Source organism: Vipera ursinii (genome assembly GCF_947247035.1).
Source record: "Vipera ursinii genome assembly, chromosome: 15".
NCBI lineage: Eukaryota > Metazoa > Chordata > Lepidosauria > Squamata > Viperidae > Vipera > Vipera ursinii.
The window spans coordinates 5,612,254-5,675,956 of NC_139528.1; the positions used below are offsets into that span (position 1 = coordinate 5,612,254).

A 63,703-nucleotide genomic window follows, 5' to 3' on the forward strand; every position below is an offset into this window, starting at 1 on the left:
TAGAATAGAATAGAATAGAATAGAATAATAGAATAATAGAATAATAGAATAATAGAATAGAATTAGAATTAGAATTAATTAGAATTAGAAATAGAAATAGAAATAGAATAGAGCTGGAAGGGAGCTTGGAGGTCTTCTAGTCCAGCCCTCTGCTCAAGCGGGAGAACCTATATCATCTCAGACAAGGAAGGAAGGAATAGAATAGAATAGAGCTGGAAGGGATCCTGGAGGCCTTCTAGTCCCCCCCCCCCTGCTCAAGCAGGAGACCCTATCCCATTCCAGACCAACGTTTGTCCGACCTCTTCTTAAAAACCTCCGGCACCCACCACTTCTGGGGGCAAGCCGTTCCACTGATTCATTGTTCTCGCTTTTGTCGGGGAAATTCCTCCTTGGTAATAAGGTGGCTTCTCTCCTGGATCCAGCCGAGGGTGGGTTTCGATGGGCTGGCTAGTCTTCCAACTCCGACGTTCCCCCCCCCCCCTTCCCCGAGCTCAGCGTATCTCGGAGTTCAACCTTGCTTGTTCCTTATAACGGCTCATCTGGAATCGCGCCTTTGGGGTCCAGAGAAGGCTGGGGGTGCTTAAGTCGCCCACGAACGCCAATTGCACAAAACCCCAAAGTTTTGCCCGCCTTCCACCACCTATGGCAGCTTTTAGGCTTCCAGTGGAAATTAGAAGTCCCCACGCGCCACAACGGATCTGCCCCTTCCCGCCTTCCCAGCCCTAATCCCAGCCAGCCTGGGGTTGTTTGGCCAGGTTGATAAGGAAAATTGGATTTTTACACAGCAGCTGGAGAGAGAGAGGGAGGGAGAGAGAGAGAGAGAGAGAGAGAGAGAGAGAGAGAGAGAGAAGCCTCCGGAGGGTTTCGGGGGGGGGGGGATTTGAGCTTAACACAAACTCAACCATTGTGTTGTTGCAACTCTTGTTTGTTTAGCTTACTGCAATTGGCTGGTGGTGTTTAATATGTCAGTGTTTAACCTTTCACCTTTCTCTTCCTGTTCACATTCCTTTCTTCTCCTCTCCCTTCCTTCTTTCCTTCCTTCCTTTCCTCTTCCCTCTCCTTTCTCCTTCTTCCTTCCCTCCTTTCCCCTTCCTTCCTTCCTTTCTTCCCTCCCTTTTCTTTCCTTCCTTCCTTCTTCCTTCCCTTCCCTCCCTCTCCCTTCTCATTCCTCCTTCTTCCTTCCCTCCTTTCCCCTTCCTTTCTTCTTCCCTCTCTCCCTTCTTTCCCTCCCTCCCTCCTCTTCCTTCTTCCCTTCCCTTCTTTCCTCCCTCCCTCCCCCTCCTCTCCCCTTCCCTCCCTCTTCTTTCTCTTTCCTCCTCCTTCTTTCCCTCCTTTCCCCTTCCTTCCTTCTTCCCTCTCTCCCTTCCTTCCCTCTCTCCTTCTCTTCCTTCTTCCCCTCCTCTCCTCTCCCCTTCCCTCCCTCTTCTTTCTCTTTCCTCCTCTTTCCTTCCTTCCCTCCCTTCCCCTTCCCTCCTTCCCCTTCTCTTCCTTCTTCTCCTTCCTTCCTTCCTTCCTTCCTTCCTTCCTTCCTTCCTTCCTTCCTTCTTCCCTTCCCTTCCCTTCCCTTCCCTTCTTTCCTTCCTTCCTTCCTTCCTTCCTTCCTTCCTTCCTTCCTTCCTTCCTTCCTTCCTTCCTTCCTTCCTTCCTTCCTTCCCTCCCCTTCCCTGGCCCATTTCCCCTCCCTGCAGAGCATCATCTATTACGTCACTTGCTCTCCCAAGCTGGAGGAGTGGATGGGGAACGAAGGCATCCAGGAAGCCCTCCGGCCGTGCACCGCCCTCAACTATGCCGACAGCGACCCCACCTTCAACCTCAACATCGACGAGGACTATGACCACCGCATGGCGGGCATCTCGCTGGCTTCCTTCTGCAACATCTACCTCGACTGGGTCCAGTACTGTGCCGGGCGGCGGGAGAAAGTGAGTCAGCGAGAGGCGGGGCCGTACAGCTGGCCTGGGGGGGGGAGATCTTGACGGTCCCTCCCAATTTCCCACGAGTGACACACCCCCCCTTCCACTTGTCATCTTCCTCCCCTTGCAGGCCGTGGACCGGGAGTGGAATTCCCGCTTGGTCACCCTCTGCTTCGGGCTTTGCATTCTGGGCCGCAGAGCCCTGGGAACTGCCTCCCACAGCATGTCGGCCAGGTGAGAGGAGACCCCCCACCCCCAACGCCCTCGCTTCTCCTCCCCGGCTGCAAAGCCGAAGCAAGCCGGCGTTGACCTCGCAGGACTTTCCAAGAAGGCCAGTGGTTTTAATCGCGACGGGAATGGGCTCCCTCGAGATAGGCTTGGACTACCGCTCCCATCGTCCCAGGCCATTTTACCAGGAAAGCTAGGGGCTGGTGGTTAATCCAGCGGTTCCAGAGGTGTCTTATGCTGAGAGGCCGAATGAGCGCAAGGCAGTTGTTAAAACGACTTTTTTTACCAGCCGTTCACACGAATCGGGGCGTCAGTGCAGTGCAACCCTGATGACGGGATCTAGTGTGGTCACGAAACGTCTGCAAGGAAAAAAAACACCCCAAGCTCAGAGGGACTATTGGCAGCTCAGGCTGGATTACTGGTGCTCTCTCAGTGGGGTTCTTTCGTTTGCCCACCTCGGCTACACCATCAGTGCTAGTAGGAAACGGGGTTCGCTGTCCATGATGATGTTACCCAGTTGGGTCAGGGAAGGTCTGCAAGAAAAAAAACACCACACCACTACCAGGTCCCCACAGCTTTGGATCGCCTTTGTGTAGCCAGAGGCTAAATTGGGTGTGTGTGTGTGTCTGTCTGTCCAACCTTGGCCATTTTAAGACTGGTGGACTTCAGCTCCCAGAATTCCTCAGCCAGCATGGCTGGCTGAGGAATTCTGGGAGTTGAAGTCCACCAGTCTTAAAAGATGCCAAGGTCGGAGAGGCCCGGGCTAAATATTTCCTTCTCTTAATAGCCTGGAGCCCTTCCTTTATGGTCTGCATGCCCTGTTCAAGGGCGACTTCCGGATCACGTCGCCCCGGGACGAGTGGGTCTTTGCCGACATGGACCTTTTGCACCAGGTGGTAGCGCCTGGCGTGCGCATGTCTCTGAAGCTGCATCAGGTAAGCCCAGCCATTTCCTGTTCTTTTTACTCTGGCGGGGGGGGGGCGCTGGCGAGCTGCAAATCCCCCCCCCTCCAGTTGCCTTGTCTTGGGCAGGAGGGAAGTAGAAACACTCGAGACATCTGGCTAGATAATGGGAGACCGTGAGTTCTAGTCCTGCTCTAGGCACAAAGCCAGCTGGGTGACTTTGGGCCAATCGCCAGGAGGCGATGAAGTCTAGTGCCGCCTTAGGCCTGAAAGCCAACTGGATGACTTTGAGCCAATCAGGAGGAGACTGGGAGTTCTAGTTCTGCTTGAAGTATGAAAGCCAGCTGGGTGTCTTTAGGCCAGTCACCAGGAGACAGAGAGTTCTAGTCCCACCTTAAGCATGAAAGACAGCTGGGTGATCTTGGGCCAATCACCAGGAGACGGTGAGTTCTAGTCCCACTTTAGGCAGGAAAGCCGGCTAGGTGACACTGGGCCAATCACCAGGAGATGGTGAGTTCTAGTCCTACCTTAGCCATGAAAGCCAGCTAGGTGACTTTGGGCCAATGACCAGGAGATGGTGAGTTCTAGTCCTACCTTAGGAATGCTGGCTGGGTGACTCTGGACCAATCACCAGGAGACAGAGAGTTCTAGTCCTGCTTTAAGCATGAAAGGCAGCTGAGTGATCTTGGGCCAATCGCCAGGAGATGGTGAATTCTAGTCCCGCCTTAGGCAGGAAAGCTGGCTGGGTGACTTTGGGCCAATCACCAGGAGATAGCAAGTTCTAGAGCCGCCTTAGGCCCAAAGCCAAATGTGTGACCTTGGGCCAGCCACTCTTTCAGCCCTAGGAAGGAGGCAATGGCAAACTCCCATCAGAAAAATTTTGCCAAGAAAACTGCTGGGACTCAGTTGGACACAGCTGAAGAAAAAGAATGCTTTTTTTGGCGGGGGTGGGGGGTGAGGGGAGCGGGTGGGTTTGGCATCCAACAAAATGCCTGGCAGCTTATGGACTCCCAGAGTTCCTCAGCTAGCAGGGGTCCAGCTGAGGATTGTGGGACTTGAATTCCGCAGATGGACCAATGTACAAAATGGGGAATTCTGGGAACTGGGCAGGCTTTTTAAGGAGATGGAGGAGTGGGCCCTTCTGCCCTCTCCCCCAACCTTGATGTGACTCCCCTCCCCTCCTCCTTTGCCAGGACCACTTCACCTCCCCGGATGAATACGACGACCCGGCGGTGCTGTACGATGCCATTAAGTCCAACAAGGAGAAAATGGTGATCTCCCACGAGGGGGACCCCGCTTGGCGCAGCGCCATCCTCACCAACACGCCCGCCCTGCTGGCCCTTCGCCACGTGATGGACGACGCCAGCGATGAGTACAAGATCATCATGCTCAACAAGCGATACCTGGGCTTCCGGGTCATCAAGGTAGGGCAAAGCGAGACAGGCGGAGAATTGTCAAAGGTGCTTTTCCCCAGACATGGCGGGGAAGGGGAGGCCTTCCTTGCACCCCAACTGGGTGTCCTGCTCCATCTCTCTGTCTCTGTATCTGTCTATCATCTCTCTCTCTCTCTCTGTATCTGTCTATCTATCTATCCATCCCCTTTCTTTCTATAATCTATCATATCATCTATCTATCTATCTATTATCTCTGTGTGTATCCATCTATATCTATCTGCTCTCTGTCATCTCTCTTTATCTGCCTGCCTGCCTGCCTGTCTCTCTCTCTCTCTGTCTCTTTATCATCCATCCATCTATCTATCTATCTATCTATCTATCTATCTATCTATCTATCTATCTATCTATCTATCTATCTAATCTATCTATCCCCTTTCTCTATCATCTATCATATCATCTCTATCTATTTGCTCTCTATCATATCATCTTTCTCTACCCACTCCTCTCTGTCATCTAATATCTCTGTTATCTCTCTCTCTTTGTCTGTCTCTATCTCTCTATCATCTCTCTCTGTGTATCTATATCTATCTATCTATCTGCTCTGTCATCTCTTTATCTATCTATCTATCTATCTATCTATCTATCTATCTATCTATCTATCTATCTATCTATTTCTCTGTATCTATCCCCTTTCTATCATCTATCATCTCTCTCTCTCTCTCTGCTCTCTATCTTATCATCTTTCTCTACCCACTCCTATCATCTAATATTTCTGTCATCTCTCTCTCTTTGTCTGTCTGTCTGTCTCTCTCTCTCTCTATCCATCCATCTATCTATCCCCCTCTCTCTATCATCTCTCTCTCTTTCTCTCCATCCATCCTTCTGTTCTCCGGCCCAGGTGAACAGGGAATGCGTGCGAGGCCTGTGGGCTGGACAGCAGCAGGAGCTGGTCTTCCTCCGGAACCGCAACCCGGAACGCGGCAGCATCCAGAATGCCAAGCAGGCGCTGCGCAACATGATCAACTCCTCCTGCGACCAGCCGATCGGTTACCCCATCTACGTTTCCCCGCTGACCACGTCTTACGCCGGCAGCCACCCTCAGCTGCGCTCGCTCTGGGGTGGCCCCGTCAGCTTGCACAACATCTCCAGCTGGTTCATTCGGAGCTGGGAGAGGTGAGGCTGGGAGTTGGGAAAGGCAGGGAATAAGACCAAGCCTTGCTCTCCTGGGCTCAGCTGCCGTTCAGGACTTAACGGCGTTGCTCCTGCAGGAAAGGAAAACATTTGGCCAGCCACAGATCCGGTCAAGGTTTGCTGGCTAAAATTGGTGTGCAGTCGGAAGCTTTGCAAAATCCTGGGGTCTGTGTCCCCATTGCCTTCTCTGGAAGGGCCGGAGACGCCTCTGTCTTTGGCTTTTAGCAGAAGGGGGGGGTGAGGGGCCGTAGGAGAGAGACCCCCAACCTTTTGGACACCAAGGACCGGTTCTGTGGGGAAAGGTTTTTCCGCGGACTGGAAGGGCGCGTGGTTTCGTGTGCTGCCTGCGTCCCGCGGATGGGGCTTTGCTTGTTTGTGCCGAACGGTTGCTGGCGTGCCGTTCCACGGACCCCTGCTTTAGAAGGGCCGTCCTCGCACGTAGCTTTTTTGCAACGTTTTTTTTTTTTGGGGGGGGGAGTGCCTGTTTGCAAGCCAAGTGGCTTTGGGGAGCGTTCAGCCCCTTTTTTTCCTCCCCTCGCCTTGCAGGTTGCAAAAAGGCTGCGGAGCGGGCTGCAACAGCGGAGGCAACATTGAGGATTCTGACTGTGGTGGGGGCTCCTCTCTCAGCAATAACCCCCCCGGGCACAGCGCACAGGGACCCGGGAGCACGGCTCACCACGCTGGGCCGGCAGCTGCGAACCCCGCCGAGCCGGGGGCCACAGCTGCCCAAACTCAGGCAGGTAAGGAAGAATGCCTGCCTGTCGGAGACCGCCAGGCTGGTTGGAAGAATTGACTCGGCTTGTTTGAAAGCAGGGTTGTCCGAGCTTGGCAACTTTAAAGACCGGTGGACTTCAACTCCCAGAATTCCCCAGCCAGCATGCGCTGGCTGGGGGATTCTGGGAGTTGAAGTCCACCGGTCTTTAAAGTTGCCAAGCTCGGACAGCCCTGATTTCAAGCAAAAGGAAAAAAAGCTTGCTCGAAGAAAGCTGAAATCTGAAATCTCCGCGCCCACCCCCCCTGCACAATATATTAAAAACACAATTCTCCGCCTTTCTAGTTTTGTCACTAATCACATTCTCCAATTAATTTAAAGAATCAGTTTCCTTCCGTACTTTAGTTTCAGATGGCCTTGAAGGCGCAGTCCTCCTCGTCCCCCCTCCCAACCTTAAATCCAATCTCTTAAAGCAACACACAAGTTTAACATAGGACACGGCTACTTCTTCATCTCTTGTCAAGCAAGAACATTCGATGTTCGCAGCGTTGACACCTGCCTTCTTCTCTCCGCAGAATCCGATCCCGGCCTTCTTCTTCCGAGCCAGAGCTGGCTGGTCCAGCCCCAGCTAAGCCCAACCGACGGACCTCCCGCGCCGACCCCCGTTGCGTCGTGGCCGCCGGGCCCACATTTCTTGGGGAGCCAGCTTTCCTGCGCCAGCTCCTCGGCGTCCGTGGCTGAGGGCACAGGACGGACCCCTCTGCCCCTCCGCCCCAGCCTCGGGACTCTTTCCCCCTTTGTCTACGAGGGTCTCTGCAGCAAGTGGAGCCTGCCGGCCCGCAAAGGACTCAACGGGTTAGGGGGCAGCGAGAGCGAATTCCCACCTGCAACTCCACCACCCCACTCAAAGGACAACTCTTCAATAGCGTCTAATGCTGTTGCCACCTTGGGGACACTCAGCATGGGAGGCAGCCCCAAGCCTCAGGTATGGAATCACAAACACACACACACTTTTTATCCAATTCCTCATGTCTTGGTTCACATGGACTCCCACATACAAAAGGCCACGTGACTTTTTGTCCACCACCCCCGAGAGGATGCAAGCATAAATAGTATTAAATAGTATTAAATAAACTGGCAGGAATGTGGCACTTCAACTGGAGTCCTGAAATGTCGGGAAAAGCTGAGCAGAGCTTAAATCCTATACACTTTTCCCATCGTAGAAAAGTAGAATGCAGTGTTGCAGGCTAATTCTGCCCACTGCCGGCAGTTCGATTCTGACCTGGCTCAAGGCTGACTCAGCTTCCCGGCCTTTTGAGGTCGGTAAAATGAGGGCCCAGATTGTTTGGGGGGGGCAATAGGCTGACTCTGTAAACTGCTTAGAGAGGGTGATGTGGTATATAAGTGATATTCTATTCTGTTCTATTATTTCTATTCTATTCTGCTCTGTTCTTATATTCCTATTCTGTTCTATATTTTACATTCTATTCTATTCTATTCTATTCTATTCTATTCTATTCTATTCTATTCTATTCTATTCTATTCTATTCTATTCTGCTATTCTAATTCTGTTCTATTCTGTTCTGTTCTATTCCATTCCATTCATCTCCTATTCTATTCTACTCTATTTACTCCTATTCTATTCTATTCCATTCCATTCATCTCTTATTCTATTCTATTCTATTCTATTCTATTCTATTCTATTCTATTCTATTCTATTCTATTCTATTCTATTCTATTCTATTCTATTCTATTCTATTCTATTCTATTCTATTCTATTCTATTCCGATTCCCAGAAGTGGTTTCCAGGTAATCAGTCAGTTCAGCCATCTCTGCTTAGCTCCATCGACTTTTGCAGCCATTCCTCCCTTGTGGGGGATCAAAGTGTCCTTTCATTTTGGGGCGTAATCTCCCTCTCGTCAGCGTATGTAACCCCATGCCTTCTCTCTCTTTCTCCTGCAGGCTTCCGTCCCAGGACCGGTCCCCGAGGCTGCCCCCAGCCCGCTGCCTCTGGAGCCCCCCTCCGCTGCCCCCCAAGAAGACTGTGTGCTCCCCGAGCCTGACCCTCTGGTGGCTGAATGGGGCCCGCAGCGAGAGGACGAGGACAGCCCCGCGGCCGGACAGCCCCTTCTAGATCACCAGTACTGAATTAAGAAGCTGGGGGGGGGGAACACACACTCGTGACGTCATACAGAACTACGGGCTGGTCCCGTTTGACTCTTCCTGGCTTCTCCCCGCCCCCCAAGTCACACACACACACACACACACACACACACACACCATTTCCACACCAACCAACCTGATCCATCTTTTTTTTTTTGTCTGCGAGACGAAGGACAAAGCAATACAGGCTATTTTCTGCCTCGCCTGCGATTTCTTCCATTTGCACCTCCCTTCTTCTACTTCTACTACCGTATTCTCCCCACCCCCCCCAAAAAAATCTTCCACTCACCTGCAGGGGCAGGCTCCCCCCTCCCCCCCCAAAAAAAAATATCACAAGGACCCCCGCCTTGCTGGCTCGCTCTGTGTCCTTAAACTGAGTGATGCTGAAAAGGCTTCCCCCTTTTTTTTTTTTTCTTTCTCTGCTCTTGTCATCCCTTGGGATTAATAATAACGATGATAATTTGTTTTTTTGTTTAGTTTTTCTACCCCGTCTTCTCTCCCAAGATCTTGGATTGGGAGGGGGGGGGTGGTTTGGTGGGGAAATTAAAAAAATTCTGGGTGGAAAAGGGGGAAAAAAAATCAAGAGCAGCTGATTAACCTCCACACGGAGGAAATTTAATTTAATTTAATTTAATAACATTTATATACCGCCCTTCTCCCTGAGGACTCAGGGCGGTTCACAGGGCAGAATAAAATAGTGAATACAAACATTAAAAAAGATTAAACAAATTGCCCTAATTAAAACAATATAAATACAACACTAAAAACCCCCAGAAAAGTTAAAAAACAAAAATAAAATAACCCCAACACTCCCCCTCAGGCTAGGCCGGCTTGTACAAACAGAAATGTCTTAAGATCGCGACGAAAGGAGCGAAGATCGGGCGCCATCCGGAGCTCAACCGGTAGCTGATTCCACAGCTCCGGAGCGCCCACAGAGAAGGATCTCCCCCTGGGGGCCACCAATCGACATTCTCTGATCGGTGGCACCCTGAGGAGGCCCTCTCTGTGGGAACGCACAGGGCGCAGGGAGCTTGATGCCGGCAGCAGATGTTCCCTGAGGTACTCCGGCCCCATGCCATGGAGTGCTTTAAATACCGTTACCAGTACCTTGAATCTCACCCGGAAGACAACTGGCAACCAATGCAGCTCACGGAGCAGAGGCGTAACGTGGGAGTATCGGGAGACTCCCAACACCACTCTCGCGGCTGCATTCTGTACCAGTTGGAGCTTCCGAGTAGTCCTCAAGGGCAGCCCCATGTAGAGAGCGTTGCAGTAGTCCAGACGAGAGGACACGAGCGCATGAGTGACCGTGCATAAATCGTCCCGGCTAAGATAGGGCCGCAACTGACGCACCAGGCGAACCTGTGCGAAGGCCCCCCTAGTCACGGCTCCTATATGGTCTTCCAAAGTGAGCCGTGAATCCAGGAGGACCCCCAAGTTGCGAGCCCTATCTACGGGGGGTAATAGTTCACCCCCCATAACTAGAGGTGGAATGTCCGAATAAACCCGGGACGAAGGTATGCAAAGCCACTCAGTCTTGTCGGGGTTGAGCTGGAGTCTGTTCCTCCCCATCCAGACCCGAACCGCCTCCAGGCAACGGGACATCACGTTGAGGGCATCACTGGGGTGGTTTGGGGTCGAAAAGAAAAGTTGGGTATCATCAGCGTACTGATGGTACCCAACTCCAAAGCCACGAATGATCTCACCCAGCGGCTTCATGTAGATGTTGAACAGGAGAGGCGAGAGGACCGACCCCTGAGGAACTCCACAAATGAGAGACCTCGCGGTCGACCTCTGCCCCCCTGCCAACACCGACTGCGAACGTCCCAAGAGATAGGAGGAGAACCACTGTAAAACTGTGCCTCCCACTCCCAATCCCCTGAGACGCCGCAGCAAGATACCATGGTCGATGGTATCGAAAGCCGCCGAGAGGTCTAATAGGACTAGGACAGAGGAATGCCCCCTGTCCCGAGCCCTCCAGAGATCATTCACCAGCGCGACCAATGCCGTCTCCGTGCTGTACCCGGGCCTGAAACCCGATTGGTACGGGTCTAGATAATCCGCTTCATCCAGGACCAAAGGGAGCTGATGCGCCACCACACTCTCAACAACCTTCGCAAGAAAGCGAAGGTTGGAGACAGGACGAAAGTTGTTCAATACAGCCGGGTCCAGGGCAGGCCTCTTGAGGAGAGGCCTCACCACCGCCTCCTTCAAGACGGCGGGGAAGATACCCTCACTCAAAGAGGCCGATATAACTGCCTGGAACCAGCTGCGTGTCCTCTCCCGGGCTGCATAAACCAGCCAGGAAGGGCACGGGTCCAGTAAACATGTGGTGGTGCTCAGCCTCCCCATGATCCTGTCCACTTCCTCCGGAGTTACAGAATCAAACTCCTCCCAGATGATATCGACAAGACCACTCGTGTCCTGATCGTCAGACTCTGCCCAGTCAGAGTCCAAACCGGTCCGAATCCGAGCGATTTTGTCCGACAGATGTTGGTTAAACTCCTCGGCACGTCCCTGCAAGGGATCCTCCCTCACCTCCTGATTTAGGAGGGAGCGAGTCACCCGAAACAGGGCGGCCGGGCGATTATCTGCGGACGCAATAAGGGTGGCGAAGTGGTTAGACCTCGCCTCCCTAATTGCAGCGAGATAAGACCTAATATAGGCTCTTAGTCGCAATCGGTCGGGTTCGGATCGGCTGGACCTCCAACCGCTCTCTAGGCCCCGTCTCCGACGCTTCATCTCCCGGAGCTCCGCAGAGAACCATGGAGCCCGACGGGATCTGCGCCGGGTCAGGGGCCGCAAGGGTACAACTCGGTCAAGGGCCTCAGTGGCCGTCCTTTCCCAGGCCTCCACTAGGGCCTCGGCCGAGCTGTGAGTGAGGGAGGCAGGTGGGGACCCCAGCGCCGCCTGGAACCTTTGGGGATCCATTAAGCGTCTGGGGCGGTACCATTTGAGTGGTTCCAAACCCCCACGGCGGGGGGTGGCAAAACGGAAGACCAGCCGCAGGAGATGATGATCGGTCCATGACAGGGGCATAATAATTGGAGAGCCCCCACCAAGATCATCTAACCACCGTCCAGACAAGAAAACAAGGTCAAGGGTGTGGCCTCCTTCATGAGTCGGTCCCGTAATTACTTGCGTCAGGTCCATGGCCGTCATGGAGGCCATGAACTCCCGAGCTAACTCAGATGATCCTCCCAGCGATGGTAGGTTAAAGTCCCCCAAAACTATAAGTTTCGGGAACTCAACCACCAGCCCCGAGAGGACATCAAGCAGCTCAGGCAGGGCTGCTGCTGCGTGACTAGGCGAAAGGTACACCAGCAGCAAGCCCAACTGCGCACCAGGGCCGCATCTCAAAAAGAGAGACTCACACCCGACTGTCTGGGGAACGGTGGCCTCCCGCGGACACAAGGTCTCCCTCACAACAACAGCCACTCCCCCACCCCTACCCTGAGCCCGAGGCCGGTGCAGCACCCGGAAACCTGGTGGGCAAAGATCAACCAGAGGAACACCGCCCTCTGGGCCCAACCAGGTCTCCGAGATGCAAGCCAGGTCAGCCTGCTCACCCTCGACCAAGTCTCGAACGAGAGGAGCCTTATTAACGACCGACCTGGCATTCAAATACACCAGCCGGAGCTCAGGAGGCTGCACATCCTCACTCCCGGGACCTCGGGGCGGAACCAGAGGGTCGGAGTGCCTCACCGCTTGTAAGCAGCGGAGAGGCCTTCCCTGAGACCGATACGGCCCTCTGTTCCTACACCTGCTGCCATTCCCTGTTGTCGTGGGAATAGGCAATCCCACGACTGGCCCTGGAGCCCCAGGAGCAGCCGACCCCCGCTCCTCCCCATCGCGATCAGCCTCAGCACTAGCCTGAACATCGGTAGATGGACTGCCCCCCTCGTCCAAACAACCAAGAAAAGAACCCTCCCTCCTCCCTAACCCCCAAAAAAATTTTGACAGAAAACAAATCAAAGACCTCCTATTAGGTCTACGTCGGAGGTCCGTAACCGTGCCCGGCCATCTCTCAGGATCCCAATAGATGGGACCTTCCTCGAGATTATACTCGGCTGGAAAGGCGGGCCGCCTCCAGGAGGGGGGAGCACCCCTGAGGGCGAGCAAGTCCGTAGAGGAGTACCTCAAACAAGGCATAAAGCAGTCCAGATATAGGCAGTCCATAATCAATTGATTTAAGGAGGGACCAAACAGAGAGCAAGTAGATGTCCCGAGCCTCCACCCAGCCACTGCCACTCAGCTGGGTGTCATCCCAAGACAGGCCAACCACCGCCCTCTCACGACAGTTGGAAAGCCTATACCAGGGGGGAATAGTCCGAAACATCCATCCTGGGTACAGCATGACCCCTAGAGCTCTCACCTCTAGGGGCAGCAGATGTAAATTCAGGCCACCCTCTCACTGTGGCCAATACCCAGGGAACTCTGAATCCTTTGGGGCCGATATGTGAATGGCAATAAAGAACAGTCCGAAGGCAGGGATAAGATAATATAATACATCTTCAAAGTCTGCACTACTAGGTGGCCAAATCCTCCGCTTAGAGAAGGGCTGTAAGCGGTATATAAGTGTAAATGCTATTGCCATTTGCCCTTCCTTCCTTTTCATTTCCTCCCTTCCCTTCTTTTCGTTTCCTTCCTTCCTCCCCTCTTTCCTTCCTTCCTTCCTTCCTTCCTTCCTTCCTTCCTTCCTTCCTTCCTTCCTGTTAGAATGCAGCATTGCAGGCTAACTCTGCCCACAGCCAGGGGTTCAATCCTGACCGACTCAAGGTTGACTCAGCCTTCTGAGGTCGGTAAAACGAGGAGCCAGATTGTTGCAGGGGGGGACGGGGGGGGGGCAAAAGGCTGACTCTGTGAACTGGTTAGAGAAGGCTGGAAAGCACCGTGAAGCGGTATATTTAATTTATTTATTTATTTTTATTTATTTATTTATTATATTTGTATACCGCCCTTCTCCCTTCTCCCGAAGGACTCAGGGCGGTGAACAGGGCACATATAAAAATACAGAATACAAAAATTAAAAAAAGAATTAAATAGGAGCCCGAACTAAAACAATAGATGGTAATAAAAAATCCACAATAAAAACCCCAACGCATCTCCCATCAGGCCAGGCCGGCTTGTTCAAATAAATAGGTCTTCAGACCGCGTCGGAAGGAGCGAAGGTCCGGCGCCGTCCGGAGCTCAACCGGCAGCTGATTCCATAAAGCCGGGGCGCCCACAGAGAAGGCCCTCCCCCTGGGGGCCACCAGACGACATTCTCTGGCCGGTGGGCTATCGTTATTTGGAAAAAGTGGGAAAGGGTACTAGGTTGTCAGGAATGACTTTGGAAGGGAAGCGGGGGGAAAAAAAAAAAAGAATCGGAAAGGAAGTCGTGCCGCGATAGGTCCGGTTCTTTTTTTTTTTTTTCTCATTCTTAAATGTCTTTTGAGATTCTTCCTTGGTTCTCTCCAGCGCAGTCCGACAAAAGGTAACGAATTTGAAATTTTAATGTCGCTCAGAGATAAAAAAAAGAGTCTTGGAACGAAGGACGTCACCTTCCCAGAATTTATTTATTTATTTAATTTAATTTTTATACCGCCCTTCTCCCGAAGGACTCAGGGCGGGTGTACAGGGCAATACAATAAAATACAATCTATAAAAATTAAAAAGATATTAAATACAATAGCCCAATTTGATAAATTACAAAACGTTAAAAGAAAAACACCCAAACCCATCAGACCAGGCCGGCTTGTTCAAATAAATATGTTTTTGGGAAAGGATCCCACCTGGATTGGATGCCCACCTCTTGTGTGTCTTAAAAAAAAACCCGGTGGTTCAAGGGGTTGTGTGAACGGCTACTTATTGCAAAAAAAAAACAAAAACGCAATTCAGCCCAAAGGTGTGAACTCGGCCTCCAGATCAGATGCCGAGTTCTTCCGGCTATTGGAAATGCAAAAAATTTTCGCCCCCTTGTCTTCTTTCCCAAGGTTTCATTTGAGCAGTATTAAAAGGAGGGAGGGGAGGGAACGTTTTAAATTATCTCTGATTAATGAAGACCCCGGTTCACCGCCAAGAGAGGGCATTCAAAAGTCCAAGGAGTTTTCCTCTGCTGGTTCCCATTTGTCTTCAGGGCGCACTGGGTGCGGGGTGATGCCTGGTCCACTGCGTTTCCCACTAAAGTGGGTGCAAGTTCCCTCCCCGTCATCCTTCTTCCTGCAAAGATGCCCACCCCCCCCCCAATTAAAAAAAGGCACAGGGCATTCAAGTTTGCAAAGAGCCAGCCTTTCCTCTCGTGCCAGTCTTAGCCCCACTTTTTTTTTTAAAAAGGGCACTCCTTGCATAAAGGAGGGCTGGGCGGGGGGGCCTGCCAAACGCTCTGCACACGTTCAGAGACCCATCTCCTGTTTACTGGCTGATCTTGCTTCCTGTTCCCCCCTTTGCAAAAGGGAGTCCTGCTTAACGCTCTGCACACGTTCAGAGACCCATCTCCTGTTTACTGGCTGATCTTGCTTTCTGTCCCAGGCTTCCCCCCTTTGCAAAAGGGAGTCCTGCTTAACGCTCTGCACACGTTCAGAGGCTCGTCTCCTCTTTTACTGGCTGCTCTTCCTTCCCCCCCCCCTTGCAAAAGGAGTCCTGCCATGCGCTCTGCACATGTCCAGAGACCCATCTCCTGCTTGCTGGCTGATCTTGCTTCCTGTTCCAGGCTTCCCCCCTTTGCAAAAGGGAGTCCTGCCTAGCGCTCTGCACACGTTCAGAGGCTCGTCTCCCCTTTTGCTGGCTGATCTTCCTCCCTTCCCCCCCTTGCAAAAGGGGAGTCCTGCCTAGCGCTCTGCACATGTCCAGAGACCCATCTCCTGGTCGCTGGCTGATCTTCCTGTCCCCTCCCTTTGCAAAAGGGAGTCCTGCCTAGCGCTCTGCACACGTTCAGAGGCTCGTCTCCCCTTTTACTGGCTACTCTTCCTTTCCCCCCCCTTGCAAAAGGAGTCCTGCCATGCGCTCTGCACATGTCCAGAGACCCATCTCCTGTTTGCTGGCTGATCTTCCTTCCTGTCCCAGGCTTCTCCCCTTTGCAAAAAGGAGTCCTGCCTAGCGCTCTGCACATGTCCAGAGGCTCATCTCCCCTTTTACTGGCTGCTCTTCCTTTCCCCCCCCCCCCCCACCTTGCAAAGGGACTCCTGCCTAGCGCTCTGCACATGTCCAGAGACCCATCTCCTCTTTGCTGGCTGATCTTCCTTCCTTCCTGTCCCCGGGCCTCCCTCCCCCCCTTGCAAAAGGAGTCCCGCCGTGCGCTCTGCACACGTTCAGAGACCCGTCTCCTCTTTCGCTGGCTGATCTTCCTGTCTCCCTCCCCCCCCTTGCAAAAGGAGTCCCGCCGTGCGCTCTGCACATGTCCAGAGACCCATCTCCTGTTCGCTGGCTATCTTCCTGTCCCCTGCCATTGCAAAGGGACTCCTGCCTAGCGCTCTGCACATGTCCAGAGACCCATCTCCTGTTTGCTGGCTGATCTTGCTTCCTGTCCCAGGCTTCCCCCCTTTGCAAAAAGGAGTCCTGGCATGCGCTCTGCACATGTCCAGAGACCCGTCTCCTCTTTGCTGGCTGACCTTCCTTCCTTCCTGTCCCCGGGCCTCCCTCCCCCCCCCCTTGCAAAAGGAGTCCCGCCGTGCGCTCTGCACACGTTCAGAGACCCGTCTCCTCTTTCGCTGGCTGCCCTTCCTTCCTCCTGAACCCCCCACCCCCTCCAGGAAACCCAGCTTCCCTCCGCCTCCGCTCTTTCCCCCCCCCCGGCGGTGCTTTGCTGACGCCGCCCGGCGCCCCCCCCCCCTCCCCGCTTCCTTCCCCCGCCTGGGTCTGCCCGCCCCCGGTCGGAGGAGGGAGGGGAGGGAGGGGAGGGGAGGGCGGGGCCAGCGCCTGGGCCGCAGGGAGCCGACGCCGAGACTCCACGCGGGGCAAGAAGCGGCGGCGGAGAAGGAAGGCAGCGCCCCGCTCGGCTTGGCTGCTGCTGCCGTCCTCGTTGCTGCTGCTGCGGCTGCAAGCCTGCCGGAGCCGGAGAGGTAAGGCTGGGCAGCTCCTCCGACACGCATCCCGCACGTGCACCGGGGCGCGGGCAGGCGGAGGGGGGGGCAACACACACACACACACACACACACACACACACAGAGGCAAGGAGACGGGGACCCCCTTTGCAAAAGCGGGGCTGCCTTTTTTTTTTCTTTTTTTTTTCCAAAAGCCCAGCGCCTCCTCCATTCAGACGCTCCGTGCAGACGCGGGCAGGAGGAGGAGGAGGAGGACGAGTCCGCTTTCCCCCCTTCCCCTTCCCCGGGCGCTTCCGCCACCCGCTCCCGCCCGGGCACGAGCATCGGCGGCGGCCTCTCCCCCCCCCCCCCCACTTCCCCGGAGAGGCGCTTCCCCCCATCTGGCCAGAGGCTGCTTGCAACGTGACAGGCGCCGCCGCTGCTGCTGCTGCTGTTGGTCGGGGGGGGGCCGTCGGGAGCGCGCGTGCAGGCGCGCGCCCTTTCAGCCAAGAAAGCGGGCGGCAGACCCCGCGCGCTCCCGGCCTCTGGCTCTTTTCTTTTGCGCGCCCCGGAGGGATGCCCGCGTCTCTCCGCTGCTATTGTGTGCCCCCCCACTCCAAAAAAAGAGCAAAAAAAAAATCCGAATTGTTGTTGTTATTATTATTATTATTATTATTATTATTATTATTATTATTATATCTATCCACCTACCTACCTATCTGTCTGTCTGTCTATCTATCTATCTATCTATCTATCTATCTATCTCTATCTATCTATCTATCTATCTATCTATCTATCTATCTATATCTAATCTATCTATCTATCTATCTAATCTATCTATCTAATCTATCTATCTATCTATCTATCTATCTATCTATCTAATCAATCATCCTATCTATCTATCTATCTATCTATCTATCTATCTATCTATCTATCTATCTATCTATCTATCTAATCAATCATCCTATCTATCTATCTATCTATCTATCTATCTATCTATCTATCTATCTATCTATCTATCTATCTATCTATCTATCTATCTATCTATCTATCTATCTAATCAATCATCCTATCTATCTATCTATCTATCTATCTATCTATCTATCTATCTATCTATCTATCTATCTATCTATCTATCTATCTATCTATCTATCCATCCATCCATCCCCTTCCAGCCTTGCCCGGCTGCGCTCCTAGCCGGACCAGAGGCCGAGCGGAGCAAGAGCATGTGCAGAGTGCTTCTGCTGAGTCTAGGGGCCCTTTGGCTTCCGGAGGGATGGGGGGGGATGAAAGAAAGGAGGTCTCTCTCTCTCTCTCTCTCACACACACACACACACACACACACACACGTGTACATATGTGTTTCTGATAATTGGTGGGGTTCCCTGCCTGGCTTCCTCTTCCTCCTCCTCTGCGTTTAAGATGCACGCCGACCCGGCGAGGTAGGCTTCTGGGAGCTCGTTTTCTCAGCCCCAGCATGCGGTCCAGATGTTGAGCAAAAGCATCCCCCCCCCCGTCCCACCCCGCCGGGAAAAGGAGAGGTGGGTGGAAGGGAAGGACGGCCCGTCCTTGGCTGCCACCGGGCGGACTCCGATTCCCATCCACGGGTCCGCTGGCAGCAGATGCAAGGAGCGGTTCAAGGCCAGCACATCTGCAGGGCATCTGGCTGAGGAAGACGGGGAGCTTGCTTTTGGATATCATGGCTTCTCTCCCGGCGGTGCCTGGAAAAAACCTGGTTAGCAGCGCCTGGCTGCAATGGGGGGTGTGTGTGTGGGGGGGTGTCATTTCGAGAAGATGGAAACATCAGGAGGGGTTGAAGCTCTGTGGCCGTAAAACGTGCCCCCCCCTCTATAAGGGAGGGGATTGTCTTGTGCAGCTTTGCCTTGCCCTTGTTCAGTTTGTCTTATCTAAGAGGTGTGATTTTTGACCTCCCCCACCCCTTTTTTTTTTGCAAGCCTATAGTAAGTGTTTCTCCAACCTTGGCGGGGTGAAGATGGGTGGACTTCAGCTCCCAGAATTCCCCAGACAGCGTTGGCGCGGGATGACAGACGATGAGAGTTGGGGTCCTTTTACAGTATTTGGCGGGGCGGGGGGGGGGCTGATGGGTCGCCTGCCTCCTGCACGGAGGAGATGCAAAAACAAACAAACGATGACACTGTGTGCAAAGAAGCATTTGCATATGTGGTTGCTATCTGGGGGATTCTGGGAGTTGAAGTCCCCCCATCTTTCCCCCCCCCCCAGGTTGCAAAGACACTGGCGTAAATTGGGGGCGATTGTTGCAAGCATCCTTCCCAATTAGGTGAGGACAGCAGAGCTAAATTAAAGCGCGCTGGCAGCTCTTTTGCAATCCTGGAGAATCGGGGATCTTTTTCCCAGCAAAATTCAGGCTCCTTTATTATTCTATTCAACATCCTCCCCCCCCCTTGGAAAGCCAGCCTGCAAAGATTCAGAGCAGTAAACCCTCACCAAAAGTGTCCCAAATTCAATTCAAACCATCCGACAGAATCCACAACTGTTTAAGTAGCCATGTTAAAATAATAAGTTTGAGCTATTTGCATCCCAAAATTGTTTGGAAAAGCAAACATCCGTTGGGATGGCAACCAAAAAATGAACAATTTAAGATTTTTTTAGGGTCTTCAAGGCAAGTAAAGGTTCTAGTCCTTGTGGTTCGGAATAAAACTGTTGTCTGGAAGGGTACAGTCCCGCTTGAGTAGGGTGGGCTGGACTGGAAGACCTCCAAGGTCCCTTCCAAGTCTGGAATTCTGTTCGATGTCCTTGAGAATATTACGACTGCCTTTGCTCCTGCGGGGAGATGCCGCGTGACCCTAAGCTCTCATTTCGGATCCTGGCTAATCAAATGCACGTTTGGCTTCCCGTGGAAAGAGATTTAAATTTGCATTGCCTGGTTTAATCTTCAGGCATTGACATGGCAGGCAGTGTGGTTGTGCGAAGGGGTTGGCAAAGTCAGGCACAAATTATTGAGGTCCGCAGGGCATCCCTTCACAATATTGGGGGGCACGGAGGACATGCGAAAGGATGCTGCGTGTTCAAAGAAGGATCTGCAAGTGTGGTCTCGCTCTGGGCCAAAAGCAACCAATTGCAAGTAGATGAAATTAGGATTCTCTCCACCGATGGCTGTATTCACACAGCCTCCTTAACCCGGTTGTTGTAGGAACCTCTTTCCTAGGTTTCCAGAGTGGCTTGAAGAAGCGTTGGGAACCCTCAACATTCAGACACAATCGGGATCAGAATTTCCATTGCTAAGCAGGGCAGTTTGTTAATTTGCGACCCTTTTGGTCATGTTTGTTGAGCAGTCATTAAGTGAATCGGGCCGTCCTTAAGCAAACCTGACTCCTCCCCCCCCGTTGACTTTGATTTTTGGAAGCCAGCTAGAACGGTTGCGAATGGCGATCACATGACCCCAGAAGGCTGCAGCCGTTGCTCATAAATTCTGGTTGCCAAATGCCTGGGTTTCGATCACGTGATTGCGGGGAACGCTGCGACAGTCATAAGTGTGAGGACTGGTCATAAGTCACCTTTTTCAATGGTGTGCTAACTTAGAATAATCGCTAAACGAATGCCTGTAAGTCCGTTGGCATGGCGCGCTAAGCCACCCTGAGAATTTAAGTACGGTTTCTCTAACCAGGCTTAGCCTGTCGAATAAATGCAACCACTAGATTTATTTTTAACCTGGTTTAGTGTCCTGTGTGAACGTCACCCGGGAGAATCCATAATGCAAATGGGGATAGCCGGGCCCAGCTGCCTCAAGCCCAAGGCTCCCCTTGTTTAAAAAGAGGGGAGGGGGGGCTGGTAGATATTTCTCAAAATATGAGATGGGGAATGTGCATCCAGGAAGAGAATTTGGATGCGAGACCACCAAGAGATCCCAAGGCGAAATGATTTTCCCAGGAGAAGCCAGTGCAAACCATTGTTTGATGCTGCTACTGCAAAAATTGCACAAGGGTAACCTGAAGCTCTAAATGGACGGTGAGAGTTACTAGTTCTTTTTAAGGTTTCTGGCAGAAATGTCTCGCTTAGCAACATAAATGGGCTCCGTTGTGGCCGTCAGTCGAGGACCGTCTGTATCGTTCGGTCCCCGCAGGGACGCCGGCTTGCTTTCAATGCCTGCCTGTCCGTCTGCGAGCCGGCTGGAAGCTGACGCAGCCCGAATGGCACTTGCTCCCATTGACCTGCCCCTCCAGGAAGAGAAAGCCTCCATTCATCGCAGCTAGAAATCCAGCTGCCAAAGGAATGACCGAACTGGCACCCAGTTGCAAAGGACAGGGACCCCACCCACCCCGTGCGCATTGCTGCTCCAGAGCGCCGTGTGCATGCAAGGAGGGGGGGGGTTCTTCGAAAAAGAGCCAGGGGATTGTTATCTTGGGGGGGAAGGACTTTTTGCTCGGCTGCGCAAGGGGGACGTGCGGTGCAGGTACGCAACTCCCAGCTACTGCTTGTGTGGGTGTTGAGAAGTGTTGCGGGCAAAGCCGATCTCTTTCCTGAGGATGTTACGTGGACGGCTTTTGTCTCGGGGGGGGGGGGGAAGGGAGGAGGGTCAGCTAAGAGGAAGAAACAGGCCGGGAGTTCGGACTTCCGCTTCTTGTATTTCCTCTGCAAAACAGGAAGCGGAGCCGTGTGTCAACAGCCAAGGCCATCTTGGACCACCGCCTGTTCTCCCCTTACCCAAATTGTGCATGTAGAGTGGGGGGGGGAGGAAAGAGCTAATCTTAGTGGATATGCGAAGAAATTGTTGGGGGGTGGTGGTCCGTGGACGGGAAGAGAGCCTAGTGAAGCGAAGGGGAGACACGACAGCAGTCTTCCAATTTTGGAGGGGCTGCCCCAGGGAGGAGGGGGTGGTGGTGGCCCACCTGTTTTCCAAAGCACCGGAAGGCTGGACCAGGAACAACCGGGTGGAAACTAATCCAGGAGAGAGACTCGACCTAGAAATAAGGAGAAACTTCCCGACAGCGAGAACAGTTAACCAGTGGAACGGCTTGCCACCGGATGCGGTGGAAGCGTGTCAAGAAGAGACTGGACAGCCATCTGTCCGAAATGGCGTCGTAGGGTCTCCTGCTTGAGCGGGGGTGGGGTGGGGTTGGACTAGATGACCTCCAAGGTCCCTTCCAGCTCCGTCGTTCTATTCTTAAGAAGGGGAAGTCTCTCTCTCTCTCTCTTGTCGACACGAGGGTTTGACAGCCACCCCCGTTTGCTGGACAGGAAAATCGGAGCGGTGGTGGGATTGGCCCGCTCCGTTCTCCGCGTCCACCCGAACGCAATCTTTGTCGTGTCTAGCGTGTGCCGTCTTCTTTGTGCTCTCTGGCCTAGTCCTGTTTCTCATTCGACATCCATGCTTCCTCTCCCGAGGTCTTTTTCTGTTCCCAACCACCCCTCCGCCCGCCTATCACCAAATGGCCTTCCTCCCAAACAGCGCGAGGGGGTTAGGGAAACACCCAAGTGGGTGACTCAGTTTACCTCTGCTCATGGATCAGTCTCCAGGGTCAGAGGAGTGGACATACCCTTCCCCCTTCCCGTCCTCTTCGTACAGGTAGTCCTCAATTTACGGCCACAGTTGAGCCCATCTCAACCCAGGTCCCATCATCATCCCCAGCCATCGACCTCGACAGCTAGGGAACCGTGGGACTTGCAACCCGTCGAGGGGAGATAAATTGACGCTGCAGGCGGCTAAAAGTCTTCCAATATTGGAGGGTCCGTCGCAGGGAGCCCAGCGTTTCTGTCGCTAAGTGAGACCGTTGTTTAGAGGAGCTTTGCCCCATTTCACGACCTTTATTGCCACCTTCGTTAAGCGAACGGCGGCGTTTGTTAAGCTACTCACCAGGACGTAAAGTGAATCCGAGGCCGCTGTCTGAATCACTTTCCCTTCTCTAAAGGGCAGGAAAAAAACACTTTTCCCTTCTTGGCTCATGCCTCTTATTGTCGTTTTTTCAACACCAACAAATGTGGCATTTTGTGCACGGGAACGTCGCACGTCGCAAGTTCTAAATCAAGGCCATTCAGAATTATTTTGGGAAGATCGGGGGGAGGGGGGATCGGCAGCCTGGCAGGATCTTCTAATAAGCCATGATTTTTTACAATTTTCTTCAAAAAGACTAGATACGCCAATTTCAGGACGGGGGTCCCCCCATTTTCTTAAGTTGGAAAGTCAAGGATGGGAGAATGGCAGTGGAAACACCGCTTTTATTCGGCAAAACTGCACAATAAGCCTACCTCTGTACGCAGGCAGGGGAGAATTGAAAGCATTTGTGGAGTAATCCTTGACTTAGCCACCGATTTGTTTAGTGACCGTTCAAAATTACGCTGGAAAAAGTGACTTCACCCTTAACGGCCGTTGCAGCATCCCCGCCCCATGCTCAAGTAATCAAAATCCAGGTGCTTGGCAACTGGCTCCTATTTGTGACGGCCGCCGCGTCCCGGGATCACAGGATCCCCTTTTGCGAACTTCCGACAAGCAAAGTCGATGGGGAAGCCGGATCCACTTAGCAGCTCTGGTTGCTAACGACCGCTGTGATTCTCCACAAATGTAGGTAGGACATGTGGCAAAATGGGGCAAAACTCGCTTTGACTTGTCTTGCTTAGCAACAGAAATTTTAGGCTCGATGGTTGTAAGTCGAGGACTAACCTCCATCGCCTTTGACCCCCCTCCCCCCCGTTTCCTGTTTCATAAGCAACCCAGGTCGTAATCTAGAACGATTGCACACTGCGGGTGTGGAATTTACCATTTGGAAAGGGGGCAGAACAACAACCCTGCAGGAAAGCAAGTTTCTCACCTGGACCTCAAAGCATGGGTCATCTCTGGGGAGAGAAGGCCTGAAAAAAAGAGACCCAGCGGTTCTTCGTTGCCCAGTTCGAGCTCACTGCTGGAAGAAATTGTGTTCACTTTAGACCCGTGTTTCTCAACCTTGGCAACTTTAAGATAGGTGGACTTCAACTCCCAGAATGCCCCAGCCAGCATGTTTAAGATGAATGGGCTTCAACTACTAGAATTGCCAGCATGCTTTAAGATGGTTAGGCTTCAGCTCCCAGAATTCCCTAGCCGGCATGCTTTAAGGTGGGTGGGCTTCAAATCCCAGAGTTCCCCAGCCGGCATGCTTTGAGATGGGTGGACCCCAACTCCCAGAATTCCCCAGCCGGCCTGCTTTAAGGTGGCTGGGCTTCAACTCCCAGAATTCTGGGGGTTGAATTCCGCACCTTAAATTTACTAACATTGAAAATCCTAGCAATAGTAAAGAGTAAATTTTCCCTGGCTTTTGAAGTGCTTCCAACCAGAGTTAAGTTTTCCTTTCTACTTTATCTCTGGCCATATGGAAACCAAAGAAGCAGAGCTTCATCCCAACCAGTTGTTCCTTGCATGCGACTTTTTTTTTTGAGGGGGGGATATCTCTTTCCCCCCCCCACACTCCCTTTTGAAAACCCATTTCCATTTCCTTGCACTGATTTCTGTTTTTCTGGGTCATCACAAACCAAGTCCTCTCTCCTTTAATCGCAGTGCCCTCCAGCTCTGAGGTTCGTTCTGCTTGCATCACGGCTTTTTTCCCTTTGATGCTTTGCAGAAGTGTGTGTTGTTGTTTTTGCACTTCCTCTGCCGTGGTGGTGGAGGAGGAGGAGAGCAAGACGTTCTGCCCCCGGGGTGGCTTGCTCACAGCCCACTTAACGTGGTCGGCACAGTGTGATTCTTGCAATTCCCAGACACATCTTCCTTTTTTTTTTCCCCCTTGCATTCTTTCTGTCTCTCTTTCCCCCCCCCCCGCCACTTCCATCCTTGACTCAAACGCCAATCATTATGGGAAACCGTTAAAAGAGCGGTATGAAGTGTTGATGCCGCTTTACAAGGCCTTGGTAAGGCTGCGCTTGGAATATCGCACCCAGTTTGGGTTGCCACGATTATATATATATAAAAAAAAGATGTTGAGACTCTGGAAAGAGGGGGCAGAGAAGAGCAACAAAGATGATCGCGGTTGCTGGAATTGGGTATGTCTAATTTCTGCCAACCTAGCAGTTCGAAAGCATGTAAAAATGCAAGTAGAAAAATAGGGACCACTCTGGTGGGAAGGTAACAGCGTTCCGTGCGCCTTTGGCGTCTAGTCATGCCGGCCACATGACCACGGAGACGTCCTCGGACAAGCGCTGGCTTTTCGGCTTTGAAACGGAGATGAGCACCGGCCCCTAGAGTTGGAAACGACTAGCACGCCTGTGCGGGGAAACTTTTACCTCTACCTTATTTAATGAAAAAGGGACGCGGTGGCTCAGTGGGTTAGGACACTGAGCTTGTCGATCAGAAGGTCAGCAGTTTGGCGGGTCAAATCCCGAGTGCCGCGTAGCAGAGTGAGCGCCGGTAACTCATCCCAGCTTCTGCCAACCTAGCAGTTCGAAAGCACGTAAAAATGCAAGTAGAAAAATAGGGACCACTCCGGTGGGAAGGTAACAGCGTTCCGTGTGCCTTCGGCGTCTAGTCATGATGGCCACATGACCACGGAGACGTCCTCGAACAAGCGCTGGCTTTTCGGCTTTGAAACGGAGATGAGCACCGGCCCCTAGAGTTGGAAACGACTAGCACGCACGTGCGGGAGAACCTTTACCTTTACCTAATTTAATGAAAACAAGGACTAGGGGTGACATGATAGCAGTGTGCCAATCTCTGCCACAGAAAAAGAGGGGGGTCAGTTTGTTTTCCAAAGCACCAGAAGGCAAGACATGAAACAATGGATGGAAATTAATCAAAAGAGAGAAGCAACTTGGAATTCAGGAAAAATTTCCTGATGGTGAGAACAATTAAATCAGCGGAACAACTTGCTTCCAGAAGCTGTAGGTGCTAAGTTGTGGGTGCTAACACCACTAAGAAGAGATTAGACAGCCATTTGTCCAGAATGGTACACGATCTCCTGCTTGAGCAGGGGGTTGGACTAGAAGACCTCCGAGGTCCCTTCCAACTATTGTTATTTTCTTCTGTTAAGATGCTAGTGAAAGTAGCCAAATTCAGGGCTATCCCAGGACGTGCAAAAGGGAGATTTTGCAAGGAAAATTCCACGGGTTGTGCGGACACAGTTCCCAGCATTTCCTGCTTAAAGGGGGGGGGAATTACGGGTAATAAAAAGCCTTCCCCCCCCCAAGCTGCTGCCAGCAAGTCGTATCAGGCTGAATGGACAACAATTCAATCCAGTCATATGCCTTTTTCTAGTCTGAATCCCCAGTTTTGTCAAACTAGGCCAGGCTGGATAAGCGGGTTGGTCGTAATGAAGCAAAGAAACGTTGGCATTTTAAGATTCGTAGGACGACTGCCGTTTTTTAATTACAGCAGTCCTCGAATTATGACCGCAGCGGATCCTGCAAGTTGTGACGATCGTAAAGTGGGATGCCGTGTGATCGGACCCAATGTCACAACCGTCATGAAGCGAGCTCGTTATTCGGTATAGGGCTGTGGGGATTTTTATTTATTTATTTATTTTTGCTGAAAACTTAGAAATAAATGCCCCGGGTTGTTGTTTTTTTTTCCCCTTTGGCAAAAGCCCTGTAAATCAGGCCCATTTGAATGTGGGATGGTGCAAACGGATGTAAGTGCCAGCCAAGCGCTCAAAATACAGCCACAGAACCACAGGGGAGATGCAACCTTGAGAACTGGGTTGTAAATATCTTTATATTTTGGTGGTGGGGGCTGTCCTTTGTAAACTTCGAAGTGTCATAAGTGTAGGACTGCCTGTACCAATGTTTTATTCTGTATCCACTATTATTTTGCCTGCTTTTTCTTTTATGTAGCTATTTATTCTGTTAAATGTTTTGATAAATAAGTTATCGCTGGAACAAAAAACGGAAAAAAGTTGGCCCTGAAAGCTTGGAAGGATTTTGCCAATGAGAGCAGACTACATGGAACAGTTGATATCACGTGGTTTTGCGCACCCTTGAATTTAACCAGCACCATGAGGACTAGAAACCAGGGACTCTTAGTTTAGGACTTGCAACTCCAGATCACATTTGCAAAAAAATACCCGAATGAAATATGTACCATATAGTTACTCTGTGTGTGTGTGTGTGTATGTATATATATATAAAATCCCCGTGGTCGCATGACCAGTATTCAGGCACTTGGCAACTGACTCATATTTATGACGGTGTCCCGTGGCCACGTGATCATCCCCTTTTGCAAACCTTCTGACAAGCAATGGGGAAGCCACTTAACAACCGTGTTTCTAACTTAACAACTGCAGTGATTTGCTTAACGTGTGGCAAGAAAGGTCGTAACATGGGGCAAAATTCACTGAGCAAATGTCTGGCTTAGCAACCGAAATTTGGTGCTCCATCGCGGCCGTTAGTTGAGGACTGCCTGTATTTTTAACCATGTCAGGTGGCTTCCTCGCTTATTTTGATGCACAGTGCCTGATTGTCCCAAAGGCAGTTCTAACATTTCATGGTCTCTTTTCTAATCCAAGAAACAATTCCAAGATGATGTGGTGCCACTCCTGCCCCGTCCTGGCTTTTGAGACCTCCCTGGCTGCAGCACGCTGACCCTGAACTACGGAGTGGACGTCAGCTCCAGGAATTGCTCCTCTTCCAAACGGTTGGCCGGCATCTCCCCATGGGGAGCGTGTTGCCTTTCTCTGTCCACTTGACCACCGCTGGCTGTCTTGGAAGTCCTCGCTTGGCTGGCAAGCCAGAACGGCAGTGGGGCCTTCCCTCCAATCGGAGACAAGGGTGGGATCTGGAATCCTGAGCACACGCACCGCACGCCGTTTGGGGCGATGCAGTCGGACGACCTCTTCGTTCGTAAGATGCGACGCCACTCCAACCGCCCGCCGCTTACCTCCTTCTCCTTCGACAACTTCCGGGCCCCCAAGCCTCAGGTGGGCGAGGGCCCGCTGGCGGGCCACTGTGGACCACCTCTGAGGTCGCCGCAGCGCAGTGGTCTCATGCACCGCAGTAACAGCGACGTGACCCTGAGCGAAGGGGAGCTGGCGGTCGCCACAGGGACTCCCGGCTCACCCTTGCCGCTGGCCGCAGCCTCCGGGACGGGGTTCCAGCGAAACAGCAGCAGCCCCCTCATGCCTTCAAAGAGCATGGCGCCCCCTCGAGCCCGGGCACACAGCCACGAGGAGTCCCGGGCGGGCAGTCCCACCGCACGGCGTTTCCGCGACCCCCTGCTCCTGCTGGGACTGGCGTCCTCGGACGTGTGGGAATCAGAGAGGGGTAGCACCCCGTTAGCGGAGACCAGCGTATCCCTTCCCACATCGGAGGCGGCCACGCCGGTGTGGGGCCGCCACCTGGCCCATTACGACGTCCAAAGTATCCTCTTTGAGCCTGGTGTGGGGGCCCAGGAAGCGGCCCGGCAGGTCAACGTCACCACGGGCGCCTCGGCGGCTTCCCAGCCCCGCGCAGCGGACGTGACGCTGATTCTGGAGGACGGGATCGAAGAGGAGGGAGGGGGCACGCTGGTGCTGAGCTGCTCCGCCTTTCGGGTGGAAGCCGGAGGGGAAGTCGAACGAGGGCTAGGCCAACACAGGGGGCTGCCAGCGGGCTTCCACTGTCCAAACATGGCCGTATCGGTTTTGGAGGAACCCCGTGAAAGTTACGGGCAGAGGAGCAGCCGAGTCGTGCACGCCATTGAGTACGCCGACCTCGGAGCCTGTTACTACCGGAAGCATTTTTACGGCAAAGGTGAACGAGGGGCGTCCGGGAGAAGGAGGGGGAGGAGAGCAGAGGGAAAATGTGCAGTGAGCTGCAATTTCACTACAAAGTTGAAACGCGGGTAGTCCTCGGCTTGCGACCGTTCGTTTAGCGACCGTCCTAAGTTACAACAGCGTTGGAAAAAGTGTTTTACGACTTGCTCGGGCGCTTACACCTGTTGCAAAATCCCCGTGGTCATGTGATCTGAAATTTTCAACCATCCTTCCCAACCGGCTTCCAAGGAGCCAAGTCGAAGCGGGGGGGGGGGGAGCCGGATTCACGTAACAGCTGCCCTTAACAACGGCAGTGGTTTATTTAACAACCGCGGGAAATGTCGTAAAGTCATCCCAGCGAACAACCGCTTTGCTTAGCGACGGGAAGAGCGATTCCAACAGCGGTCGTAGGTCGAGGACCACCCAGACGTAGAAAAGCCGTATTTGGGGTGCTTGAAGAAATCTCTGGGTTCGACTTTAGTCCAGGAGCTGTTTCCGGATGGAATTCAGCCCTCCGTTAGGTTTAATCTTCCGATGCAGAATCATTTGGGACATCAAAGTGTTCCACTCTTCATTTGATTAGCCATTCATTCCCAGGATGGAGCTCTTTGATGTCTCTATGGCTAAGACGCCTCTGACTGGATCCTTCCCGTGGTTTTAAAATAGAAGCTAAAATAGCCTTTGTTTTTGCCCGGCCTTGTTTCCCTTTCACATGACCGCTTCTCCCAGAAGCTGCCCCGTGGCTGATTCTGCGTCATCTCTGCATCGGAGTTAAATGAACAAGCCTAAAGTGCCTTGAAGTTCATTGAGGTGGCCTTTCTCTCTCTCTCTCTCTCTCTCTCTCTCTCTCTCTCTCTCTCTCTCTCTCTCTCTCTCTCTCTCTCTCTCTCTCTCACACACACACACACACACACACACACACACACACACACCACCCCAAATCGGTGAACTTTGCAAGCAAAAGAAGAGGGTGTAAATCTGGTGAAAGTTGGCGAGGCTTTTCTCGGCCACCTCCTTGGAAATAAAGCACGCCAGTACTACGGAAGGAGACCGGATTCAGTGCGACAAAACTCACCGTGTTTGCAAAAAAGAGGGATTGGGGGGCTCTGTCTTCTGGCAGGGTGGGGCTGAGGCCCCGAGTTGTGACCTTTCCTTGTTTTAGGAATTGGATCGACACCTGCTTTTCCCCTGGAAAAAAAACAAAACATCCAGGTTAACGAGAAACACAATTAACACAAATATTTTAGAGATTAAAAAGATGCTCAAAGGGGACTCCTTGACTCGCAAACATTTATTTAGTGGCTACTCACAGTTACAGAGCCACTGGGAAAAAACAGTGGCTTGTGACCGTTTTTCACACTTACGACCGTTGCAGCATCCCCAGGGCCAGGCGATCAAAATCCGGACGCTTTGGCAATTGACTCATATTTATGACGGTCGCACCGTCCCGTGTGTGTGTGTGTCACGTGATCCCCTTTTGCGACCTTCTGAGGAGTAAGGTCCATGGGGGAAGCCAAATTCACTTTAACAACCGTCTTACTAACTGAGCAGCTGCAGGGATTCTCTTAACAACGGTGGCAAGAAAGGTCGTAAAATGGGTTGGGGACACTTAAAACAACTATCTGGCTTTAGCAGTGGAAATTTGGAGTTCAGCTGTGGCGGTAAGTCAAGGATTATCTGTAATTCAATGGCCTTAGATCCCAAACTCCCATTTTAGCTTAGCCTGGGCTGGTGTGCAAATCCAATATCCACGTACATATCTGCATGCAATACAGATTTGAGTATTCATAATATATTTATAAAACAGTGTCTCTCAACCTTGACTGTACTGTATTTCCCTGAAAATAAGACCAAGTCTTATATTAATTTTTGCTCTAAAAGACACACTAGGACTTATTTCCAGTTAGGTCTTATATACAATACTAAATGCATCCATCTGGCTGACCCTCTTAACTGGGGTTTGTTTTTCAGGTGCAGCATCCTGAAAAAATTCAAGTTACGGCTTATTTTCCGATTGGGTCTTGTTTTCAGGGAAACGCGGGACTTTTAAGACGCAGGAACTTCAACTCCCAGAATTCCCCAGCCATTCCCCATAGTTGGCTGGGGAATTCTGGGAGCTGACGTCCGTTGTGTGTTAAAATGGCCAAGGTTGAGAAAACACGACCCAAGAGAGGTTAAAAAAAAAAAAAGTTTATTGGAAGGCATCATTGTGTTATCTTTCCTTTTAGATATTTTTTTGTGCTGTAAACTGTCTCGACTTCCTGTGGTGCAGGGCGATACTATACTATTACCATTTCCTCATTTCCTTGTTTTAAATTTTTTTTAAAAAATACTGCGTTTCCTCTTTCAAATATTTTTGGCTTAGTCCCCCAGGCCAGTGAAAAAGGAGAACCTTGGCACGAAATACAACGGCATATTCAAGGCTGTGTTTTTGTGTTGTTGTTTTTTTTTTTTGTCGTCTTCCTTTTGTGTTGCCTTAAATAAATAATACGACTCCTTCTGCTCTTTTCCCCAGAACACCAAAATTTCTTCGGGGTGGATGATCAGCTGGGTGCTGTGGCCGTTTCCCTCCGTCGCGAAGAGAAGGAAGGAAGCGCAGGCCCTCAGTACAATTACCGTCTTATCATTCGCACAAGCCAGGTGAGCATGGGTCTCGCATGCGCAAATTGTGCACAGAGACAGCCCTCGCCTTGTTTAGTAACTGTTTGAAGTTACAACAGCAATGGAAAGAATAGCAGTTGCACTTATATACCACTTCACGGTGCTTTACAGCCCTCCCTAAACGGTTTACAGAATCAACATATTTGCCCCAAACAATCTGGGTCCTCATTTTACCGACCTTGGAGGGTCAGCCTTGAGCTGGTCAGGATCGAACTCCTGGCAATAGGCAGAATCAACCTTAAAATACTGCATTCTAACCACTGTGAAGGCAGGCGGGAAGGGAAGGGGAAGGGAGGGAGGGAGGGCAATAGCAATAGCACTTTGACATATATATACCACTTCATGGTGCTTTACAGCCCCCTCTAAGCAGTTTACAGAGTCAGCATATTTGCCCCCAACAATCCGGGTCTTCATTTTGGAAAGACAGAAGGCTGAGTCAACCTTGAGCTGGTCAGGATCGAACTGCTGGCTGTGGGCTGAATTCACCTGCAATTCTGCATTCTGACCACTGACCGAACAATTAATCAGTGGAACGACTTGCCTCCAGAAGTCACAAGTGCTCCAACACAGGAGGTTTTCAAAAAGAGATAAGGCAACCATCTGTCTGAAATGTTATGGGGTCTCCTGCGTGGGCCAGGGGGTTGGACTAGAAGACCTCCAAGGTCCCTTCCAACTCTCGTTATTCTGTTATGAAAAAAGGAAAAGGACTAGGGGTGACAGGATAGCAGCGTCCCCATATTTGAGGGACTGCCACAAGAAAGAGGGAGGGGGTGAACCCTATTCTCCAAAGCACCCGAAGGCAGGACAAGAAGCAACGGATGGAAACTAATCAAGGAGAGAAGCAACCTGGAACTAAAGAATAATTTCCTGACAGAACAATTGACCAGTGGAACAGCTTGCCACCAGAAGTTGTGGATGCTCCATCACTGGAGGCTTTCAAGAAGAGATTGGATAGGCATCTGTCTGAGATGGTATAGAGCAGGGGTGGGCAACCTTGGCTCCTTTATGACTCATGGACTTCAACTCCCAGAATTCCTCAGCCCGCCACGCTGAGGGGAAAGGGAGAGGCTTCCAAGCTGAGCCATGCCGGCTCAGGAATTCTGGGACTTGAAGTCCCACGAGTCATAAAAGAGCTAAGGTTGCCTACCCCTGGTTTAAGAGATGTGGACTTCAACTCCCACAATTCCTGAGCTAGCATAGGGGAACTATGGCTCCTTTATGACTGGTGGACTTCAACTCCCAGAATTCCCCAGCCAGCCACGCTGAGGGGAAAGGGAGAGGTTTCCAAGCTGAGCCATGCTGGCTCAGGAATTCTGGGAGTTGAAGTCCCCAAGTCATGAAGGGGCCATAGTTCCCCCATGCTGGCTGAGGAATTCTGGGAGTTGAAGTCCCCAAGTCATGAGGGGGCCATAGTTCCCTCATGCTGGCTCAGGAATTCTGGGAGTTGAAGTCCACGAGCCATGAAGGGGCCATAGTTCCCCCATGCTGGCTCAGGAATTCTGGGAGTTGAAGTCCACGAGTCATGAAGGGGCCATAGTTCCCCCATGCTGGCTCAGGAATTCTGGGAGTTGAAGTCCACGAGTCATGAAGGGGCCATAGTTCCCCCATGCTGGCTCAGGAATTCTGGGAGTTGAAGTCCAGGAGTCATAAAAGAGCCCAGGTTGCCTCTACCCCTGGTATAGAGTATCCCGCTTGAGCATGGGGCTGGACTAGGAGACCTCCAAGATCCCTTCCAACTTTGTTATTCTCAACATCTTTCCCTCCCCGCTTTTTGACCTCTCGTTCCCTTCCCTCCCAGCTGCGGACCCTGCGTGGATCCATTTTGGAGGATGGTCTGCCTCTCACTGCTCGCCATGGCTCTCCCCGAGGCGTCCCCCCCAAGAAGCTGCTGGATTACCTCATGCCGGAGCTGAACTTGCAGTGTCTCCGTCTCGCTTCCAGCTCCCCAAAAGTGCCCGAGACGTTGCTGAAGTTGGACGAGCAAGGGGTAGGTTGGAAGGCCTAGTACGGGTCATCCTCAAGAGTTAACGGCCACAGTGGAGCCTGGCCGTTACGGTCGTAAGTCGTGACTGTGGTAAATAGGGTAACCGACGTCGCCAACCCAATTTTACAAATTTTTGTGTGTGTGTGTGTGTTGTGTGTGTGTGTGGGGGGTTCGTTAAGGGAAGCAGTGGTTTGCTGTTTTGCTAAAAAAAAACAGTAAATACTGGTTTTTTGGGAGAAACATCCTATAAAATGTGATCGTCTGATTGCCAAACACTGCAAAACGTTCATTTGGTTTAGTGCAGGGGTAGGCAACCTTAAGGGACGCGGTGTGGCTCAGTGGGTTAGGATGCTGAGCTTGTCGATCAGAAGGTTGGCAGTTTGACGGGTCGAATCCCGAGTGCCACGTAACAGAGTGAGCGCCTGTTACTCGTCCCAGCTTCTGCCAACCTAGCAGTTCGAAAGCACGTAAAAATGCAAGTAGAAAAATAGGGACTACTACGGTGGGAAGGTCACAGCGTTCCGTGCGCCTTTGGCGTCTAGTCATGCCGGCCACATGACCACGGAGACGTCCTCGGACAAGCGCTGGCTCTTCGGCTTTGAAACGGAGATGAGCACCGGCCCCTAGAGTCGGGAACGACTAGCATGCATGTGCGGGGGAACCTTTACCTTTACCTTTTAGGCAACCTTGGCAATGGGAATGGCACGGCTTCCGCGAGCCGGCAGTTTGACACCCCTGGGTTAAGACATCATGCTGAAAACCAGGAGTTCTAGTCCTGCCTTAGGCACAAAAACTGGATGGATGAATCACCAAGAGAGTGAGTTTTAGTCTTAAAGCCCTCCAGTGATGGAGCAGCCCACAACCTCTAGTGGCAAGCTGTTCCTCTGGTTAATTGTCCTCACTGTCAGGAAGTTTCTCCTTAGTTCTAGGTTGCTTCTCTCCTTGATGAGTTCCCATTCATTGCTTCTTGTCCATCCTTCAGGTGGCTTGGCAAATAGGTTTCAATCAGAAGAGAGCTGGAAGGGACTTTGGAGGTCATCTAGTCCAACCCCTTGCTCAGGCAGGAAACCCTATACCATTTCAGGCAAATGGCTGTCCAGTCTCTTCTTAAAAACCTCCAGTGTTGGAGCATTCACCACCTCTGGAGGCAAGGAGTTCCACTGGTTAATTGTTCTCACTGTCAGGAAATTTCTCCTTAATTCCAGGTTGCTTCTCTCCTTGATTAGTTTCCATCCGTTGCTTCTGGTCTTCTGTACCAGCTTTTGTTTTGGTTCTTCGATTCTTGCAGCTCAGCTTCCAGCGCAAAGTGGGGATCCTGTATTGCCGCGAAAAGCAAGGCTCGGAGGAGGACATGTACAATAACGAGAAGGGTGGACCCACCTTTGAAGACTTCCTGAACCTTCTGGGCGAACGGGTCCGCTTGCTCGGCTTTGACAAGTACCGTGCACAGCTGGACAACAAGAGTAAGCCTAGGGGGTGATCAGCTTCTGCAAGTGGGTGTAGAGAGGCCCCAATGCACGTTTGCACAAACCCAGGCCCAGTGTTGCGCGCACAATCACATCCCTGGAACAAAGGGATGCTCGGTCAGTACTAAAAATGAATTCCGTGATGTGCTTTGGTAGGGTGTAAAAAGGCGTGTGCAAAAGGCCTTGACAGGTGGGACGAAGGGATAAGAGACGGCGTAGCCTTCAGCTGCACAAGGCACGTTGAAAAGAGCTCAGAAGGGACCCTCCCTAATTTTTCAGGCTGTCAAAAGGGGTGGGGGAGGGGGATAGACGTATGGAAAGAGTCATTGTCTGCAGGTATGTGTAATGGTATGTGGGGAAGACCTTGGGAGACAGAGCAAAGAAACATTGCTCAGGAACAGTCAGATAAGAGACAGCGTAGCCCTCAGCTGTGTAACAGGCAAGGTAAGAGGCTCAGAAGTTTCTCAAGCTGTAAAGAAGGGGTGGGGGAATCTACGTCCATGGAAAGAGTTCAGTGGGTGTGCAAGGATATGGGGGGAAGACCTTGGGAGACAGAGTAAAGAAACATTGCTCAGGAGCGGTCAGATAAGAGACGGCAGAGCCCTCAGCCGTGCAACAGAAGAGAGCCTAGTTTCAGACTTGGCAAGATTCTGTAAAGGTAGCTTTACCTTCAAGTAGAATTAACACAGCAGGTTGCGCTAAGGGGAGGGAGGGGATTTTAGCCAAAACAGCTCCCGCCTCCCCATTTGAAGGAGTCCTGAGCCCAGTTCTGTAGGAGAAGAGCTGGGGAGGGGCGGGGTTAAAGGAGTCATCAGCTTAACATTCTTACGTTGCCACAAAGGATGCAAGTCCAGATCCCCCTGAATTCTGTCGACCCTTACCGCGCGCCAGTTTCGTGCTGACCATTAATTGTCGCTAGATTCTTGTGCGGGAGCTTGAATAAATCTTCTCTGTGCAGTCTAGCGGAGGGCTCTGATTCTTCGTGCCTGTCCAATTCTCCTTAAAGCAGACTGTTTAAAGTGGCCAAAACAATGTTTTCTTTCCCTTGCCCCTCCCTTGCAGACGACTCCACGGGGACCCACTCTCTCTATACCACATATCAGGACTATGAGATTATGTTCCACGTCTCCACCCTGTTGCCCTACACGCCAAACAACCGCCAGCAGGTGAGCCGAGGCTTTTGTGTGTGTGTGTGTGTGTGTGTGTGTGTGTGTGTGTGTGTGTGGTTGCTGAAGAGAAAGCAGGAAAAAATAAGTTCCCCATCCAAGACGCGGAGCGAGGGGGACACGCTTTCTCGGATAGTCTGGGAACGTCTGCTGAAAATGTCGGGCTGTTGTCAGGTAGATCAGGGATTCAAAGGCCAGGTAGTCCTCGACTTACGACCACAATGGAGCCCGACATTTCTGTTGCTAGGCAAGACAGCTGTTGAGTGAGTTTGGCCCCATTTTACGATCTTTCTCGCCGCAGTTGTTACGTGAATGGGTGGCCGTTGTTAAATTAGTAAGACGGTTGTTAAGTGGATCTGGCTTTCCCCATTGACTTTGCTTGTCAGAAGGTGGTCAAAGGGGGTCACTTGACCTGCAGGGCAGTGAAACTGTCATAAATTCATGACAGTTGCCGAGACTTCCAGTTTTGATCACATGACCATGGGGATACACGGACATAAATCACTTTTTTCAGTTCCTTGGAATAGAATAGAGTAGAGTAGAGTAGAATAAGAGTAGAATAAGAGTAGAATAGAATAAGAGTAGAATAGAATAAGAGAATAGAATAGAATAGAATAGAATAGAATAGAATAGAATAGAATAGAATAGAATAGAATAGAATAGAATAGAATAGAATAAGAGAAAGGAATGGAATAAGAGAGAATGGAATGGAATAGGAATAGAATAGAATTAATAGAATAGAATAAGAGTAGAATAGAATAGAATAGAATAGAATAAGTAGAGTAGAACAGAACAGAGTAGAACAGGAATAGAAGTAGTGGAATGGAATAGAGTAGAGTTGAGTAAAATAGAATAACAATAGAATAGAATAGGGTAGATGTATAAAAGCAAGAATACTAAAGCAATCAACATAAATCAAGATACAACAACAAGTGATAGTCATAGGAATCTGAGGAAATATCTAATTGGACAGATGAGGAGGCTGATAAGTATTTCAGCCCCAGTACCGCCGGTGGTTTGACATCCTCTCCCCCTTATTCTTTTCTTTCAGCTGTTGAGAAAGCGACATATTGGCAATGACATTGTCACCATCATCTTCCAAGAGCCGGGAGCCCTCCCCTTCACACCCCGCTTGGTCCGTTCCCAGTTCCAGCATGTTTTCATTGTGGTTAGAGTACACAGTTCCTCCACGGACCATACCACCTACAGGTGAGGGGAGGGGGGTGGTGAAGGCTGACAAATCCATCCTACCTTTTCATAGTACTTCTGATTATTACAGCCCTGGAGTGTTTTTTTCCCCTTGATTGCCCTGACATCAAAGAGTTTTAATTATGGTGTGGTCACCAAGAGGTCCCCTGCAAACCGAGATTTTTCTGACAAACCGCCATCGTGCTGAAACCAGCGAGTTAGTTTCAGAGTTTAGAACTCCTCATTTACCTTCCGGTAAAGCTGACCTCATCTTGGCTTAGCAATTTGTTTGCAGACGCGTTTGAAGTGTGAATAACATCAACGCGATTTCCGGGGGGGGGGGAATAAACTTAGCCAGACTGCCTTCACTTTGTAGTGTCGAAATTTGCTTTCACATCCTGCTTTTAAAAAAAATTTCTGGGCTTAATTAGCAGGGTAAACACAGGAACTAGAATACATCACACATTTGACCTCTCCATAACTTATTTAGACTAGAATACAGCTGGAAGGGACCTTGGAGGTCTTCTAGTCCAGCCCCTACCATCTCAGACATGTGAGTGTCTTGCCTCTTCTTCAAAACCTCCAGTGATGGAGCGTCCACGATTTCTGGTGGCAGGCTGTTCCACTGGTTAATTGTCCTCAATGTCAGGAAGTTTCTCCTTAATTCCAGGTTGCTTCTCTCTACGGTCAGTTTCCAACCATTGTTTCTTGTCTTGCCTTCTGCTGCTTTGGAGAATAATTTGACCCCCTCCTCTTTGTGGCAGCCCCTCAAATACTGGAAGACTGTATCCTGTCTCCCCTATTTCTTCTTTTATTTACACTAGCCAAACCCAAGTCCCGTAGCCGTTCTTCGTACGTTTTAGTCTCCAGGCCTTGGATCACCTTAAGTTGCTCTTCTCTGCACTTTTTACAAGCTCTCAACCTCTTTTTTGTAGTATGCTCACCAAAATTGGTTGCAGTAGAACTCTTGTACACTTCTCCGACCTGTGCCTTGTGCATTGCCCGATACCCTTTTATACCCTTACCATTGTGCCCCTGACCCACATACTCACAACTCCAGGAAGCCAGCTGTTGTATTGATTAATTGTTCTCCCTGTCATGAAATTCCTCCTTAATTCCAGGTTGCTTCTCTCCTTGATTAGTTTCCATCCATTGTTTCTTGTCCTGCCCTCTGGTGCTTTGGAAAATAAATTTATTTATTTTTATTTTATTTTTATTTTAATCCCATTTATATCCCGCCCTTCTCCGAAGACTCAGGGCGGCTTATAATTTAAGCACAAATCAAATGTGCTTAGCAATAGCCTTCATTCTATGTATATGCCTGCTTATTAGAGCTTTCGCCCCCCCCCAAGCGGTATTATTACAAAGTCAGCTTAATTGCCCCCAACAATCTGGGTCCTCATTTTACCTACCTCCGAAGGATGGAAGGCTGAGTCAACCTTGACCCCCTCCTCTTCTTTATGGCAGCCCCTCAAATACTGGAAGACTGCTACCATGTCCACCCCTTAGTCCTTTTCATTAAACTAGACATACCCAATTCTTGCAACCGTTCTTCGTATGTTTTAGCCTCCAGCCCCCTAATCATCTTTTTTGCCCTTCTCTGCATCCTTTCTGGAGTCTCAACACCATTTTTGTATTATGATGACCAAAACTGGACATAGTATTCCAAGTGTGCACTCAGCCAGTGCAGTATAAAGGAGTGCTGTCAGATCTTGCGAATTTGATATTACCCTTCCGTTGATGAAACCTAGGATCGGATTGGCTTTTTTGGCAGCTGCAGCACACGGATGGCTCATTCTTAAAGTGGTGGTCCGTTAGGACACCATCTTATACCAAAAAAAAAAAATCAAGGTGGAATTATCTTGAGTTTTGATTTCTCACACTTTTCTCTTCCCTAGGTCTGAAGAATGTTTATTATATTTCGTTCGCCTTTATTTTTATTTTTATTCTTCCTTTCCCCTCCCCCCAAACACTAAAGAAGTCACTTTTTCCTTTAAACACAATTCTGAAATGGACTAAATGAGATTGTGGCTTTGTCTTCATGTGACTTATTAACAGCTTCCTCTGTTCATACTAATCTCTCAATCATCCTAACAATGCTTCAGTTCAGTATTTTTCCTGTTGCTATTTATTTATTTTTCACTGTGATGGGAAATGCAACCCATTTTTTTTTTTAAAAAAGAGGCCATTTCATTCAATTAATTAATGACAGAAAGATTAGGTGTCTGGGACGAGGCAGCGAAGTCAGCAGCCTTTTCTTAAATGTGTCATTGAGGCACCTCTGCAGATGTGTGATCTTGATGCAACCCCTTACAATCCCACAATAAAGATTATGAAATTAGCAGAATAACAGAGTTGGAAGGGACCTTGCAGGTCATCTAGTCCAACCCCCTGCTCAGGCAAGAAACCCTATATTACTTCAAGACAAATGGTTGTCCAGTCTCTTCTTAAAAACTTCCAGGGATGAAGCACCCACAACTTCTGGTGGCAAGCCGTTCCACTGTTCTGGTCAATTGTTCTCACGGTCTGGAAATGTTGCTTCTCTCCGTGATTCGTTTCCATCCGTTGCTTCTTGTCCTGCCCTCGGGGGCTGTGGAGGATAGTGGGACCCCCTTCCTCTTCTTTGCGGCAGCCCCCTCAAATATCAGAGCTCTGCTATCACGTCACCCCTGGTCCTTCTTTTCGTTAAACTAGACTACACTAGCTTTAGTTTTCTTTTACGCTTTCGATAACAAAAAAAAACACCACACATTTCTCGCAGAGATTCACACCTTTGCATGTGATGTGTCGGAAAATTTTGCACGCACGAGTTGGTCTCTCGCTTAAAATGTGCTGTGTGGTTTTTACCATGATTCATAAGTTGTTTGCACCCTGACTTCTGCGCTTATGGGAAATGACTGTGCCTTTATTTTTGTCAAAAGGTGGTTTTTTTAAAAAAAAAAACAGCAGCCAAAAAACCCAACAGACTTGGGTCTGAAGTGCGCAGTTGATAAGAGAGCCGCGGGTTCAAAACCCCTCCAGATTTAAGGTTTCGATTTGCAATCATGCGTCCTCGTTTGCCTTGCAATGATTGCCGTTATTTGATTAGCCTAAAAATCCTGTTTGATAAATAAATTAGGGTTTACAAGTAGCCCTCGACTTAAAACAACCACAGTGGTGATCCATTGCTGAGCAAGATGGCTGTGAAGTAAGTTGCAACCTGTTTTACAGCCTTATTGTCACATTTGTTCAGTCAATCACTGCGGCTATTTGTGAATCGTCTTGAAGCGAAATTGGGTTCCTCCGCTGACTGCTTCCCCCAGGTGGGAAGGACGCAAATGGGGATCACGTGGCCCTGGGGCTCTGCAATGGTCATAAATACATGCCCGTTGCCACGTTTGGGTCATGTGACCATGAAATAACATAAATAAAAGAGAACCAGTTTGATCTAGTGCAGGGGTCTGCAAACTTGGTCAGTTTAAGACTTGTGGACTTCAACTCCCAGAATTCCTCAGCCAGTCTGCAAACTTGGTCAGTTTAAGACTTGTAGACTTCAACTCCCAGAACTCCTCGCCGGAGAATTCTGGGAGTTGAAGTGCACAAGTTTTAAATTGGCCGAGTTTGGAGACCCCTGGTCTAGTGGTTGAGACACCAAACTAAAAAGCAAGAGGTTGTGGGTTCAAGTCCTGCTTTTGCCATGAAATCAAGCTGGGCGGCTTTGGGCCAGTCTTTCTTTCTCAGCCGAGCCCACCCCACAGAGTTGTTGTTCTGGGGGAAATTAGGAGGAAGAAGGTGTCTGGGAACTATTCCCTGCTTTGAGTGATTTATAGAAACAGTAAAGGCGGGATATAAACAATCAAATGGAAAATTAGAATTCTATGAAAAATGAATCAGGTTCTGCGAGCGATGAAGGGCGGGGCGGGGAACTGTTTTACACGTCGCCTATTTCCTATCGGTATAATTTTGCATCTTGTCTGTGGTTATTTTATTTTATTTTTTAATAGTTTCAGTGGCCTGAGAAAGTTCCGGTTTCCTCTGATCTTTTTTGCTTCCATTACGCACAGAAAGGATAAGATTTGGGGGTTTTGAGACTTCAGTCTGCACGAACTTCGCAGCGGGAAAAAAATAAATGATTCAAACCAAATCAGGCCACAACTGAAAGGTCTGAAGTGCCCCGTTCTGGGTCACCCAAAAGCTCGTGGTGCTTTTTAACATGGCCAGCCATTTATGAAAAGTGCGTTTATGTCCTAAATACGTTGAATTTTGCTGTATTTCCTTCAGTGAGAAAAGCTGTGTTTTGGAAAATTACGCGCATTTTCCCTCTGTGGTCATTTTGTGCATGAAAGGAGCTCTTTGTATAGATCATACCAGAAGGGAATTTCTCGAGAGCTTTTTTTTTCTTCTTCTTCTTCAAAAATGTGTCTGTTCTTAAGAATGCTTTCTTAATGTGGACTAGAAATCCTTTCATGCATGTACACAGCTGGAGAAGCGTCCTTGATTCTCTTAGAAAATTAATGTTTCTCAAAAGGCGAACTGATCGACGGTACTCGCTTTTTGTGTTATTTCCTTAGGTCTTATTTAAACAAAGAACTGCCTTACCTCCATCCCGGGAGGTTTTTGCAGAAGAGCTTGGACAACCATTTAACAGAATTACAGAGTTGGAAGGGACCTTGGAGGTCCTCTAGTCCAACCCCTTGCTCAAGCAGGACAACCGGTACCATTTCAGACCAATGGATGTTCAGTCTCTTCTTGTTGTGATTCAGGGTCAGCCTGTGGGTTCGGCAGTTGGGTCGGACGATTCAGAGGAGGAGGAGGGGGGTGTTGGAGAGCCTGCAGAGGATAGCCCTGAGGCTTTGCAGAGCCCTCAGCCAGGCCCCTCCCACCTGGTCACGACGTAGACCCAGCTGTGTGAGCCTGACAGCGTGGATGAAGATGACCCACAGCTGGCCCTGTTCAAGGACGCCCGACGCAGGAGGCAGTCAATCAGGAGTAAACAGAGGAAGGCAATGGGGCACCTCGGAAGGAGGCAGAGAGAAGCCACGCCCTGAACTATTTAAAAGGGGAATGCGTGGGAGGGCTGGTTTGCCGAAGGCAACCGTTTGAATAGCTCCTGTTTCATGGTTCGTGTTTGGTTTTGCTCTGTTTTATGTCAATAAATTTGGCAGGCTTGGTTCCAGCCTCTTGCCTTTTTGTAAAGGGGTTGTCCCTGCCTTTTCTGCAGGGCCAGTAGTAGGCTGGTACAGAACACTTCTTAAAAACCTCCAGTGATGGAGCATGCACAACTTCCGAAGGCAAGACGTTCCACTGGTTAATTGTTCTCACTGTTAGGAAATCTCTCCGTAGTTTAGGAAGTTTCTCCTTACTTTGTCCAGGATGGTATAATCACTCCTGCCTTGGGCAAGGGGTTGGACTAAAAGATCTCAGGTCCCTTCTGCAGCTGCCAAAAAAGCCAATGCAATCCTAGGCTACCTTAACAGAGGGACAGAATCAAGATCACGTGAAGCTTTAATACCACTTTACCAGGCCTTGGTAAGGCCACACTTGGAATGCTGCGTCCGGTTTTGGTCGCCACGATGTAAAAAAGATGTTGAGGCACTGGAAAGAGTGCAGAGAAGAGCAGCAAAGATGACTAGGGTTCTGGAGGGTAAAACATACAAAGAACGGTTGCTGGAACTGGATATGTCTAGTCTAGTGAAAAGAAGGACCAGGAATATGATGGTAATATTCCAGTTTTTCAGGGGTTGCCACAAAGAAGAGGGAGGGGGTCAACCTATTCTCCAAAGCACCTGAAGGCAGGACAAGAAGCAATGGATGGAGGGTATTCAAGGAGAGAAGCAACCTGGAATTAAGGAGAGGACAGTGAGTACAAAAAACCAGTGGAACAGCTTGCCACCAGAAGTTGTGGGTGCTTCATCACTCAAGGATTTTAAGTTGAGACTGGACAGCCACTTGTCTGAAATGGTGTAGGGTCTCCTGCTTGAGCAGGCAGTTGGACTGGAAGACCTCCAGGGTCCCGTCCAATCTATTATTCTACATTCTAAGGGTCCAGCCAGCCAATCAAAATCAAACCAAAGCCAATCAGATTTTTTTTAAAAAAGCCTCTCATTTGTCTTTTGCAGTCTCTGTTCCTGCAGACCACTAGGAGGCACTGCAGGAACAGCCATGAAATTCCACCAGGCAGTTCTCTTTGTTATTGCTTTTCGTCTCTTTACGTTTGTACCTGTTCTCTATTCTATTCTATTCTATTCCATTCCATATATCCTATCCTATCCTATCCTATTCTTATTTCTTATTCTATTCTGTTCTGTTCTGTTCTGTTCTGTTCTATTCTATCCGTAATTCCATTCCATTCCATTCCATTCTATTCTATCCCGTAATTCAATTCAATTCAATTCTATTGTATTCTATTCTATTCTATTCTATCCGTAATTCTATTCCATTCCATTCCATTCCATTCCATTCCATTCTATTCTATTCCATTCCATTCTATTCTATTCTATCCCGTAATTCTATTCTATTCTATTCTGTTCTGTTCTGTTCTGTTCTGTTCTGTTCTATTCTATCCGTAATTCCATTCCATTCCATTCCATTCTATTCTATCCCGTAATTCAATTCAATTCAATTCTATTGTATTCTATTCTATTCTATCTGTAATTCTATTCTATTCCATTCCATTCCATTCCATTCTATTCTATCCCGTAATTCAATTCAATTCTATTCTATTCTATTCTATTCTATTCTATTCTATTCTATTCTATTCTATTCTATTCTATTCTATTCTATTCTATTCTATTCTATTCTATTCTCCCGTAATTCTATTCTATTCCATTCCATTCTGTATTCTATTCTATTCTATTCTGCATTCTATTCTATTATTATTGTTGTTGTTGTTCTGTTCTAATCTACTGTATTCTATTCTGTACTTTATTCTATTCTGTTCTGTTCTGTTCTACTGTATTATTATTATTGTATTCTACTCTACTCTACTCTACTCTAAATTTACCCCAGGCAATGTCTGCCTCAATGTTTCCATCTGTACAATAGGCACTAATACTCCAGAGGTCATAACTTAATGCAGGGGTCTTCAAACCTGGCCCTTTCATGACTTGTGGACTTTAACTCCCAGAATTCCTCAGCCAGGCGTGTGCTGAGGAATTCTGGGAGTTGAAGTCCACAAGTCCTGAAAGGGCCAGGTTTGAAGACCTCTGACTTAATCTGTGTGGTTTTCATCATTGTGAGCTGGAACTCAAACGGGTATCAATGCGGTGGTGTGACAATCCCCCGGAGAGGCCGTAAGCAGACCATCTTCCTTCTCTCCGTCCAGCGTGGCTGTCAGCTGCACCGAGGACATCCCGCACTTCGGCCCTTCCATTCCCGCCGAGAACTGTTTCGTGAAGGGCCCGGCTTTCCGGGACCTCCTCCTCGCCAAGGTGATCAACGCGGAAAACGCTGCCGAGCGCTCGGGCAAGTTCCACGCCATGGCCACCCGGACGCGCCAGGAGTACCTCCGCGACCTGGCGCTCAACCACGTCACCACCAGCACCTTGGAGTCTTCCACCTCCCGCCGACCGCTGATCACTTTGCCGGCGGCCAAGAAGCGGGAAAAGTCCAAAGTTCCCAAGGGGGCCGAGGCCCACAGCGCGGGGGCTTTGGTGTGGGGCGTCTGGGCCCGGGACGGGAGCAAAGAACCCAACAGCAAGCTGTCGGAGCTCCGATGCCTGCTGGGCATCTCGTCGGAGTTTCTAGTCCTCATTGATGCCCGCAAGAAGAGAGTGGTTTTTAACTGCTCGTGCCGGGACATCCTGGCCTGGACTTTTCTGGAGAGTTGCACCTTGGACCTTTATTATGAGACGGGGGATTATATTTGCATGCGTGTGGACGAGGGCCAAGCGTCCGACATTCGGGATATCGTCCATCGGCTTCAAGTAGGATTTTTGGCTCCTTGGCTTCTTTTCCCGGGAATTCTTATTGCGAGTGCAAAATGTTGCTGCTTCAGGGATTTCAGACCTGGGTGGGCTTACTCTTCTTCCTGTTGGGTGGGCGTTGCACTCTCCACATGTTCAGAGGCGAACTGGTGTGTACAGGCAGTCCTCGACTTACAACAGTTCCTTTATTGACCATTTGGCACTGAAAAAAGAGACTTAAGGCCGGCTTTCACTCTTACGATCGTCCCCGTGGCCATATGATCAAAATTGAGACCCTTGGCCACTGTCTCGTATTTACGACGGTCGCAGTGGGACGAGTAACGGGCGCTCACTCTGTTACGCGGTACTTGGGATTTGACCCGCCAAACTGCCAACCTTCTGATCAACAAGCTCAGCATCCTAACCCACTGAGTTTGGCGGGTCGAATCCCGAGTGCCGCGTAGCAGAGTGAGCGCCTGTTACGCGTCCCAGCTTCTGACAACCTAGCAGTTCGAAAGCACGTAAAAATGCAAGTAGAAAAATAGGGACCACTCCGGTGGGAAGGTAACAGCGTTCCCTGCGCCTTTGGCATCTAGTCATGCCGGCCACATGACCACGGATACGTCCTTGGACAAGCACTGGCTCTTCGGCTTTGAAACGGAGATGAGCACCGGCCCCTAGAGTCGGAAACGACTAGCACGCATGTACGGGGGAACCTTTACCTTAAAGGACCCATACAAATGTTTAAAATGCAAAGATTTACATGTTCCCGCTTTTGTTGCTTTTAATCAAGTCAGTGTACATATTTCCCTCACCACAACAACTGTGAAGAGTTGAGCTACCTCAGAGATGAATGGTGTAAAGCAATAGTTTCTCAATCTTGGCAACTTTATGTTTTATGGACTTCAACTCCTAGAATTCCCTAGCCAGCCTTGCTGCCTTGGGAATTCTGGGAGTTGAAGTTCACCCAAGATAAAGTTTTGCAATATGTGGGTTTCAACTCTCTTGCTGGCTGGGGATTTCTGGGAGTTGAAGTCCACGCATTTGCTGGGATTGGGAAACACTGGCCTAAAGTCACCTCAGGGCTTCTTAGCCTAAGGGAGGACTAGAACTCAGAGCCTCCCACTTCTTAGTCCAACTCACTCACTGCTATGCCCAAAACCACAGAGCTATTTGCTAAAAAGTTTTTTTGTGCCATCCCTGAAAGTCACTCATCTTTCTTCCCCCTCCCCTCCCCCCCCGGGTGCTTTCTTCTGGCAGTTGGTGACCCGCGGGTGCGAGACCCGGGAACTGACCCTCTTACGGAATGGCGTCGGCCAGCTGGGTTTCCAAATGGACCACGAAGGGTTTGTAACCGAAGTGGAACGCTTCACCTTTGCGGAAAAAGCCGGGCTCCAGCCAGGGGCCCGCCTGGTGCGTGTGTGCGAGAGGGCCTTGCCCGGCCTGACGCCCCCCCAGACCGCCGAACTCCTGCGCACAGCGAAAAAAGTCACCATCACGGTCGTTCCTCCGGACGAGAATGGAAGACCCAGAAGGTAAGCAGATCCGTCTCAATCGTTATGCCCGGGGCGCTCCTGGGCACTTCTCCTGCGTTCACCCTGCTCCGGTGTTCCTTAATTGGGCATCTTCCAATTCTGTGGGACGACAATCCTGACAGTCAAGACTACAAAACTTGCCGTCCTGCCCAACTTGCCTCTGGGTGTTACATTTTATGACTCCCCCCCCCCCCCCCAAGCTGGAGAAGTTTATAATCTTTGCCGAATGACAGGGATCTGTTTTCGCAAGGAGGTTTGGGAGCCTCCCACACTGATATGTATCAAATGGGATCAGGTTTTCCACTGGCTTTACCTTGGCTTACCTCGATCAGGGTGGATTTCCCCCCCCCCCCCCCAAAAAAAAACCACTTCTAGACTTTTATCTTGGGTATTGTCGCTCTGAGCATCATAATTCTGGCACTCCGAGCTTGGTTGTTTCCGTCTAGACCAGGGGTAGGCAACCTCGGCTCTTTTATGACTCATGGACTTCAACTCCCAGAATTCCTGAGCCAGCATAGCTGGCTCAGGAATTCTGGGAGTTGAAGTCCATGAGTCATAAAAGAGCCGAGGTTGCCTACCCCTGGTCTAGACATTTCATTACCAAACTAAGTGACATCATCAGTGCACTGATGGGCCCTTTGGGTAATGAAATGTCTGTAAGAAAACCACCAAGCTCAGAGAGGACCACTGGCCACACAGTCCTCCTCCTCCTCCTCCTCCACCTCACTCCCTTCTAGCACTGATGATGTTACCTAGTTGGGTCAGGAAACGTCTGCAGGAAAACCACCCAGCTCAGAGAGCACCAAGGACCCCACAGTCCTCCTCCTCCTCCTCTCCCCTACACACCCCACTCCCTTCTAGCACTGATGATGCTAGCTAGATGGGTCATGAAACGTCCGCAAGAAAACCACCAAGCTCAGAGAGCACCAAGGACCCCACAGTCGTTCTCCTCCTCCTCCTCCTCCTCTCAACTCCATTCCTTCCTAACACTGATGGTGTTGCCTAGTTGGGTCATGAAATGTCTCCAAGAAAACAACCAAGCTCAGAGAGCACCAAGGACCCCACAGTCGTCGTCATCCTCTTCTTCCTCCTCTCCTCCTCCTCCTCCTCCTCCTCCCTCCATTCCCTTCTAGCACTGATGATGTTACCTAGTTGGGTCAGGAAACGTCTGCAGGAAAACCACCAGGCTCAGAGTGCACCAAGGGCCTCACAGTCGTCGTCCTGCTCCTCCTCCTCCTCTTCTTCCTCCTCCTCCTCCTCCTCCTCTTCCTCCTCCTCTTCCTCCTTCTCCTCTTCTTCCTCCTCCTCCTCCTCCTCCTCTCCACAAACCCCACTACATACTTGGACCCTGAAACATCTGTACGAAAACAACCAGGCTCAAAATTCATCAAGGAGACCGGGACACTGCGACTGTCACATATATGAACCACAGTTGCCCATCATCTGAATTTTTGGTCACGTGATCCTGGGGGGGGGGATACTGCAAGGGTCGTGGTGGTGAAACACGGTCCCAAGTCCCTTTTTTCAAGTCCCGTTGTAACTCCGAATGCTCACTAAGTGAACTCTTGTAAGCCGAGGACTTACCCGTCGGGTGGGGCTCCCTTGTGGGCGAGCGGGGGGAGAGGGGTTTACCCCAAAGGCTAAACCTTTCAGCACACGGAAGGTGGGATCCCGGCGCCGGAAGGGACCTCAGAGGTCCTCTAGTCCAACCCCTTATAGCGGGTCCGACGGTGGGTGGTCCTGGGCTCTTTTGGAAAAGCTCCAGACATTTTCCAAGTGTTCTCCCCCTGCCTGACCCTCCCTCCTTTTGCCTCTCTTCGGACAGGAGCTTCTCCGAGCTCTATCAGAAGTCGCTGCAGGAGAAGCGGAGGAGCGAGCCCCCGCTGGGAGAGACGGAGCTCAGCCGGCCAGCCAGCGAGGGGGTCTTCAGCCCGGCCCCCTTTCAACTCCTGCATTCCTTGTCCCTGCAGGACGGGGCGCCTCACCACCTGGCCGAAGAGAGGACCGAGTTCCTGCAGAGCTACAGCGACCAAACCCCGGATGCTTCCCACCCGTAAGGAAGCCCAAAACCTGACTCACGAATGGAATGGAACGGAGCTGGAAGGGACCCTGGAGGTCTTCTAGTCCAGCCCCCCTGCTGAATGAAGGAGGGAACCGTGTGCTCTTTCAGAGAAATGGCTGTCCAGTCTCTGTTAAAAACTAGAAGGCCTCCCAAGGTCCTTGCCAACTCTGTTATTCTATTCCTATTCCTATTCCTATTCCATTCCATTCCTATTCTATATTCTGTCCTGTCCTGTCCTGTCCTGTCCTGTGTTATTCTAGTCTAGTCTAGTCCAGGGGTCAGCAACCTGAAACAGTGAAAGAGCCACTCGGAACCGGTTCCCTCACAAAAGGATAAACTGGGAGCCGCAAAAAATGTGTGCGCATGCACGTACATGTGCAGAACAGGGTTTGACTGAAGAGTGGACCCAAGGCGAGATAGGCACCTACCCTGCATATTTGAATTGATTGGTTGAACTTTTTTAGTCCCAATTTTTTTTTTTTTGGACTGCACATGGCAGAGGACTGGGAGCAGCAGGAGACGGCTAAAAGAGCCGCATGCGGCAGACCTGTGGTCTAGTCCATTCCATTCCATTCTATTCTAATTTATTTTCCATCTATTCTATTTTTATTCTATCCTATTCTATTCCTATTATTATTCTATTCCTATTATTATTCTATTCTATTCTGTTCTGTTCTATTCTATTCTAATTTATTTTCCATCTATTCTATTCTATTCTATTCCTATTATTCTATTCTATTCTATTCTATTCCTATTATTATTCTGTTCTATTCTAATTTATTTTCATTCTATTCCTATTATTATTCTATTCTATTCTATTCCTATTATTATTCTATTCCTATTATTATTCTATTCTATTCTAATTTATTTTCATTCTATTCTATTCTATTCCTACTACTATTCTATTCTATTCTACTCTATTTTCATTCTATTCTATTCTATTCCTAATATTATTCTATACTATTCTATTCTATTCTATTCTATTCTATTCTATTCTATTCTATTCTATTCCTATTATTATTCTATTCTATTCTAATTTATTTTCCATCTATTCTATTCTATTCTATTCCTATTATTATTCTATTCTATTCTATTCCTATTATTATTCTGTTCTATTCTAATTTATTTTCATTCTATTCTATTCCATTCTTATTGTGTTTTTATTCTATTCTATATTCTATTTTGTTCTATTCTTATTGTATTTCTATTCTACTCTTTTCTATTTTACTCTATATTGCATTCTACTGTATACTTTCTATTCTATTCTCCAAGAATTCAAGTGGAAGCTGTTTAGGAAATCCCTGAACCAGATTAGTCATCAAACAATGAAATGAATAAATTATGAAACTGGAAGGAATTTCAGCCTAGTTTTTCTTGTGGAGCTGGTTTTCCCCCCCCCCTCCACTTTATGTAGTTATGCAGTAGGCTGGATGAAATGTTTCATCGTGTTTTTTAGGGGTGGGTGGGTTATTTTCAGATTTTAAAATTATTCACATCTTGCCTTTCCTGCAGTCGGAAACACCCCTGGAATTTGCCATCGGTGCCAAATTTGAGTCACGAAAAGCAGGGAGAGAACGTTTCTGTTCTCATGTTTACAGGTTTCCTCTGTGTCAGAAGATGGCAGTTCTGACTCGATTGATTCCTTCTCAGACTTTAAAAAAAAATCCTTATTCCTTCCTCTGTAACCCAAAATTTCTGGCCTTTGCAGGATTCCGCCCAAAGGTTTCTCTGTTACGTCCAATCCTCCTCCAGATATAATCTTGGCAACTACTCCCAAGGCTCTCCTAGATCGAGATCTGGTAAGCATTTCCTACAGTTGGGTGTCCAGGGGGACCTCAAAGGTCATCTTGTCTGACCCCGTGAAAACGCGGGAAATGTTGCCTTCCTGAGAGACCTCACCTAACCCAAGAGAATCGACCTAGTCTAAAGAAGCTTATTTCCCCCGATAGGCAATTGGTACCTTCACAAAATGTCAACGTAGCTAGTCCTCAACTTACAAGCACAATCGGGAGCAGAACTTTGCAATTTTCCCCAAAAGGTGAATTTCTCTCCGGGCAAAACCATCCATGACAGACTTCACCTGCCTCTTCCTTCTCCCTTGTTGTGTTCCCAGGACCATCCGAGAGAGGCTGTTGTGAACCATCACACCCCTGGCCTAGCATCTCAGGAGGCCAAAGGCTTCCCATCTTCCCCGCCAGGAGACAAGACCTTGCCACCTCTGGAAGCGAGCGACAGCAATAAGTTTTTGCCCCGGACGCTTTCGCTGCGGAACTCCATCACCAAAAGTAAGGAAGCGCCTAAGCTTTCCTGTCTATCTAGACCAGGGGTAGGCAACCTCGGCTCTTTCATGACTGGTGGACTTCAACTCCCAGAATTCCTCAGTCAGCATGGTGGAACTATGGCTCCTTCATGACTCGTGGACTTCAACTCCCAGAAATCCTGAGCCAGCATGAGGGAAATTTGGCCCCTTCATGACTTGTGGACTTCAACTCCCAGAATTCCTCAGCCAGCCTGGCTCAGCTTGGGAACCTCTCCCTTTCCCCTCAGCGTGGCTGGCTCAGGAATTCTGGGAGTTGAAGTCCACAAGTCATAAAAGAGCCGAGGTTGCCTAGCCCTGATCTAGCCAAAAGGGGGTGCACAACATGCAAAAATGGGGCTGTTCTAAGCAGAAGTCGGGATTCCCCAAATTGGTCACGTTGAGGATTGATTCCTTGCCCCCCCTTCCTCTTCATCTTCCCATTCCCCTTCCTTTCCTTCCTCTTCTCTTTCCTTTCTTACTTCCCTTTCTCTGCTTCCTTCCTTCCTCTCTTCCTCTTCCTTTTCCCTTTTTTCCTTCCTCTTCCCTCTTCCCTCCTACCTTTTCCTCTCCCTTATCTGCTTCCTTCCTTCCCCTTCCTTTCTTCCTCTTCCTCTTCCCTTTTTTCCTTCCCCTTTTTTCCTTTCTCCTTCTCTTCCTTTTCCTTCCTTCCTTCCCCATCTTTCCTTCCTTCCTCCCTCCCTCTCTTCCTCTTCCTTCTCCCTCCCTCGCTTCATTTTCCCCTTCTTTCCTTCCTCCCTTCCTCCCGCGCTTTGTCTGTCTTACCCTTCCTTCCTAATTTCCTTCATTTCACCTTTCCTCTTCCTTCCTTTCTCTTCCCTCCCTCAAAAGGAGGAAGCTCCTTGGGGGTCTTGGGGCCAGCCCGCCCCTCCCAGCCCAAGTACGTTGGTGCTGAAGATCTTTCTTTCCTCTCTCTCCCCCCCCCCCCGCCAGTCCTCTCTGAAGCTGGGGAGTCTCTGGAAGACGAGTGGGACTCCATCGCCAATCTGGCATCGGCTTGTAACAACATCCTGGAGGCACTCTCCCGCGAAGGTGAGTGGCAGGAGTGGATCCACTCCTGGGTGGATCCCTGCGGATTGAGGATCCGTGGCGTTGTCCAAACTGCCTTTCATCCAGCTTCCCACTCGGCGCTGTTTCCCAGCTGCAGCCATTTTAAGACGTGTGGATTTGCAACTCCCAGAATTCCCCAGCCAGCAATGGATTCTGGGAGTCGAAGCCCACACATTTTCAAATGGCCGCCAGTGTTTCCTGCCGGGGCTGGCACAATCGTTTGTCACACAACCTCAAGTGGGAGGGGGAAACATTTTCGATCAGAGAAAATCTACCCTTCGAGGTTGAACCGCTGACCTCTTTTTGGATCCCTCCGAAATATTTTCCTGCAGGCTTTTCATTCACCACCTGGGTGGCATCACAGGCTTCGGTCCATGTAGCTCAGGGGTCTTCCAACTTGGCCCTTTTGATGACTGGTGGACTTCAACTCCCAGAATTCCTCAGCCAGGCACGGGTGCCTGGCTGAGGAATTCTGGGAGTTGAAGTCCACCAGTCATCAAAAGGGCCAGGTTGAAAGACCCCCTGATGTCGCTCATAACTTTTCCAAGCTCTTCCCTGCTTCCTGGAAATGCCAGAAATTGGGATTTAGGCTGCTTGTGTTTGCAAAAGGGCTTTGTGTCCTTGATAACCGGCATCCTCACCTGTTCCTTTTTGCGTGACTTCAGGCCAACATATGCTGGAGAATCGAGAAGGCAGCATCGGGAGCCAGAGATGTGCCAATCAGCCACAAGCCATTGATGAGTAAGAAGGGAGTCTGTGTGTATATGTGTGTGTATACGTGTGAAGCTTGAGATACAACAGAGAGAATTAAAGTGGGACGGAGAACTTGTCCACCTCGCTTCCTATGCACTGTCCAGGACAGCGTTTCCTCAATCTTGGCAGATTTAAGAGGGGTGGACTTCAACTCCCAGAATTCCCCAGCCTGTATGCTTTAAGATGGATGGACTTCAACTCCCAGAATCGCCCAGCCACTTTGATTTAGGATGAGTGGACTACAACTCCCAGAATTCCCCAGCCAGCATGTTTTAAGAGGGGTGGACTTCAAGCCCATAATTCCCTACTCAGCATGCTTCAAGATGGGTGGACTTTAATTCCCAGAATTCCCCAGCCAGATGCTTTAAGATGGGTGGATTTCAGGTCCCACAACTCCCTCGTCAGCGCGCTTCAAGATGAACGGACTGCAACTGCCAGAAATCAGCTGCCTGGGCAACTTAACTTTAATATTTTTATTTACTAAATTAACCAAATTCACACCAATAAAAAAAACTTTTTTTCCTGGGCAGAGGTGTTCATTTCCAAATATAACAGCGGTCTGCAGCCAGTTTGCATTGTATATTTTTCTGCATACAGCTGCATGCGGAAATCTAAGCATTTGGCTTTATATAATACAGGCAGCCCTCGAGTTACGACCACAGTCCAGCCCCAGGTTTCCGTTGCTAAGCGAGACATTGGTTAAGTGGATTTTGCCCCATTTTACAACCCTTCTTGCCACCGTTGTTAAATGAATCGCTGCAGTTGCTAAGTTGGTCACATGTTGGTTAAGAGAATCCAGCTTCCCCGTTGACTTTGCTTGTCAGAAGGTCACAAAAGGGGGGTCACGTGACCTTGGCTCAGGAATTCTGGGAGTTGAAGTCCCCGGTTATAAAGTTGTCATAGGTGGGTACCCATGATTTACTTACAGGTAGTCCTCAACGTACGACCAGAATTGAACCCCAAATTTCCGTTGCTAAGTGAGACATTTGTTCAGTGGGTTTTGCTCCACTTTACGACCTTTCTCGCCACAGTTCTTAAGTGAATCACTGCAGCCGTTAAGTCAGTCACCCGGCTGTGAAGTGAATCTCCCTTCCCCATTGACTTTGCTTGTCAGAAGGCCGTCAAAGGGGATCACATCACCCCAGGATACTGTGACCGTCATAAATATGAGTCAGTTGCCAGGCCTCTGAATTTTGACCATGTGACCCCAGGGATGTTGCAATGGTTGTCAGTGTGAAAAACGGTCGTAAATCCCTTTACGCAGTGCCGTTGTAACTTCGAACCGTCATTCAACGGACAGATTTAAGTTGAGGACCACCTGTAATTCTTTTCAAGACACCCCGGCCCAGAATTGGGGAATAAAATCTATCCAAAGGCTCACCACTGTCAAGAGGATGCATTTCCTGGAGTGTGCTTGTTGGTACACGCATAGGTTGACTCACAATTAATGTTGCTGGTTCCTCTTTCCTTGCCAAACCGTTGCAGGTCCCAGCACGCTCTCAGCCTGGCGGACAAAGTTTTATACTTGGAGGTGAAACTGAAGGAGCTGCAGGAAGATCTTCAAAAGGTGAGGAAGAAAAACGCAGGCAGAGGAAAGAAGGCCCACCCACCCAAACTCACAGGGGCCCGGGTCTGGGATGAGGAGACTGGGATCCAGGTAGTCCTCGACTTTACGGCCAAAATTGGGAGCAGAATTTCCGCTGCTGAGCAAGGAGCCTTTTAACTGAGCTGTACCTGATTCGATGACCTTTTTCTGCCACGGTTGTTAAGCGAATCACCCGCAGTTGTTAAGTGAAGCATGCACATCCAGCTTCCCCATTTGTCTTTGGTTATCAGATTTTATTTTTTTTTGCCAAGGAGAGAAGCAACCTGGGATTAAGGAGAAACTTCCTAATGGTGAGGACAGTTAACCAGTGGAACTCCTTGCCTCCAGAAGTGGTGGGTGCTTCATCACTGGAGGCTGTTAAGAAGAGACTGGGCAGCCACTTGTCTGGAATGATATGGGGGTCTCCCGCCTGAGCCGGGGAGGGGTGGACTAGAAGACCTCCAAGGTCCCTTCCGACTGTGTTCTTCTGTTATTCTTTGCTGTAGCCGATCAGCAAAGTGGAGAGGACTTTAAAGAAGGGAATTCAGAAGCTCACTCGCCTTCCAGTTCCCGGGATGAGAGAAACGCTGGCCTGTGCCATCATCCCAAATGGCATTTGCATGTTTGAACCTGAGCCCAAGGCAGTTTAAAATAGCTGCATAGAAGAATAGATTAAAAAAAGGTCATCAGTTGCAAGAATTTGTCAAGGCTGACAGACACCAGGAATTAAGAAAGACAGAAGCGTAACCTGACAGAGTTACATAAAATGTTGGTTGCAAAAAAATAATAATAGAGGAGATAGATAGGAAAGCACCTCAAGGGCATATCAAGGAGTTTGGAGGGAGAGTCACACAAATTGACTCACAAAATAAACACAGGCCCCGGGGGGCAGAAGACAGGGTAAACAGAGGAAGTTGTGGCTGGCTGGAGTGACGATGCTCCTGGGAAAAGAGAAGGGAGAAATTAAAAGAAACAAATAAAAATCTATAAAGCAGAAGCATGGACGGGTTGGAGGAACCCAAAGCTGGTATAAACTGATTTTAGCCCTGCTTATTTTGCTTTTAATTTCAAGCATTTAAGCAATGTTTATGCCAGGATCTTAGCAACTTTAAGATACGTGGACTTCAACTCCCATAATTCCCCAGCCAGCATGGATTCTGGGAGTTGAAGTCCACATGTCTTCAAGTTGCAAGTTTGAGAAGCACTGCTTGAGTAATTTTCCCTTCCTTCCTTCCTTCCTTCCTTCCTTCCTTCCTTCCTTCCTTCCTTCCTTCCCCTTTTTTCCCTCCCTCCCTTCCTCCTGGCTGGGGAATTCTGGGAGTTGAAGTCCACATAACTTAAAAGTTGTTAAGACTGAGAAATACATCCGTTCGAATGTTTTGGTTGATTATTTTGAACCCCATTTTTAAGGTTGCAAAACATCGCTTGCTCCAGAAAGAGAATGGCAGCCGTGTGTGTGTGTGTGTGTGTGTGTGTGTGTGTAATAAAGTTTTAGGAAGTGCACAAATTCTTTTCACCAGCTTCTGCCTTAATCCAAGATTGCTTCGGCTGCGGTGGGTGGGTGTCTTCGTCTGCCTTTGGTTCTTCTGCTTTTTTTATTTGTTGGCTCCGTCAGTCCCTCGGTGGGAGCCGACCGGAGTGGCAGACCGCCAACGGGCCAGCGTCCCAAAACAAGGAAAACATTTCAACAGAAAGAAAACCGAAAAACCTATAGCAGGCAAGAAAAGCAGTGACCTCAATCCGATTTCAAATGCAAAAGAAAGAAAGAAAGAGCCAAGCGAAAAACAGAAATAACGTCATGCAAAAAAAATCTGCCAGGAAATAAGATTATTTCGGTTCTGGAAGAGAAAAACCAGGAGAAAGAAAATTTAGGGTGTGGTTCAAAAAAAGAAGAAGAAGCTTGTAGTTTATCATATTTCCATCCCGGTCAGTATTAGATTTGCATGTTTGGTGCTAATTTTTGGCAGGGTGTTAAGTGATGGATAAGAGGACCCAGATTGTTGGGGGCAATTAAGCTGACTTTGTAATAATGCCGCTTGGGGTGTGTGTGAAAGCCCTAATAAGCAGGCATAGACATAGAATAGGGACGCGGTGGCTCAGTGGGTTAGGACGCTGAGCTTGTCGATCAGAAGGTCGGCAGTTTGGCGGGTCGAATCCCGAGTGCCGCGTAACAGAGTGAGTGCCTGTTACTCATCCCAGCTTCTGCCAACCTAGCAGTTCGAAAGCACGTAAAAATGCAAGTAGAAAAATAGGGACCACTACGGTGGGAAGGTAACAGCGTTCCGTGTGCCTTTGGCGTCCATTCATGCCGGCCACATGACCACGGAGACGTCCTCAGACAAGCACTGGCTCTTCGGCTTTGAAACGGAGACGAGCACCGGCCCCTAGAGTCGGAAACGACTAGCACGCATGTGCGGGGGAACCTTTACCTTGACCTATACATAGAATGAAGGCTACTGCTAAGCTTGTAAGCCGCCCTGAGTCTTCGGAGAAGGGCGGGATATAAATGGAATTAAAATAAAAATAAAAATAAATAGATCCCCTCCAGATGATGTCACTAAAGTAGGCGGAGTCACATCCCCAGACCCCTGCATTAACTCACAACAGCAAATTAATTCTGTTACTAATTTGGTTTCCATGGGCTGTAGACCTTTGTTTTCTTTCTACAGATAGTCCTCGACTTAACATCCATTTGTTTAGTGAATGTTCAGCGTTACAATAGCACTGAAAATGGTGGCCGTTTTTTCACACTTAACGACCGTTTGCAGCCTCCCCGTGATCAAAATTCAGATGCTTTGGCGACTGGCTCGTATTTACGGTGGACGCACTTGTCTCCTTTCGTGACCTTTCACCCAAGTCAGTGGGAAAGCTGGATTCATTTAACAACCGTGTTACTAGTTGTTATGAACGTTAACAACAACTGCTGGGATTCACTTAGCACACTGTGGCAAGAAATGAGTTCCGGTTTTCCTTCTGGCACCTTTTCGGATGCCAAAGTCCCTCTTAATTTTCTGTCAGCAAAAAGGTTGGCTGCTTCCGAACAGATTGAATCTCTTGCAAATTAATTATTATTTTTAATCGTTTTTATTTAGAAACTGTTCAAAGTTACGATGGACATCCCCCCAAAGGTATTTATAACCCAGTTTTAAACTTCCAGCAGCTGGTCCCATTCCTCTGCAATCACGTGACCACATTTTGGGTGTTTGGCTCCCATTTGCAGCCATTTGCAGCATCCTGTAGTTAATGGGACCCGAATTTGTAATGTTTTTCCCAAAAGCAGCATTCCGGCTTCCGGTCTTCAGCAAAAATGCCCCATAGTGCAAAGGTCTCCAACTTTTAAGACCTGTGGACTTCAACTCCCAGAATTCCTCAGCCAGCTTTGCTTAATGACTGCAATGGGCAAGCTCCCTTAAGGGTGTAATTTGAGGAGTATTTGTAAAATCAATCAAAAATATAAAACCACACAGACATTCCAGACTAAAATAATCGTAAAGGATACCAGAAACCGTTTTTCTGGTCCTCGGGTCTGTTGAGTTCCTAAAAAAGAGAGTGGGGTGTGAATTTTCCAAAACTTATTTCTCATTTTTGGAAGGAAGGAAGGAGAGAGAAAAAAGGAGAAAAGGGGAAGGGAAGAAGGAAAGGGAGGGAGATAAAGGAATGAGGGAGGGAGAATAAGGGGTGGAGAGAGAAAGAAACGAAGGAAGGAGAGAGAAAAAATTGAAGGAAGTAGACGGAGAAAGAAGGAAGGAAAAACTCATTTATTTCAGAGCAGTGTTTCTCTAACTTGCAATGTGAATACAGGCGGACTTCAGCTCCCAGAAACCAGTGCTGCCAGGGGAATTCTGGGAGTTGCAGTCCACCCATCTTAAAAGTTGCAAGTTCGGGAAGCGCTCGTAAAGCAAAGGAGTGGCGAAGTCCCCTTGAGTTGAACCAAACGCAACCTTAGCTCCAGTTTTTCGGTCTGTGGTTGTCCCAGTTATGACAACTTTGACACCCCACCCCCTGATTTGAACACAGCCCGTAGCCAAGATTATCCTCAAGGTGATGACGAAGCCCCTTCCCCACCTAAACCCCCATTCTGAGCTGCTTTTCTCCTTCTCCTCCCCTTCCTCAGGAAAAAGCCGAAAAGGCCGCTCTGCAAGCCGAAATGCAGACCTTGCAACAGAACACCAGGCGCCTGAAAGAGGCATCGGAGACGGCCGCGGCCCAACTCAGCCAGGTCACCCAGATCTTGGGGAGAGGGTCACCTGCCCCCCACTGCCCATGAGGGAAACCCCCCCCCCCCCACTGCCGGCCACTTCCTGGTGGCCCAGCCCTGCACGGCTCACCTGACTTTCACCCTAAGGAAAGGGTACCACCAGGACATCCAAGAAGAAGCTGGTGATTGTCGGTTGTTTCTAAACCTCGCCCCCTACACACACACACACACACACACACTTGCAAATCCTTGCATTTGTCTAGAAGTTCGGCTCTCCCCATTTGTGTGGGGGGAGGCCGCCTCATTCCCGAAGATGAAGGGGGTGGTGGATAATTGAACTAGAAAAGACCCATGTGGCTGATCAGCTTTTTTCGACTGCCCATCTCCGCATCCTTGAACGACCTTGGGTGTTAATTTGGACCTTGGGTTCGAAGACCCTCCCCCAACTCTCTTTACTGCCGGTGGTGGGGGCAGGGAAGGCGGAGAAGGTCACCTGGGATTCCTGCCTGCCTCGCACTCGGGACCGTTCTTGGAATTTTTCCAAAATTCAGCCACGGGATTTTTTTTTATTTTATTTTTTGAGTTTGCACGGGTCTCCGCCGAGCCCTGGGGAAGAGGGCCCCCCCCCGCTTTTTCCCCAGGGTCTCCAGCGTGGGAAAGAAAGGCGGGTAGGGCAAAGCAATCAAATGGCAATAATTCCAAATGGCTTCCAAGCCCGGGGGGGGGGCGGGGGGGGCATCTCTTGCCGAGGATTTTGTCGCTGGAGAGCCCACGTTTATCTTCCAATTTCTCGTGCCCACCCACCGCACTGTCTGGGGTGGCGCAGCTTCCAGCCCAATTTACTGTGAATTTTTTTTCTTTTAAAAGCTGTGATAGGACTAACCTCCCCCTTTCTCTCCCCACCTCCCCCCCCAAAATAAAATCTTTTTTGAGTTGTCCTGTCCTTCGTTCCACCTGCACACGTTAACCTGTAGAGGCTCCTTAGAGTGGGGTGAGGTGGGTGGGGGGGGGTTTCCCCCTGATTTTGCCCTCCCAGCATCGGCCCCACCCCGAAATGGTGCTATCCATGACTTAGTTTTCCATTCCTCCCGGTTCCCATCCCGACCTGGTTAGGATCGGAGCCGCTTTGTGGAGCTCTTTTCGTGGGTCTGTATCCTGTGTAGTCCGTCCGTCTTTCGCTCCTCCCCTGTTTTCTCTCCCCGTCCCCTTCTATTTATTTTCCTTTCCCTTCCCTCCCTTCCTCCCCTTCTTTCATTCCTTCGCTGTTTCCTTCCTCCTCTCCCTCTCGTCCTTTTTTGTCTTTTTTTCTCTTCCTCCTCTCTCTTCCGTCATTTCTCCCTTCTTTCCTCTCCTCTTTCTTCTTCCTGTTTCCTTCGTTTGGCTCTCCTCTGTTTTCTCTGCTCCTCTCTCCCTTCCTTCCTTCCTCCCTCCCCTCCCACGCCTCCCTTCGCTCTTTCCTTCCTCCTTTCCCTCTCCCTCCCTCCCGCTCTTCCTTCACCTCTCCTTTTGTTTTTCCTCTGCTCCCCCCTTCCTCCCCTCCTTCCATTCCTTCGTTGTTTCCTGTCTGCCTCTCTTCTCCTTTCTGCTTCCTTTTTCCTTCTCCTCCTCTGTTCTTTTCTTTTCTCTGCCCTTCCTTCCTTCCTTCCTCTCTCCCTCCCTCCCCCAACTTCTTCCCCATCACTTCCCTTCCTCACTGTAGTGAAGGCAGAGGTGAATTCCTTGTCAAGGGCTGCCTTTGAACCGAATGTACAGATTATTTCCCCCCCCCCTCTTCTTCGTGCAATAAAAGTCTTCATCCGCAGCTCCACTTTGGGATCTCTTCTCATCTTTTTTTTGGGGGGGGGGGAGCCCAGGATTGGGGCGCAGGGCGGCTTGTGCAATCCAGGGAGGGGAAAAAGGAAAGCGGGACGAACCAACACCGGGCCGAAGGATCAGATTCCCTCGGCGGGACGTCCGTCTGGAAAGACCATCAGCCCCGTCTCTTCCCCTCCCCTCCCTCTTCTTCTTTTGTCTGGGGCCCGGAGCCCCTCCTCAACCCACCCCACAGCACCCCACCCCCCCCAATCTCAGTATCCCAGCTTTGGCATCCTTCTCTGGGCTTTTGCTCCTCAAGGCCCCGCGGCCTTCACTTCTTGGCTGGTTCAGACTGGCTGGCCCGGTGTGTACTTAGCGGTTGGGTTCGGCCATATAATTAAGTGGGTTCAGCCTTTTGGCTAGGCTGAGGACTCCTCGGCCAGCTGGCTCTTCCCCAGCTCTGACAAAGACATTTGTGTTTGTGTGTGGGGGGGGAGAGGAGGCTTTTTAGAAGAAAACCGGACAGCCATTTGTCTAAAATGGTCTAGGGGGTCTCCTGCTTTCAGCAGGGGGTTGGACTAGATGACCTCCGAGGCCCCTTCCAACTGGGTTAATCTTGTATTCGGACCTTCTGCTGTGTGGCTTTCCACGCGTGCCCCCTTGTATCCTTCTCCCCCCTCCCCACACACACACACACACACCGGGCAATGCTGTTCTACTCGGATTTCTGATGGTTAGACACACACACACACACACACACACACACACACGGCCTTCCACCCCCTTTTGCTGGGTGGGGGGAGGAGAAGCAACCTGTCCCTTGTCCCCAGAGACAGACAGACACACACACACACACACACCTCTTTTTTGCACATGCTTTGTGAAGCTTTCGGGGTGGGGGGGGGGCAGCAGTTAGCAAAACGTTTGTGTCTCTTCAGCAGGCAGCCAGCCGTTTGCTTTCGTTTATTTTTCTTTTAATCTGCCTTTTTGCAGCGTCGAAATCCTGTTTATTTGTGAGTTGCAAGTTGCAGACAAGATCTGGGCATGACATAAACCTCTTTTGTTTTCCAACTTGGCAATAGCTTTTTTTTTTTTTAAAGGAAGGAGAAACGTGGGCTGCTTTCCTGCTGGAGGAACCAAATTGGAGCAAAACGCCGGGCAGATGAAAACTGCTCTCGAATTTTTTTTTTTTAACAGGCGTTTCTTACTGACCAGGAATTCTGCACTGATTGCAGAGGTGGGAGGGAAGCAAGTCTGTGGTTTAGGATGCCTGCCCAGCTGTGGCTGGACTTCTCGGAATGTCGGGATTGGCTAAAAGCTGGAAGGGCAGTGCTAAAAACAACACACCTTGTTGCAGCTTGTTTGCTTCTCTCTTTCCCTCCCTCCCTCCTTCTCTCCTTCCTTCCTTCCTTCCCTCCTTCCCACTCTGTCCCTTCCCTCCTCTCTCATTTTCCTTCCTTCTTCCCTCCCATCTTCCTTCCATTCCTCTTTCTTTTTCTTTCTTTCTTTCTTTCTTTCTTTCTTTCTTTCTTTCTTTCTTCTTCTTTCTCTCTCTCTCTCTCTCCCTCCCTCCCTCCCTCCTTCCCACTCTGTCCCTTCCCTCCTCTCTCATTTTCCTTCCTTCTTCCCTCCCATCTTCCTTCCATTCCTCTTTCTTTTTCTTTCTTTCTTTCTTTCTTTCTTTCTTTCTTTCTTTCTTTCTTTCTTTCTTTCTTTCTCTCCCTCCCTCCCTCCCTCCCTCCCTCCTGTCCCTTCCCTCCTCTCTCATTTTCCTTCCTTCTTCCCTCCCATCTTCCTTCCATTCCTCTTTCTTTCTTTCCCTCCCTCCCTCCCTTCCCTCCTTCCCACTCTGTCCCTTCCCTCCTCTCATTTTCCTTCCTTCTGACAGAGGGCTGTATATTATCATTTATTATTATTTATTTTGATTTATATACCACCCTTCTCCCGAAGGACTCAGGGCGGTGTACAGGGCAATAAAATACCAAAAAAATACAATGCAAAAATTAAAAACAGATTAAACAATTGTGCCCGAATATAACCAATTAGTTAAAATCAATAATTAAAACCCATCAGACCAGGCCAGCTTGTTCAAATACGTGAGTTAAGTATATGCCTTTAAGATGGCAGAGTGGGCCAATTCAAGCGTCCAAGAAACGTTTCTTGCGGCAGAGATCCAGGTCCAGGTTGGGGGGGTTGGGGGCTGCGCCTGCTGCTCCTGTTGCTGTGCAACCCCACCCCACCCCTAACCCAAGATCAAGTCTTCCCGGTTTTCTTCTTAAACCCCCGCCAAGTGTATCAGGCCTCAGTCCCAAAATCAACTTTGCTTTAAAAATAAAACAAATCCTGACTCTTCCAAGAACCAAGGGAGGGAAACGCACATCCCAGCCTCCGTGGAGATGTGGCCGGGATCAGCTCATGCTATCTTTGGAGGGTGAACGACAACAATTAAAAAGAGAAAAGGAAAGGGGGAAGAAAGGAAGAAAGGAAAAAAAAAGAGGGAGGGAGGGAAAAACACATCCCAGCATCTGTGGAGATGTTGCTAGGAACTGCTCTGGCTCTCTTTTGGAGGCTGAATAACAATTAAAAAGAAGAAAAGAGGGAACTTGTGCCAGCCCCCAAGCACCTGGATAAAATTTCCTGGGCGCTTTTTAAAGATGTTAAAATTCACCAGCTCAAGCACAGTATCCAAGACAGAGGCGTATAATTCCTTGAGCGTTGTACCGAAAAATGTAACCCCAAGCCCTGAAAGTTTTCCAAGTAAAATTAATAAAGAGTAACTCTGAGCGTGTGCAAAGGGATTTTCCCTCCCTCTCCCTCTTCCCCATCAGCAAACTGGCACCTAGTTTGGGAAACGCTGCCAAAATAATTTGGCAGAGAAGTTCCTCTTTTTTTATTATTGTTATTATTATTTTATGTCCCTTTTGACCGTTAGAAAAATACACCCAAATTCTGCGAGGGAGGAAAATATGCAACAGAGCCTTAAAAGCAAATTCCTACACGGAAAGGAGTCATAAACCTCACTCCTGATGTCATTCTTCTTATTTTTCTTAAACATAATTGCCAAGAAAGAGCAGCTAAACACCTGAACTCACAATTACACAAGTATGGGAATGAAATCCTGCCATGAGAGAACCATTTCACAAAATGAGAATTCCATTTTTATATATCTCTTATCTATCTTATCTATCTATCAAACCCACTGCTCGGTGGGTTAGGACACTGAGCTTGTCGACCAGATGGTCGGCGGTTTGGCGGGTCGAATCCCGAGTGCCGCATAGCAGAGTGAGCGCCCGTTATGCGTCCCAGCTTCTGCCAACCTAGCAGTTCGAAAGCACGTAAAAACGCAAGTAGAAAAATAGGGACCACTCCGGTGGGAAGGTAACAGCGTTCCGTGCGCCTTTGGCGTCTAGTCATGCCGGCCACATGACCACGGAGACGTCCTCGGACAAGCGCTGGCTCTTCGGCTTTGAAACGGAGATGAGCACCGGCCCCTAGAGTTGGAAACGACTAGCACACGTGTGGGGGAACCTTTACCTCTACTTCTCTCTCTCTCTCTCTCTCTCTCTCTCTCTCTCTCTCTCTGCTCTGTGTGTGTGTGTGTGTGTGTGTGTGTGTTTACATATATTTCCTCTGTATATTATTAAAAAATTACAGTCTCACTCAAGGTATTTTTTTAAAAAAATCAGTGCCTGCCTACGTATTTAAAAAAAAACACATTAAAGATTTGTGTCCATCTATATTTGCCAAGGATGGAGTAACTTTTTAAAAAGGCGGCAAAATTCCCTACTTTTTTTTTCTCCCCCAGACAGACTGGTGTAGGATGGCTACAACTTCAGAAGTTGGATGATGTTTCAAGTCCGGGGAGTCCTCAACTTAGGACCGCAGCTGAGCCCCAAAT

At 49.6% G+C, this 63,703-nt stretch overlaps 2 protein-coding genes across 6 annotated transcripts in view; both read left to right on the forward strand.

The window, feature by feature from the left end:
* The window catches only part of PCNX3 (pecanex 3), a 44,117-nt gene extending 35,418 nt beyond the window's left edge, over positions 1-8,699 (forward strand). For both annotated transcript variants that reach the window (XM_083374159.1, XM_083374160.1), the window contains exons 28-35: positions 1,689-1,919; positions 2,041-2,144; positions 2,926-3,073; positions 4,234-4,464; positions 5,333-5,607; positions 6,172-6,365; positions 6,913-7,322; positions 8,300-8,699. In XM_083374159.1, coding sequence (XP_083230285.1) covers positions 1,689-1,919; positions 2,041-2,144; positions 2,926-3,073; positions 4,234-4,464; positions 5,333-5,607; positions 6,172-6,365; positions 6,913-7,322; positions 8,300-8,485 — 1,779 coding nt within the window. In that variant the 3' untranslated portion in view covers positions 8,486-8,699. The remainder of the gene's footprint in view (positions 1-1,688; positions 1,920-2,040; positions 2,145-2,925; positions 3,074-4,233; positions 4,465-5,332; positions 5,608-6,171; positions 6,366-6,912; positions 7,323-8,299) is intronic.
* Positions 8,700-16,456: 7,757 nt separating this feature from the next.
* Positions 16,457-59,818, forward strand: SIPA1 (signal-induced proliferation-associated 1). Of its 4 annotated transcripts, XM_083374177.1 has the most exons (17): positions 16,457-16,539; positions 26,940-28,161; positions 30,679-30,803; positions 32,623-32,811; positions 34,097-34,271; positions 35,337-35,440; positions 36,492-36,649; positions 43,932-44,532; positions 45,772-46,046; positions 47,872-48,099; positions 49,817-49,907; positions 50,222-50,393; positions 51,359-51,457; positions 52,141-52,216; positions 53,714-53,795; positions 56,906-56,941; positions 57,928-59,818. In XM_083374177.1, exons 2-17 carry the CDS (start codon positions 27,249-27,251, stop codon positions 58,078-58,080), a joined length of 3,477 nt encoding a protein of 1,158 aa, XP_083230303.1. In that variant the 5' UTR covers positions 16,457-16,539; positions 26,940-27,248; the 3' UTR covers positions 58,081-59,818. The 4 variants fall into 4 exon arrangements, with proteins under 4 accessions (XP_083230303.1, XP_083230305.1, XP_083230304.1 ...); XM_083374179.1 differs by lacking the exon at positions 56,906-56,941; XM_083374178.1 differs by lacking the exons at positions 56,906-56,941; positions 57,928-59,818 and adding an exon at positions 54,086-55,071.
* The last annotated feature ends 3,885 nt before the right edge of the window (positions 59,819-63,703 follow it).

What these genes read in the sequence shown, in the direction of transcription:
- SIPA1 (XM_083374177.1), top strand. Translation starts at nt 27,249, where the DNA reads ATGCAGTCGGACGACCTCTTCGTTCGTAAGATGCGACGCCACTCCAAC. An exon ending in TTATCATTCGCACAAGCCAG is followed by an intron (nt 30,804 to 32,622) that starts GTGAGCATGGGT and finishes CTTCCCTCCCAG; the next exon opens with CTGCGGACCCTGCGTGGATC. An exon ending in CGCCAAACAACCGCCAGCAG is followed by an intron (nt 35,441 to 36,491) that starts GTGAGCCGAGGC and finishes CTTTTCTTTCAG; the next exon opens with CTGTTGAGAAAGCGACATAT.